Source organism: Dioscorea cayenensis, chromosome 14, assembly GCF_009730915.1.
Source record: "Dioscorea cayenensis subsp. rotundata cultivar TDr96_F1 chromosome 14, TDr96_F1_v2_PseudoChromosome.rev07_lg8_w22 25.fasta, whole genome shotgun sequence".
Lineage (NCBI taxonomy): Eukaryota > Viridiplantae > Streptophyta > Magnoliopsida > Dioscoreales > Dioscoreaceae > Dioscorea > Dioscorea cayenensis.
Window position 1 is genome coordinate 18,345,936 of NC_052484.1, and position 66,207 is coordinate 18,412,142.

Consider the following 66,207-nt stretch of genomic DNA (forward strand, 5'->3'; position numbering starts at 1 on the left):
GATAACTTTAATATATAGTATAGTATATATATATATATCATATCAATCAAACTCTTTGTTGATTGAGATTATGAGATGATATCCTAAATGTAACCTGTCAGCCCATGCTGACATTTTTAATGAAAATCACCAAATAAATAAATTAATTAATATTAGATTATTTTCATTATCTCATCCGAGACACACTGGCTGATAAAAATGTAGGAATGCTTTCTACATTTAATAGGTTTGTACTATCGATTAAGTTACAAGATCAACAAGAGTGATCCAAATCAAAGAGTTTTGGTTCGATTAATTAAAAGATTTTAAACTGTAATTCTTGTGTATAATAAAAAAACACTTCATCGGAGAAGATTTTAACTCAAGAAGCATCCCGTGTTCTTGTATGTGTACGTCAGATGAGGAAATTGGTTATTCAAAGAGCTAAAAAGAAAGATATTTCATTGAAACTCAAGGTCTAATCTTATTCAATAATTCAGCCTTTGGTCACAAAACTCAGGAAAAACATGAGAGGGGAATTTAAGCCTTAAGGTCTATGTACAATGATCAATAAAAAATCCTGTAAAAAATATTTACAACTAGAAACCAAGTTGTGAGACTCACTCCAAAGAATCCAATGAATGTAAAACATTAAATTTAACCCCTCTCTCTCTCTCTCTCTCAAACTAAAAATGGGCTGCTTTTCGAGCTAAAATCCTTTCTGATGATGAAATGTAAATTGTCATGGTCACACAGGATCCCACCCCTCCATCCATCTGGCGGAAGGGAGGAGGATAGAGCTAAACGATGGATGTGAGGGTTTCCCTCCATCTGGTTCTCTACAGGGGCTTCCAAGTTCCAACTAACTGCCGACAAAAAGTGGGATTATCCAAAGCCTTGCCATCTGATGGTGTAAATTTTTTATTTACTTGAGTTGAAGTAATTTTAGCATCAGTGAGCCCTGCTTGAGATAAAAGATATGTTGCAAATTTTATTTAAGAGAGGAAATAACCAGTATGATCTTAAGTAACTTTTAGTCCAAGAAAATAAGTAAGATGATCAAGATCTTTCATTTTAAATTGTTGATCAAAATAATGCTCAAGTTCAGTGATTCTTTGAAGATCATTTCCAATTATAATCATATCATCAACATAAAAGCAACAAGAAAATTGATCCATGCTTAGAGTGGCGAATAAAGAGAGCATGATCATAAGAACTAGAGTTAAAGCCAAATTGAGTTGCAACAGTACTGAACTTGGTAAACCAAACACGTGGTGCTTGTTTAAGACCACACAAGGCTCGCCGAAGACGACATACTTTGTTAGGAGGATGATCATAGCTAAGTGGAGGTAACATGTACACCTTCTCAATAAGATCTCCATTGAGAAAGGCATTTTTGACATCCATCTGAAAAAGTTGCCAATGTCTAACAGCAGCTATTGCAAGTAAGCAGCAAACAGAGGTAATGCGGGCAACAAGAGCAAAAAATTTTTCAAAATCAATGCCATACTCCTGAGTGAAATCCCTGGCAACTAAACGAGCCTTATAGCGTTCAATCAAACTATTAGACTTTATCTTAATTTTGTAAACCCATATACAACCAACAATTGATTTACCAGAGGACAAATCAACCAGATCCCAAGTATGTGCTTTTTTCTAAGGCTTGCAATTCTTCTGCTAGTGCTTGCTGCTAGAGAGGATCATATTTTGTTTCTTGAAAAGTATTAATTTCATGTAAAAAAATAGTAGAATAACAATGACAATTACGGAGATAGTGAAGGCAATTGACTTATTCTGGTTGAGCGTCTTAAGGGTGTAGTGTTAATTGTGAGGACTCAGACTCGGACTCTTGGACATGTGGAACATTATGTGTAAGATCATCAGAAGAGCCAGAATCATTGGGCATGACCGCAATAGGATCGCTAGATGAACTGGCAGATAAGTTATTGCATAGTAAGATATTTGAAGATTCATTATGAAACAAATCAATTGAGGGATTAGTAAAATACAAAATCATCTGAATTTGGAATTAAATATTAGATAAAGATAAAAACATTTTTTGCTCCCAAAAGGTGACATGACGTGAAACCCGAAGTCATTTTGAAATAGGATCCCGATATCGTTAGCCTTTATGATCAATTTCATAACCCAAGAAACAACATAAACTGAGCTTTAGACTCAAGTTTGTTGTGCTCATGAGGTTGAAGTTGAATGAAGCATATGCAACCAAAAAACACATAACATCTTATAATTAGGTGAGAAACCATAGAGTTGTTGATATGGTGAAATATTACCAATAATAGGTGTAGGGATACAATTGATAGTATAGACAGCTATGAGAATAGCTTCTCCCTATAAATATTCAGGGTATTTTGATGAGATAAACAAAACACGAGCAGTATCTAAGATATGCCTATGTTTGCGTTCTACACATCCATTTTGCTCTGAAGTTCCTGGGCAAGATCGCTGAATCACAGTGCCCTGAAGTGAAAGAGAATGCACAAGATTAATTTCTTTGTATTCCATGGCATTATCCAAACGAAAAATTTTTATAGTGTGGGAAAATTGCGTTTTTACCATAGCAACAAAGTTGGAAATGATTTTAAGGATTTTAGATCGAGTTTTATGAGATAGATCCAAGTGTAACAAGAGTAATCATTAACAAAAATAACAAAAAACTTGGAGCCTCCCATAGTTTCATAGGGTGAAAGGCCCCAAACATCAGAATGTGCTAAATCAAAAGAAGCTGAAGAAACAATTTCACTCAAATTAAAAGGAAGAGCATAATGTTTTGCAAGTTTACAAGAAGTGCAATCAAAATTTTCTACCTTAACTGATCCTAATTTCCGACTGGAAACTAATGATTTTATTCTAGAAGAAGAAGCATGACCAAGACAAGAATGCCAAACTTCAAAATATCTAGAAGCACCAAAGTTGGAAAGGTTCTTCTGAGGAATCCTTAAGGAGACTAGTTCAAACAAGTGTCCTAGTTTATAGTCGGTTCCAAGAATCTCTCCCTTCTGAGGATCATGCACACAACAACCATGATCGGAAAATGTAACATTAAGATCCAACTCAGTCAATTGACTAACAGAGATAAGGTTCAAAGACAATTTTGAAACATGAAAAACATCAGACATATTCAACTTAGAATTACATATGTTACCAACATAACTGACTGGCAAAGTGGAGTTACTTGCAGTGCAAACTATGAAAACATAACAGATCTTATTTTTGGTGACAAAGACATCATCAGTAGGAGTCATATGATTGCAACAACCAGAGTTATAATACCAGGGAATAGGATTGCCTGTTGCAGTAGAAAGAACATTTGAACCTGTTTTGTCAACCATTCGTTTGACAAGATTTTTCAAGTCATTCAAAGAAATAGTTAAAGGATGTGAGGAAGGAGAAGCAATTGATCCTTTAGTGGTTGTAGTAGCAATAGCTACTGGCTTAGGCCCTTGAAAAAGGTTTCTTAGAGTTTGACGACCTGACCCTACAGCTTGTTTTGACTACAAACGATAACACTCAGTGATAAGATGACCAGGCTTTTTATAATACTTGCAAACCTTTTTCTTAAAAGAAGTAGGAACAATTGATGATGTTGAAACTCTAATAGCTAGAATATCCGAAGTATGAGTAGAGCGCTGAGATTTTAAAGTAGCAAGTCTAATTTCTTCAGACAAAATTGGTGAGATTACAACATCAAGTGCAGGTGAAGGCTCCCAGTGAAATAATGAACTACGAACTTACTCAAAGTTATTTGTAAGAGCCTTGCATATCTTCCCTGAGTTTAGCATAATTTTCAGCATCTTTATTGCACTTCCAAGATGGATCACTTATCAACATTTGGTCCTAAATAGGCTGTATCTAGGATTAAAAAAATCATGAACAGATTGGCCTGGTTGTTGTTTGAGATGAGCAAGATCACAAAATAATTTATATCCAAGTGCTTGGCTTTTAGTGGAATATCTCCGAGCCAAGAAATCCCAAACCTCTTTTTCTAGTGCTAACCTGTCTCAAGCTGACTTTTGATTTGATAATGAATAGTATTGCGAAGCTATGTTAGAACTTGATGATTTTTACAATCCCAATCCTCAAATCGATTAAAAAAATTCATCATCTTTCTCATCTTCTTTTTTTGATAGGTTTGGTTGTCTCGCCTCCAATAAAAGGCCACAACTTCCTTCCCTTGAGAAAGTTACACATTTCATCATCCCATAATAGATAATTTGATCATAAAAAACAGTCTGAATGGGTTTAGAAAATTCAGATTTTTCCATGAATACAATTTAGAATAACCAGATGCTTAAGTCACCACAATGATGAGAGCTTTTGGCAAGATACAAAATATTCCACCAATCTCTTATACATAAATCAAAAGGAAATAAAAGAGATTTCAAGAAGATGGCCAATCAGAAAGATCTCTATGAAACATTGTTGCAAGACAAACCCTTGGGGTTTATAAAACCTGGGTGTTCTTCCAATGTCAAGAAGCTTGATTGAACTTTGAATGAAAAATTTGAGGAGGCTCCTTGAAGATGGAAGAGCTACCAGCATGAAAAAGCCATAAGAAGATCTTCCCAAAATGAAACTTCGCTCTGGTACCAAGCTAAAAAGAAAGAGATTTTATTAAAACTTAAGGCCTAATCTTATTGAATAATTTCAAGAAAAACATAAGAGGGGAGCTTAAGCCTTAAGGCCTATGCACAATGATCAATAGAGAATCCTGGAAGAAATATTTACAACTAGAAACCAACAAAGTTTGTGGGTTCCACTCAAAAGAATCCAATGAATGTAAAATATTAAATTTAACACAAAGAGATACATGAGTGCGAATATGGGCATGTTTATATGCGTTAAGGGCGTCTGTAGAGTTAAAAAGTGTACGAAAATTTACCAACGCACTGGTCGATCTATCGATAGCTCGATCATTTTTAAAGACTATTCATAAAGTGAGTGAGACTACATTTTTTTCTCGAAAATGTGAAATAAGTAGATTATGCTAGGGTGATTTCAGACCTACATGCGTGTGTGTGTGGGGACACCCACTAAATCCAACTTACTCAGTAAGCTGAGATTTATACATGTTCCTATCTTTGCCTCGAATTTATTACTCCATGAATGGGCTAGAATACGTTCAGGCTAAATGAGGCCCATTTCGTCAGCGCTCATCAAGTAAAAACGTTTCCTCGAATGCGAGCTTCGAATAGATCCCGTCAAATAAGAACGAAACACAGACACAGAGCGAGCGAGAGAGAGAGAGAGGGCAACGATGGAGGACGAGCTGAGAGCACTGCAAGAATCCATTGAGGGTTTGAAGCGATCCTTGCCAGTCTCTGATCACCATGATTCTATTTCAGAAGTAATCTTCTACTTTAATCTCATAGATCAGCGTTTCCCCCTTCTTTTTGGAGTTTTAGTGCGTCCGATCTATCGTTGGTTCTTTGAAATTCATTCTTTAGTAACAGGGATTCATTGGATTGCAGTGATCTTGATTTGGTCTGTGATAATGAATTTGATGCTGTTTAAGATTTTGATTTTGATTTTTTTTTTTGGGCAATTTTTGTTCATTATCGCGGTTGAATTTTTTGTTGTTGTTGTTGTTGTTGTTGTTGTTGTTGTTTTTCAGATGCAACAGCGAGTGGGTAGGATTATGAGCCTTGTGAAATCATCGGGTGGTCGGCGTTCCAAAGTGAAGGTATTTATTGGGTGTAATTTGGTTTTTTTGGGTAGCAAATTGCTGATTTTGATGATGCGTGTGCTTTGGGGCGTAGGAATTGAGTGCTGAAGTAGTTGATAGCAACCCTTATAGCAGGTTGATGGCGCTTCAAAGAATGGGCATTGTTGAGAACTATGAAAGGATTCGAAATTTCTCAGTTGCAATAGTTGTATGTATTTTTTTTTCTTCTTTCGTCTTTTGGTCAATCAGTATTTCATTTTCTGATTTAGATTTGTAGGCAAATGAAAAATTCAATGTGAATTGTACTTTTTAATAAGTGAAAAAGGTTCATTTATGGCTTGATATATCTTTAGCACCATTGTAGACACTATTCTGATCAGATTCTACTTGTGATAATTTTTCGTGACAGGGCATAGGTGGTGTTGGCAGTGTTGCTGCAGAAATGCTTACAAGGTGTGGCATTGGTCGCTTGTTGTTGTATGATTATGACACAGTGGAGTTAGCTAACATGAATAGGTTATTCTTTCGTCCTGATCAGGCATGCTTATTCTTCATCACATCGTAACAATTTTTAATTTATTTTCAATTATTGCTTTTTGATTACAGCAATATTTTGGGTTTCCAGTTTTTTCTGAGAGCTTTATTTATTTATTTATTTATTTATTTATTTTTGAGAAAAACCCCCTATGGTTCCTCATCTTATGCTTTCTCTCTAGGTTGGCATGACGAAGACTGATGCTGCTGTACAGACTCTTTCAGATATTAATCCAGACGTTGTTTTGGAAGTAAGCATTTTAATACAGATTAGTTTTCCTTATACAATTCACGTACAAATCATGTTTTATTATTATTATTATTATTATTTTATTGTCCCTTGATTATGAATACTTGTCACTTGTTTCTTGTTTGTGTAAGCTTGGTAATCAAAATTTTGTAGATAATTTCAGTCTTAGATTTTATGTATAATCTCTGCCAGCTTCCATTGAACCATAGAATATAAACTTCAATTATTGATGATTACATTGGGGTATGTCAGATTGAGTTGGCTCAGGTTGTAAGTTATAATATGCAAGGGCATTCGAGTTTTGCTTCTTCGTTCATTATGTCCAATCAGTTTAGGTCCGGTATCCCTTTGATCTTGATTTGAGTCAAGATGCCTTGCTTACCCAACTTCACTTTTTTCCCCCTGTCCCTATATTAGGCTAGTTGATTAGAGAGATGTTAGAAAGAGTGATTAAGTGAAGTTTCCCTGTTTTTTGTTAGTAACCTTTATATCAACATACATGCATGTCCTTAGCCAGTGTTTGCAGAGATGAATTCAGATATCTGTGAAGTACATCAATATAATTGGATAATATTATAGTAGTATTTACTGCCTCCTTTTTCCTACCTTTGTCCACTTGCACATCTTTCATTCATTTCCATTTCTATCTTCTGCCTCTGTTTTGTTTTCTGTTCCCTTTACTCGACTGAGCTAAAAGTTTATCTTCATTTTTTATCGAATACCATGCACAGTATATGTTTCAATTTTTCTTATGTAACAACTCTTACTTATAATTGATATAGTACACATATGCTGTCTCCAGAGCTACTCATTGAACATCACAACTGTCAAAGGTTTTGATACTTTCATAGAAAGCCTCAAAAGAAGAAAGCCTGAGGAAGATGGGCGAAGTAGTGGTGTTGATCTTGTGCTGAGTTGTGTTGACAATTACGAGGCTCGCATGGTAGTGAATCAGGTGACTGTTTTTCCCATTTTATATTTACATATTGAAGGCACTCCATTTATATGAAAATCTGGTCTCTTAAATATGATTTGAGGAGTATTTTTTTTGTTATTTTATATTAAAAAAAATTGCAGTTGCTTCTTCTTTGAGATTAAACTGGAATTTATGTCTGGGAATGGTCTTTAACTTTTATGACCTTAAATCAATATACATACAGCAAAGATCATCACAACCCCTGAAATATGCATAATTCCTTCTACCATTAAACACTGAAGTTGTCTTAGGTTGGTGAGTTAGAGTGTGTTAGGAGATTTTTTTTTTTTGAAAATTGGGTTGGTTGGAAAATTTGTATATGAGCTGGCCATGCTTTGACTCAATTAAAACTAGTAAAATTAAACATTTTAAACTTAATTTTTTACTATTTAGTTAATTAGAAATATTTATTAATATTAATATTTTAAAAAATTTGACTGATTAAATATATTTAAATAATTGCTTTTTATTAAAAAAATATGGATAGGATAACTGAAAGTTGCAAGCCCTAAGAGTTTTCTCTAGGTTAACATAATCTGACACATCTGTGGTTTTTCAGGCATGCAATGAACTGAACCAGGCATGGATGGAATCTGGTGAGTGGCCTTGTTTTAGTTGTTTTCAAATGAGCTTTTGAGGTTCACACTTAATTGACTAGTATCTTTTATGATTTATTGATTAATATTCTTACCTACTTCCTTTCTATTATCTAAGGAGATATCCTAATCAATTGTCTACATCCTGGTATAATGTATATTTTTTTTTCTGTAATGCATTAATCTGTAAGCTGAATTGAAGCAGCTTGTTATTCACTGCGTGATGTATCATGAGTAAACTTGTCCTCGAATGGGTTATTGACGTTGGCATATAATTGACTAGCAAATTCTTTGGGCAGGTGTATCTGAAGATGCAGTCTCAGGTCATATACAATTGCTGGTTCCTGGAGAAACAGCATGCTTTGCTTGTGCTCCACCCTTGGTATGTTGGCATACATTGATGGTTGGAGAGGCCATAAGTTGTAATTGTTATCTGTGGTGTTATTGTTTTCCATTCATCAGCTTTTAAACTTCTATTCAGAAAATCATGCCTTCAAAGCCTGTTTTTAAACTTTTATTCAGAAAATCATGCCTTCAATGTGTCTTTATGTTTCCCATTGACTTGTTAAAGGTTTGCTTGCTTGTGCTTTTGTCAATTGTGATATTATGTGAGTAGGGATTGGCCATTTTAAGAAGCATGAATGCATGTCTGAAGTCACATCATTTTGGTTGAAAGAGTTGGATATTCATCTGTTGTCAAATTGATGATAGAAGAGATTGTGGGATTTGAAACACATGACTTGTCATCTATTAGGTCTCTGTAAGAATTTTCATTTGGAATAGGGTCTGAGAAATGGCTTTGTATTCTATTTGTATGAGATAGTAATTTATGTATCTTAAGTTTAGTTGCATTAGGTTCTGGCTGAAATTGCTATGGGTAAACGAAAGTCGGTGCTTGTGTGGGGTGGACATTTTCTTATTCCCAAACATATTAAGAAAGGAACAATGTGTTATTTGCTTTAACTATGCAAATCAGAAATAACAATTGCAGTTTCAGAATCATTTTAGCATATTTCTATAAATGTTTGGTCCTTGATCTGATCAATGCACAGTGAAGATAAATATTTATGCTACACTGTTTATTGAGGACTCTTGGGCTTGTTTCCTTTCTTGAACTGTTTTCCTGTTTCCTGCATTGTTTCGTTTTTTTGTTTTTTCCTATTCTTGTTTCTCATGGAAGTATTTATCTAAGAGTTGATAATAACTTTCAATTTAGACAAGAGTTGTTGGCCTTTGTTGTTGAACAAGATGTTTTGAATGAGGAATCTTTTGGAATTTTGTTAATTAGTGGTTTGGTTTCTGTGAGATCTACCTTTGGTCCCCTTTTTTTTTTATGGCTGAACTGGAATATGACCTGTTATTGTCAGATCCCCACTTTTCATAGTCCACTATCATTTTACATAACTTGCTAGTTTGAAATTAGAGATAATGTTCTGATTTATCACAGGTGGTTGCATCTGGAGTGGATGAGCGCACACTCAAGCGTGAAGGTGTATGTGCTGCATCTTTGCCAACTACCATGGTGAGGATAAATTTGGATTAGCTTCTAGTGATATGATTATTTGTGCTTTCCGGAAAAGATTTGCTTTTCTCAAGAATGCTTTTCCGATGGAAACAGATAGAAAGTAGACCATCTTTTTGCACTCTCCCCTTCTGTATTTTGCTTGTTACGACAGGCAGCTTTGCCCTATCCAGTATTTTTGAGTAATTGATGTTGAATTATCATTTCAGGGTGTTGTTGCTGGTCTCCTGGTTCAGAATGCACTCAAATACCTACTAAAATTTGGACAAGTTTCTCCCTATTTGGTAAAATCATCTCTATTCCTAACTTATTTTTCTAATTCCAATCAACAAGCAATTATATTTCTGGTAGCTCGTCCTCACAAGTTCCAAGGTCTATGACACTTTTGGGATGAGGTATAAAATTGTTATGATGCTATCAAACATGACCTAAATCTACGGTTCTACGCTACCTTTGTTTCGTAAATTTCTCATGGAACCTCAAAATTTTACATGTTTTTGTAACCACCAATGTTCAAGTATGTCTTAGTCTGATCGATCACTGAATTTCAATGAACAATATGCTTTCTATTGCTGCAGGGATATAATTCACTTAAAGACTACTTTCCAACTATGGAAATGAAACCAAATCCCCAATGCTCAAACTCAGCATGTCTTGAGCGTCAAGTAAGTAACTCATGTGCCGATGTCCTCAAATGTATTATTAGCTTCTTGCGAAATTGATCATGGAGGAAGCACCATCATACTTGCAGAAAGAATACATTCAGGCAAAACCAGCTAGAGATGCATTAGCCAAAGCAAAGTTAGAAGCTGAATCATCATCACAAACAGAATGCCCGCTTCATATGGATAATGAATGGAACATAAGGTAACCATACTCTTAGCAAATTTATGCATTGTTTGTTTTCCTCAATCACATGTAAATCCTTTATTTTTTTGCTCACTTCTCTTATATTTCCTTCTGTGTCAGTGTTGTGGATGACAGTGAGGCTGAAACCTCAGATCACAGCAGGAAGCCTTGTGAGACTTTTACTGCTGTTCTTGTTCCTTTCCATTCTATCTTGATGCCTCTTAACTCATTCCCCTTCTCTTATATAATAAACATCCAGATGCTCTTCCAGAAGGTCTTGTCCGCGAGCTTCCTAATGCCGATAAATATCAAGAGCCACCGGTGTCAGGAGGGATAACTGCAATCAATGATGACCTCGAGGAACTCCAGCGGCAACTCGATGCCCTTAATTCATCGTAACACTTTCGAGTAATTGATTAAAAGCATAGAGTTAAGGGCAAACAAGTGGGGTTGGGGGATGTTCTATAATCTGATTGATATTTTAACTTATCGGCTTTTTTAACTGCCAATTTCAAGCTGCTTGAGCAACCCTGTTTTTACAAACAAAACAAGGGGAGAATTAGTCGAATATTGGACGGTATTTAAATATTGAACTTGATTGATGTAATCTGGACCTTGGACACTCCCTTATCATTTGGTGGTTTTGTTGTGCAGAAAATCAACTTTCACTTGATGAGTCCTGTAAACAATAAGGCAATTTTAATTTATGCTAATTGCTTGATTTGGATTTTGATTGTAGTACATTTGCTAACAAGCAAGGAAAACTATTAGCATGCTTTCTACCTCTCAACCCGGATAACATTATTATTATTATTATTATTATTATTATTATTATTATTATTATTATTATTATTATTATTATTATTATTTTCATGATTTTAAGTTAACCGAATAAAGTTTTGATGGAGAATATGTGCAAATTTAAAACAAAGTTATTTTTATCTTTGTGTTTGATTCGTAACCCATGAACAAATTTATCATTGGGAGAAGTGACATTAATTTGCTTTGCTTTATTTTTTAGATATTTCATTGATAAAATAGAATATCATGTTCTGAAATAACCCAACCATAAGTTCATGACCTTGACATCATATAAATTTGCCAAATTCCATATGGTAAATATTTTTATTTTCACAAATTAAATAGGTCATAACTGCGCTTATTTAAGAGAAAGTAAGAGAAATTAGGGCATGATACTTTAGCACATATGTGCTTTTACCTTAATTTTAAAAAAAAGCTAAGATAGTATGGACTTAAGACCTCAACCCATATGTATGTGCACAATGGAGAGTTAATACCTTAACATACTCAAAAGACTACAATAAAATTTTAGTGTCTAGATATATATGCAACAAAATCTAAGAATACGTAAAAAAACCAACCCCCTAAAACTAAACAACGTTTAATATACCTAAGCTTGTTTGATCCGACGGGTTTTTAAATTTTTTACAATTATTATTTTAAATAATATTTTATTATTAAATTAAAATATTTTTTTACGAGTTAAGCTTTTTAAAAAAATTGTGTTATGGATAGGATTCAAACGAGTAAAAATTTTTGAGTGATCACTGTACTATGCCCAATTTTCACTTTGCTCATTGAATTTCAATTCATTTTTTTTCAATCACTCAACATCAATTTTTTTCACGGAGGTCATCCATAGGATTCGGTTATTTTTTGATTGAGCTGACGACCGAAGTTTACACGTTAGCTATTAAACATGATTTAATTAATCCATGCTGATGGTGACACATCACTCGAGTGGAAATTAGGCATGAGTACAATGGATCACTCAAAATTTTTACTCATTCAAAAGAAGGATAGGATTCAAACGAAGGAACTATTTAGGCATCAATCACTTTTACCGGTCTACCATTTTTTTAAAAGAATTTTTAAAATCTTAATCCCAAAAAAATTAAAAATAATTTATAATATCTTAAAATAGTTTGAGACAAGTCAAAATAATTTAAAATTAAAAATTGCATTTTAATTTATTTACATATCTAATTAAGTTGCATTTTAATTTGATAAGTCATATCGTGCGTAGGTGAAAAGTTAATACTTCAATCCATCTTTCCATTTTGATTAAACTGAAATTCAAATCAGTTTTCTTAGTAAAAATTACAAATATTCCTTACAAAAATATAGTGTCAATAGATCAAGTGTTTTTTTGGCAAACAAGGGGCTAGCTAGGGGTGGCTGAAGAAAGGACGTGACTCCCTCTTAATTTTTTAAATAATATATATATATATATCAAATTAATGCATATAATATAAAAATAATATTTTTAGAAAAATTTTTGTGAAATTTTATTATTTGGCTCTTTAATATTTTACAAATTGATTTATATAGTTTTTTTTTTTGGTAAAAGTCTATTGTTTGATGAGTTGGTTTTTTTATAATCAATTAGTATATATAGTCCACAAATATCATAGTTTAAGACAAACATATTTATAAAATTTTTTATTGTTTAGCCTTTTTGATAATTTTTATTTTAAATTAGTTATATAGAAACATTTATTTATTTATTGTTTGGACAACATGATTTTCTAAATATTAGTATATATATGCTATTAAAAAAAAGTATAATTTTACAAAAATATTTATAAAAATCTAATATTTGTCTTATTGTCAAAGCCACTTAGTTCAAATAATTAGCAGCATCAAAATAAATTTCATGTGTGTAGAATAGTGAGGGTTAGAGCTTTGTTGGATAAATTAACTCATAGGTTATGTCACAACCAACTCACACACCATATCATAAAGATATGCACTTGTTGCCCTTTTTAAAAAAAAAAAAAAATTTGTCTCAATTCACTTTTACTTGCCCTTCTAAAAAGTTTTTTTTTATCTCCCTATAAAATTTTTTTTTGGATTCCCTTAAAATAAATTACTGGCTTCGCCCTTGCTGGCAAACATGTCTTTTTTATTTCTTAACAATAATTACTTGTTTTTCCATGTGACTCCCAACACAAAATCGATGATGTAGGCCTTCATGTACAAATTTTAAAATTAGAGTTCTTGACATTCCACTACTTTATATATATATATATATATATATATTACTATATTGTTTTTAAAACGCTGTTTTTTTTATAATCATTGAATTTAAAATTTTATACGATACAAGGAACAGGGAAAGTTACAAATATTCATTAAAAGATGTATAAGACATTGGAGAAAACCCAATGAAAGGTAAGAATTCGTCATGAATTTGTTTCAACTACAAATGTTATCAAATTGAGTTTTTTTAAAGTAAAAAAATGGCTTTTTAATTGAATAAGTATATTAACAAGAAAAAAAATTATAATTGTAAGTTTGAGTTGATTGATTATAGATTTTTCTTTCATTAAAAAATATTTATATATGTATACATTCTCTCTTTGCATGAAGCCATATTTATAGGCTTTAAGATTGGGGATTAATTTTGCAGCAAATTGACAGACAGTTATTGGAATGGCTCTCAGAGAGAGTGCAAAGCATTTATTTGGCTCTACAATAACAATGCAGGAAATACAACCGAAGAATTCAACATAAAATTAGGCATGTATATCAAGTAAAGTCTCAAATGAATTGCATGATAGTGAAAATTATTACAAGGAAATGAAACTCCGGGATTAATGAACTGTATGATTTTTCTTACGAATTTTCTATTTGTCTAACATGTATCATGATCATCACCGGTTGTTTCACTATTTCACAAATATATAGAATCACCCAAGTGATTAATAAAGTCATGTAGGTTTTATTTTTAGTTAAGGTCATATTTGTTTTTCTGTTTTTTATGAGTTACTCTAGTTTGTTATAGTTTCTCTTATTATAATCGATAAGCTACTAAGTAGCTCTTTGAAGTAAAAGAAATGTATAGAGACAATCTCCCTCGAGAGGTTTTTATTTTAAAAGAAAGTAAATTAATATGTTAGGACTCAAAACTGTTTGTATGTACTGCATATAAGTGCAATAATAATATAAAAAGATGAATCATCTGCATACATTCGTAGATTTATTCAACACTGTTCAGTAAATAATATTACTGTACTTATAAATAGTAGCATAGTAAAAAAATCAGATGTATAGTATTTTGATCTAAACAGTTCAATCAATTTATGCACAGTACTTAAAGAAATTTGAACCATTCAACCCTACAGCAATCAATTTCAAAATTAAGACTTAAACTAATGAATCAAACTAACTTTTAATTATGTCTCACTGTAGCATCTTAATTAATACTATGCTCAACTGCGAATGTTCATTTTCTCGTAATATAATATTTTAGGATTCAAAACTGTTTGTATGTACTCTGTATAAGTACAATAATAATACAATTTGTTAAAAGAAATAGTTTCAAATTCTTAAAAACAAGCAAACACCCTCTTTAAACAATAGTTGTTATTATTATTATTATTATTATTGAATACGCAAAGTCAACATGCACATGAGTGAAATTAATACCTTAACATATCTGAACTATCATCTTGAGTTGAGGGTCAAATGCTCCTCCACAGTAAAAACACCAATACTATATACAAATAATCCGAGACCAATAAACCAAGAAATTGAAGAATCTGGTATCAATAAACCAAAAAATTATTGATATTATTATTATTATTGTCGTCGACCAAAAAAGCAAATTCCATATTGTTTTACTAATTGCAATCAATAAAGTGATTTTTTTTTTCACTCATATATATATATATATATATATATTTCAAATTGATTAATGACACTGCAAAATAAACTACTACAGGAAATAGTATGACATTTTTCCTTATATTATTACATAAAAATATTTTTAATTATCCATTTAATTTTCAAAAGATTTCCATCATCCATATACATACAAAAAACTGAAAAAAAAAGAAATTTATTATATAAGTTAGTATTTAAATTGCAACCAACAAACTTTATTAAAAGTATTACAAAAAAAACACAATCTAACATTATCAACTCCAGTATAATTTACAATGATTTATTTCTTTCAAACTTAGTTATAGCTCCAAGACTTCACAATTTTGATTTTATATTCTTCTCAATCATATTCTATCTTTACAGAGAGAAACCACCGATAGTTCAGTGATAATTTACCACAAAATAAGTAAAAAGACAAGGGTTTAAAACTTTATTCCTATAGTATCTTGTGAGGTCATATATTATCTTGTGAGGTTATGACCTCTTATATACAGACTTTTAATAAAAATAAAATAGAAGAATTCTGAGTGCGGGCAATGTGTATAACATACAACAATATTTGAAAGCGAAAATATAAGAACTTAGCACATAACAAATGATAGACCTCAATACCATCAAAAGCAATGATAAGCATTAAATAAAACTCCGAAAACAAAAACATGAATTACAAATTAGAAGAAAAAAAAACAAAAGAAAATTATTTCATTTATTTGTCAAAGTTGAAGATTCAAATCCCTCCAAATTTAAGGATTGAAGATTTGCTCTTTATTCACATTTATAATATACACAACATGTCTTATATCCATACATTTAGATATAAAACATTTACTATTATTATTTGAAAGTTTATATTACCTTATTTTAAATATTACATATTTCAAACTTAATATTATTATTACAAAGATTCCAACTTTAGATTATCATCTCCTCTGATGAAGGTTTGCTGTCATAAATATTTTTGCATTTTTTTTAATTTCTCTTTTTATTTACAATTGTATTCAAATGAATTTATTATTATTATTATTATTATTATTATTATTATTATTATTTCTTTCGAATTCCTAATGTAAGATGTTCATTTCCGGAAAACCCGATATCGAACCTCAAAGCTTATGCGAGGTGAAAACACAGATGCTTGTTAAATTTGTGCTTGTGTTCAAAGGTAGTGCAAGTCCTTAACTTCCCTTAAATAGATGACGCTTGTCACTTATTTGTCCAAAGATAAAAAGTTCCTAATTTATACTAGTTGATAATATTATATTGTTTTCGGATGCCACCATGAAGTGATGATGATTTGTGAAGTTTTAAAAATTCATGTCAATAATTTTAACTATATAAGTACTCCTCATCTCTTTTTAATCTGTCACAAATCCATGTTCTTTTCATCATCAAGAAAGCATTTATTATTTTTTTCTCAAAATTATTTTGAATAAATACACTTATTCAATTCTTTTTTTGAAATTAAATATGAAAGAAATATGAAAATATAAATTAAGGATAATTTTGGAAAGATAATTGATTTTTTTATAAGTTTTACAAATTCAGTTAACCACAATAGATAAAAATGAATGAAGGAAGTAAATCAGATGATGTATTTTTATAAGTTTTACAAATTCATGTAGATAATGGCATGGTTGCCATGTTGACATCCATGTAATTTGAGAAACTTAATATGTCATTCGAGAAATCTATTCGAGTAAATCTAACATGTAAATATAACACCACACTTATTAGAGTTATGATTATTTTTATTTCAAATAACTTGGGTATTTATTTTGTGAAAACATATAAATATTTTGCTCTAATTTCAATATTAAATGACATGAGTAATAACTTAGTAATAATAAGTTTAGGAATTTTAGTATAAATTATAACCGATTTGGGTTATTAAAACAAAATAAAATTATAACGTAACGCAAGCCTTCAATGCTACCAATGATTTTCTTTAAAAACAATATATATCTAATAATAAATAAAAAGCAAGTGCTCACGGTAAAAGTACATTTTAAATTAGCACTCTCAACCCTAACATAATGAACACAAGGGTTAGTGATCAAAGAGAACATCTCTTTACAAATCATCAGACGACCAAGGGTTTGTAATTAGCTTGATGATGGCACATTTAATTTATAATAATATATCTGACACCTTAAAGCATTGACAACAGGTTATAATATAAGATGGCAGAGAAATGAAATGTACCTAGAATCTGAAGAGTGTGCTATTAGGGAACACTCTGATGTAGAACTCAGCAAGCTTTTCTTTGTTCAATGGAATGTGTGATGGCCTATAAAAAATATTTCATCCGATCATCCCTCCTCATGGCATTATAAACAGCTTGAACCTGGTTGCAGCATGGAAAGGGTCGAGGGTCAAACTAAAGAAAAAAGAACGTCAGGTTAAAAAGACCATAACTTAATGAGTTTTCCGATGACTATTGCAATTACATAAATTTTTTATATATTCAGTCTTGATATGTCAGTTTTATGCATAAGTTTAGTATACCTGTTCACTGGAAACGACTTGAATAGGTCCAATATTTACAGACACGTATTTGCCTCCAGAAGATAGTTTTTGAGTAACGCGACCCTGTTCCAAACCATATAAATTTGTTCAGCAGCTATGACATTAGACATGAAGATCATTTATATTAGGGATGGACCAACTTAATACATAAAGCCATGCAGAATACTTATAAATGAACCAGCCTATCATGATTAAGCTGAAAAAAATTCAGAAATGTAACATCATTAATGCAAGAAGAGGAAAATATATCAACATCTGCAATTGATAAGTCTATTCTATGCATATTAAATATTATGTAAGGCAAATTTATGTTGCACATACAAAAAGGATTAACATTGATCTCCACTTCTTTTTTGATTTGGAAGACATCGCTTTGGTACTCACTTAAAAGCTCACTCATTTATAGTCAATAATGACTAAATAACTTAGCCTGTATGGGTTAGTCATGCAAAGCCTTAGATGGATTGATAAATTGGAAGAGGACGAAATGAACTAAAAACCCGTATTTGTAGAGGGCATAGCTCTTGATAGTCAATATTCTGTAGTGATCCTGAGATACTACAAACCTCTGGAATTGGTTGCTGAAGTACAGATTCAACAGCAACAACCATAGCTTGGACAAAATCATCACCTCCTGTGCCTATCGCTGTAAACCCTCTTGTCATTGGATATGAATTAACCTGCAGAATAGGAGGAAAAAAGAAAAATCATAGCAAAGGGTTCATAGAATTAATGCAGAAAAATTAGTGACTAATGCAAAGGGATGATTAGTTTGCGTCGTATGGCCAGTTTAATGGAAAGCAACTTGTTACAACCTTAACGGTTAGTAATGAGAATGGGGGATATGCTGCTTGGTAGTTGGATCAAAGTCAGATATTCTGCTCAGTGGCCATCTCAAACTAAAAGGTAAGTACTAAAATTTTCCATAAGCAGAGAAATAACAAAATCCTTTACTTATATTGGAAGATTCACAATGCATTAAAATTTTTATCTGGAATGTAATTAATATGTTTCCTTCATAACTAGAAGAATTGCACATATATAAGCAACCATATCTTTCATAGTCAGAACTGCAACAGGGTAACTTCCTCAAGAAGCTCAACTAACATAAGTAAAAAATAAATGGATGACCCGGAAGAACACCAAGGTGAGTGGCTAGAACCAAATAAACATGAAACTCGGTCATTATGAGAAAAAAAATCAGTGAAAACTCAGAAAGCAGGTTGGTACTAGATAAAATACTCGATTCAAATCTCTTTCCGGCTTCCATACATAAAGCACATTAGGCACGATTGCTCCTGATTATAAATTGGACAAAGGGACTCTCTCTGGACAACCAAGTCTCATACACATGCAGGAGGCACATAGACAAACAAAGGCATTGACACAAGTAAATAGTAACCATGCCATAGTTTGGGAATAGACATTCTGCAATACCTTTCTGATCTAAAACAAGCCATTCATCAGTGGCATCATCAGTCACAGTACCACCAATAACGACGTTTGTGGTTTGTGCAACCCGCCCTTCAGACTTTGATACTTCTGGAGACATCCCAACATAGGACATAATTGAAGAAAATGTATTATAGATATGATAAGAAACACAATAATTTAAACTAATAACTTCAAAGAAATGTCTTCAAGTATATAACACCGCATGATAGCTAGCAAGCAAGAAGGAATGATCATGATGGAATTTATTTCCTCATCAACTACAAAATATGAAGCCTTCATTCCCTCTCTATACCCCAAATAGAAATCTTAATTCCGTCCAATAAAACATAGGGACATAATTGAAGGCAAATTGTTGCAAAGATGCACCCAGTTGAAGAACAACCCTTGATGATTTTTCTGACTCCTTCAAGTAATCTATTAAAAATTTCATCAACAAAAGTAGAAAAAGGCGCCAACTTTCGACCATTTCCAGTACCACCATATAGTTTTCTTCTTGTTAAATGAAATTCATATTTTGTTTATATTCCCCGTAACAGTAATTTCAAAATTTTACTCAAGTTTTGCACCAAGACACAATCACAAACCCCTTAGCTATAACAAGCGCATGATCGAATAGCATACAAAACTAAATCACACATATGAATTGGATCTTCAGTAACCCTGCATTGTTACACCTTTTCTTGCATATTATCCTACTATTCAAAGTGCTGTATCGAATCAACAGCTGAAACCACCAATTCATAAAAATCTCAACCCATTTGATGCCTCCTAAGTTCCAAAAAAAAAAACAGTACGCCCTAAATGGCCCGTCCTGAAGTTACAACTAAACACCACCAAAAGAAAAACAACAGTAATTCACAGACAAACAAAAGAATCAAACTAAGATTAAAAAACCAGAAAACCAACAAAAACAAAGAAGAAAGGAGCTCACCAGAGATGGCCTTGAGGACGGCCTCTTGGGGAGGGCCCTGGTCATCAGGCGCGGTGGAGGAGGCGTCGCCACTGGAGCAACGAAGCGAGGAGCCAATGGGCCGAAACCTAGACCTAGAAGCAGGAGGAAAAGGGAAAAAGGCGAAGGGGAAGGGGAAGGGGCGGTGGAGGGGGCGGCGCCATGGCTCGAAGAGGAGCATGGAACCAAGAACGGTCCTGCACGACATCCCACACCGCGCGATATTTTGAGGCTCTCTCTGATTGGAAGATGTTTGTCTACAGAACCCGGGCCTCGCTCTTTAAATAGTTCTCTCTTGACTCTTACTGGGCTGGGCCGGGCCGGGCCCATGTTTGCTATAATATTTTCAATAGGTTAACTAGAGTAATATTTCTTTTTTCCTCCCTAACTCTGCTTACGGGTAAATATTACCATCAATATTATCACTGTTACAGTGACAAAGTCCCACATTACCTAATTGAGGGAGAGTCTATGCATATTATGTGAAGGGCAATCCCACACCATCAAACCGGTCTTTTAAGATTGTGGTCTCTTACTGTGTGCAACATTGGGCGTGTTTTCACGTTACCACGAACCCAAACAATCCTCTAAAATCAAAATAAATATTTTTTTTTATTTAGAGAGTGAAAAAAAGTCACATACAAGTGGTTTATTCCCTAAGATTGCTTTGTCAAACCAATCAAATGGTTTATTCTTATGATAATTAAAACCACTGAATGAAAAGGATTCTATCATGTGGTTTAAGCTTGATATGGTCTAGAATTTGAAAGTAAATCAGAGCAAGAGAACATACTTGATAGCATTGTGTTTTGCCATTGCCATGCTGTGAAGAATGCAAGGTTAGTTTGTTTTTTAGTCTTTGCTTGATCACAAGAAGATGATCACCAATAATCTCCACAAGAACACACACCAGAATTGAAATGGTGAAACCTTTTATTATCTCTAAGTACAATTTCTCTGCCACATATCAAACTAGCAACCTTCATCAACGAATGGCAATCTCCACAGACTTTGAGGTTTTTCACAATCCTGATTTCCTCTCCATCTGCAGTACTGATGAGCCCAAATGCCAGGGCCAGCTTTTCGCTGTGGCATTCTAATGAGTCTTCTTTATCCTCATCCTCGATGTCATGGAGAACACACTCTCTGTCTGGTTCATATCCTTGCTCCTTAGCGCGGAGTACTAACCCCTCTAGCTTGTTGTGTATTTCGTTTGACTGGGGGTGAGACCGATCACCCGCATAAAAACAATGTGTTTGTCCCCTGATTTCAATGTAACTCCATCCCGGGGATTTCCCCACACTTTGATCCTTCATAGTGATTCTAACTTTCTCCGCGTCATCCCATCTTCTTGCACTGGAGTACATGTTTGAAAGGAAAACATAGCCACCAGAGTGACTTGGTTTGAGCCGGAGAAGGTTCTCAGCTGCCAATTCTGCCATCTCAATGTTCTTGTGAGCCCTGCAAGCACTAAAAAGTGCACCCCAGAGGACAAAGTCTGGTTCGACAGGCATGGCTTTCATGAATTCAAGAGCCTCTTGCAATCGACCAGCTCTTCCAAATAAGTCCACAATACATGTGTAATGCTTCATCGTTGGCTCAATTTGATAATCGAATCTCATGCTGTCAAACAACTCAAGCCCCTTCTCCACCTTCCCCGAATGCACACACGCCATCAAGACAGCTAAAAACACCCCATCGTCTGGCTTAACACGCGCACACTTCATGTCCTCAAAACACTGAAATGCTTTTCTCCAATGCCCGTGAATTGCCCACCCCATTATCATCGCCGTCCACGTGAGCACATCCCTCCGCTCCATCCTATCAAACACCTCACTTGCACACTCAATCTTCCCGCATTTCGAATACATATCAACAAGCGCAGTGCCCACTGCTCCATTTTCCCTGAACCCGTTTGCCAAAGCATACTCATGAACGCGCAAACCACTCTCCAAAGCCCCCATCCTCGCACACGCAGACAATGCCGCCGCCACCGTGAACTCATTCCCTCTAACCTCATTCTCCAACATCCGATCAAACATCCACACAGCCCGCTGATTATCCCCGTTCCGTGATAACCCCGCCACCATCGTCGTCCAAGATACCACATTCCTCTCAGGCATTCCCTCAAACAACTCCACAGCACCATCAAGATCACCCCTTTTCAACAACCCATGAACCAAACTATTCCAAGAAGCAACACTCCGTTCCGGCATCACATCAAATAACTCCCTCGCTCTCTCCACATCACCATCCCTGCAAAGCCCATTGAGAACAACATTCCAAAGAAGAACATTTCCAGCACGGTGCGAGTCAGGCGTTTCATCAAACACCTTGAGTGCACAATCCAAAAACCCAAGCTTTACGTACATATCAGCAAGAGAAGTGCGAACAAAGGAGTCGAGGTCGAGAGAGACCTTGGAAGCGGCGGCGTGGAGGGAGAAGGCGAGGGAGGGGTGGGAGAGAGCGGCGGCGGACTTGAGGGCGAAGGGGAAGGCAAGGCGGCCGGGGCGAAGGGAGGAGTTGAACATGATGGCGAAATGGGAGAGAGCAAGGAAAGGGAGGGAGTGGTCGGAGAGGGCGCGGATGAGGGCGTTAAAGAGGGAAGGAGAAGGGGAGGGGAAGAGACGGAAGATGGGAGAGGGAGAAGGGGATGGAGTGGAGACGGGAGGAGGAGGAGAGGAGTTGGGTGGAGATGGGGATGCTGGAGAAGAAGAGGTGGAGACGGAGGACAAGGGCGTGGATTTGCTTCAGATGGTGGAGTGATTGAGAGGATTGGATCAGAGAGATGAAACCGGCTTCGGAGTTTGGCGGGAAATCACGAGCAATTCGATTCATGGTTGTGCCTAACGGTTTGAATGTGTGCATGTAATTGTATATAAATTATGAAATATTTTTAAAAAAAAAAAAATTAAAATTTTGAATTATTACTGGAATTTTTGTTATGGGATTGCTTTGGTCTTACATTGATTATTGGTGATATTTGTTTTAGGGAGAATCTAAAATTTGATTCATTATGTATAATGTTTGTTTTAGAGAGAATCTAAAATCAAATCACGGTACTTTATGTTTGATGTTTGTTTTATGGAGAATTCAAAATAGAATCATGTAAAGTTAAAACACATAATACATGGTTACATTATAATATTGCACAAATAATTTTTTTCTTTATTTAATGGCAGTGATGATCTGTTTATTCACATTATTACAGTTCGTCATTAAATTGATAGAATTCAATTAAATCTCCTAAATATAATATACACACATGGCTCAGAAATAAACTTCATGAAAATCTGAGAACAAAGAAAAACATTAACACAACATACATGAATATGCATGGCTACTTAAATTAAACAGAAATCTACACATTCAATATATAAAATCTTTTTTTAAGCAAAAATAAACTCTAGTTGAGGCCAAGTCTCAAGAGTTTTTTTGGCTTGATAAGTCCATCTCCTGCTTGATTTTCTGCTGATAAGCAATTACTTTACACTGAGTTTCTTCACCATTCTCTTTCAGTAATTTCCCAATATCATCTTCATTTCCACCAAACAAATTCTTTAAACAACTCATAGATATCGCCGAAAAATTATCCTCAACACGAATCTCCGACCTTCCAATTTCATCCTTTGCATGCAGCAATTTCAGAAACTCCGGCATTTCATCATCAACAATTGTTTTATACCTCCTCATCTCCACATCCAAATCATGCATATTCTCCAACATTTCCCCATATCCATTTTTATCAACCTTGTTCTTTTCTTGATGTACAATTCTTCTTCTCTTGCTCATTCGCTTTGATACAGGCTTGAAATCCTCAAACTTGCCAACCAAATCAGCAAATGGAGACAAAAGCTTTTCAATCTCCAAAATACTCTCATTGCCGGAATTCGGGTCAGATAACAAATGAACAAAACTCTTGTACTCATTCTCAGAAACTCTTTCTTTGACCAACTAGATAAAGTTAAGGTCATCTTCAAGAACTTTGATCTTTGAATTATCTTGGCTAAGAGGTTCAAGTCTGCAACAAGGAGGCAAGAAGACATTGAATTCTTGGATGAGATATTGGTGAGGAGAGAGCATATGTCTTATGTCATCCAGAATAGGATCAGAAGGGTCATTTGGACGTTTGTTTTCAAGTCCAACATACGTTCCATAAATTTCCTATATGTTTTCTTGTATCTATATATGACCTTCATGTTTTTGCATGTGTTTTTGAACAGCTTCAAGGAAATTGACATCTTTGTTTTTGCTTTTTTTCTTTTTTTCTGTGAGTTCAAAAGAGAAAAAAAATTTCAGAGTTATATATATATATATATCTCATATTGTAATTTGATCTGAAATAGGATTTGGTTTGAGAACAAATTAAACTTCAAGAGCTTGGATCTGAATATCTTATGGTGAGAAACATAATGAAAAGGGATAATTTCTAGTTTATTTGTTATTCAAATTTTCATAGATAATTTGATAATTACTGATATGCACTTGTTTTTTTTTTTACTTTATGTAGTTAAATTGAATCAAAGACTGAAACAATTTCATGATTTAATTCTGGTCAAACATGTATAAAATATTTTTTTCTTCACATTATAATAATAATAATAATAATAATAAGACCGTGAGAAATCATCAATATAAATCCGTGAAAGGTGACGTTGATTAATATACTTTGAGATCACACTGTCCAATTCTTTTGTCTATTTAATTAATTATTAATTTTTTAAACACTATTGACTAATTTTTATCAATAATAAATCTATGTAAATTGGGGAGCGTTAAAAGGGCAGAATGGACTAGATCCTATCCACTATATTATTATTATTATTATTATTATTATTATTATTATGTGAAAATAAAAAAAATATATATAATTTTTCCTCTTGTTGATGAATCCTTACATTTCATTTGATTTACTTCAATGTGACCTTTTTAGTAGATATATCTTAAAAGTCTCACTAAATTTCATTTATATACAGATCGTTCATCTAAATTTAAGTATTTTTAAAAAAAGTCTTTTTTTTCTGACAACTTATTAGTTGATGACCCTCAGTTTTTTTAATAAAAATATATAATATTAAACGAAAAAGTTAGATATTAAATATCAAAAATAAATATTAAACAAAAAGGTAATATATTAAATGAAAACTTATATGGTTACATATAAACGCGCAAAGTTAAATGAAAAAATATACTTATTAAGCGGGAAGTACATGTTGTAAAATACAATAAACTGACTGAGTGAGCTGCGTTGTTGCAATGACCGAAAAGAAGTAAACTAAAAAAGGAGGGACTTTCTAGAAAATTTAAATGACGGACAGTTTGTCTGGAAAGTTTTGAAACTTTTCAAGGACTTCTAATTAATTTTTCCATCTTTTAATGAATATTTGTAACCGTTTTTTGTTGCAGCACAATAGGGAAGAAGAGAAGAACAGGGGAGGAGAGGAGAGGATAAGAGGGGAAGGAGAAAGATAAAAGAAGAGATTAGCAAATATTCCTTGCATTTTCTCATTCATTGTACCCTCTTATATAGGGAATTTCTAGAATCATTGTAACCACTTTGCCAGCTAGGCATTTCAACAAACATGATATGTGCCTGGACAATTCCTCATGGGCTATACCTTTTTCTTACAACCACGACTGCCTGAATTACAAGTCATTCCATTATATTAACTAATCATAGTACTAATTATCCCACTAATTAGCTAATTACGATTTCATTACTCCTCCTCATTTTGGCACGAAATCTTTGAACTGTCCACCTCGGACTCCTTTGCTGCTGCGCTTGCTCCTCCTAATAGTCGTGGCATCATCTTTAGACCCTGCGCCTGTAACAATTGCCCCGGCCTCTTTTAAGACCCTTGTCCTCAAGGGTAAAATAGGGAAATTCTGCATGAAAATCCCTGATATCTTCCCAAGTGGCATCAATTGCGGACTGATCACCCCATTTGACCAAAACCTGGGAAAAAACTTTGCCCTCTTAATAATATCTCTATACTTCAATATGGCGCTAGGCGTTAACAGTGGTTGCTGATTGATGAACTCCTCCGGCAGTGGATGAATGTCACCGATGGGGTCGCCAATAAACCTCTTCAACTTAGAAACATGAAAGACATTATGTAACTTGGCGGTGATTGGGAGATTTAAACGATAGACCACCTCGCCTATCCTCTCAATAACCTGAAACGGTCCAAAGAATCTCCTTGATAGTTTCTGAGATGACCGACGGGCAATGGAAACCTAACGGTAAGGTTGTAACTTTAACCAAACCCAATCTCCAGATTGGAATTTGACGTCAGTTCTTCTAGAATTCACTTGATTGCGCATCCAGTGTTGGGCACGGCTCAAGTTTTCACGTAATGCCATGATAAGGTCAGTGCATTCCCTTAATAATTCATCAATGGTAGCCACCGAGGAGGTGCCAGTAAGGTAATCTGTCAACGAAGGCAGTGCTCGACCAAACACTACCTCAAACGGTGTCATCCTAATTGCTGAATGCCAGGACGTATTGTAATATCATTCGGCCCACGGCAAAAATCTAGACCATGATTGAGGATTGTCGGCGGCAAAACACCTAAAATAATCTTCAAGGCAACGATTAAGCACCTCCGTCTGGCCATCAGTTTGTGGATGGTAGGCACTACTGTGAGCAAACATGGTGCCCTGTAAGTTGAAGAGTTCAGGCCAAAAGCTACACATAAACACAGGATCGTGATCTGAAATAATTTGAGCAGGAATGCCATGTATCTTGATGACCTCTCGTACCAAAAGCTCTGCAACTTGAGGGGCGGTGAATTGTGGTCCCAAAGCAGCAAAATGAGCATGCTTGGATAATCTATCAACTATGACTAGAATAGTTGTTTTCCCATTGGAAGGAGGCAGGCCCACGATGAAATCCATTGACACTAAATGCCAAATTTTCCCTGGGATGGGCAGAGGTTGCAACAAACCTTGTGGGGCTTTATTGAAGGGCTTACTTGTTTGACAAACTGTGCACCAAGATACAAACTCACGAACAAAATGCCGGAGGTCTGGCCAATAGAAAACTACTACAATGCGCGCGAAGATGCGTTGTATCCCCGCATGTCCTCCGGTAGGAGTAGTATGAAATTCAGCTAATAACAGAGGTTGAAGAACTGAATTTGCTGGAATCCATACTCTTTCCATTGAACAGTAGCACACCGTTACGGGACTATGAAATTGGGGTGAGCCCCGGGGTCATCAGTCACCAAGGCGAAGAGCTTCTCTGTTTCTGGATGCGTGGCATATTCTTTACGGATCGCATCCCTATAAAATGGGTTGAGGACTTGAATTGGTAAACAGGGCATGGTATGAAACACCATCCATACGCGACAGGGCATCTGCCGGCCCATTGAGAATTCCTGGTTTATACTCAATATCAAAGTCATAACCCAACAGTTTGCAAAGCCACCTCTGCTGCTCAGGCGTTTGGATGGTTTAATGCAATAAAGAACAAAGACTCTGATGGTCCGACTGTATGGTGAAGCGTCGTCCGAGCAAATACTGGCGCCACTTTTTTACTGCTTCCGTTATGGCAAACATCTCCCGTGCATAAGTAAAGCCAGCCTGCATTCGTGCAGACAACTGCTTGCTAAAATAAGCTAGGGGATGACCCCTCTGCATCAGAATCGCACCTACGCCTGTACCGGATGCGTCGGTCTGAATGATAAATGGTGCATTGAAATCTGGTAATTGGAGGACAGGCGTGTGCATCAATGCCTCCTTTAATGTTTGGAAGGCACGGGTAGTGGTCGGAGTCTATATAAAGGCGTTCTTGTGCAAAAGCTCTATTAATGGCGATGCCAGTGAAGCATAATTAAGAACAAAACACCTATAATACCCACAAAGCCCGAGAAATCCACGCAAGGCTTTCAGTGTTGTAGGAACGAGCCAGTCTTTGATTACCTGAATTTTTACCGGATCGACAGAAACTCCCTTGCCCGACATAATATGCCCCAAGTATCCGATAGAAGTGCAACCAAACTCGCATTTAGAGAGCTTGGCGAACAACTGATGAGCTCGTGGGCGAGTAAAGACATCACGGAGGTGAGCCAAATGTGAATCCCAATCCTAACTACAGACAAGAATATCATCATAAATGATCAATACAAACTTGCGAAGTAATTGCCTGAATGTCGAATTCATAAGGGATTAGAAGGTTAACGGCGCATTAGTCAAGCCGAAAGGCATGACGAGGAACTCATAATGGCCTTCATGATTTCGGAATGCCGTCTTCTCCACATCATTTGGGTGAATTCGGACTTGATGATACCCGGCTCGCAGATCAAGCTTGGTGAAAATTTGGGAAGCGGCTATCTCGTCAAGCAGTTCCTTGACCGTAGGGATCCGTAAGCAATCCTTCACCGTCACAGCATTCAATGCACGGTAATCTACACAGAACCGCCAAGTGCCATACTTCTTCTGCACTAATAGCACTGGTGAAGAGAAGGGGCTGGTACTCGGTTGTATGATTCCATCGGCTAACATCTCACCAACCAACCGTTCAATTTCAGACTTCTGAAAATAGGGATAGCGGTATGGTTTAACATTTACCGGAGCTGCTCCCGAGGTTAATGGGATACGGTGGTCTTGTTCCCTGATAGGAGGAAGGCCCGTTAGAATGTTAAATATATCTCCAAACTGTTGCAGAAGAGAACAAAACTCATTGAGGAAGACGATGGGGCCATCTGATCCAATGGACGGACTTAGCTTTGGATCCTTGGATTCGATCGTCAATTGATAGAATTGGGCTCCTGTTGGTTCAACTTTGCGAAGGGACGCAGATCGCACCATTTTAGATTGAGGGTGAGTAAGGGCTTGTAACTTGATCCGATTGCCTTGGAATGTGAATTCCATCCAAAGCCTCTCGTAATCAAAGAGAACGGGTCCCAACTGTAACAACCACTACACGCTTAAGACCACATCTGCACTGTAGATCGGTAATAGAATGAGATCAACGGTGAAAAGTGCTTCTCCTATCTTCAGCGGTACACCAGAACATTCTCCTCCACAAGTAAGTGCATCACCATTGCCGACGGTAACACGCAGGTGAGAAGATGGTTGCACCACCAATTGCAGTTGATCGGCGAGACGACTCTGGATAAAGTTGTTTGTAGACCCTCCGTAGATCAACACCATGACGGCTTGGCCATTGATGGAACCAGCGAGTTTAAGGGTTGAGGGTATGATCTGGCCCATCAACGCGTGAAAGGAAATACAAGGCGTCTCCTGAGACCAATTCTCATCTTGATGACCATTAATAAGAGCAAGCTACATATCCAGTGGTGGCGCATCCTCTGGTGAAGACGAATCTTCAGATTCCTCCATTAAGCATAGAAACATAGCCGGATTACACTTATGGCCTGGAATAAATTTTGAATCGCAGTTAAAGCAGAGGCTCTTCTCTCTCCGAGCTGCCATTTTCGCCGGTGAGAGACACTTAATCGGCAGCTGGACCGAGCGCTGAATTGCTTGTGTTGGAGCCGGTGCCGACAGCTGAGGAACAAATGGGTGACTCACGGCTGATCGTGCTACAATGTATTTATCCTCTACCAGCTTCGCCATTCCAACCGCATTGTGGAGATCGGTTGGTTTCAAAATATATAGCTCGCGCTGGATCTCCTCCTTCAAACCGGAGAGAAAACAATTCAGTAGACTCCTTTGACTCAATCCGGTCACCTGAGTGGGCAGATACTCAAATTCATGGAGGAACGCTGTGACTGTGGTTATTTGCTTGAGCTTGTAAAGTGATGCTTCATGATTCACAAATGAAGATGGCCCAAATCATAATTCGAGTTTCTGGACAAAATCATCCCAGTGAGTGAGTTGATCGGTGGAATGAAGCCACTGAAACCACTGTCGTGCAGCACCCGCCATGTAGAATGCAGTGATAGCCAGTCGTTGGTTGGCAGGAATCTGGTGAAATAGAAAATAATGGTTGATCTGGAACAACCAACCTAGAACATCGTCACCAGAGAAGAAGGGGACCTCAATCTTGGGCAACTGGGGAGTTGAAATAGACAAATTAGAATGGAGTGATGGTGGAATTAATGGAGAAGAAGGATGTAGTGAGAGGATCGGATTCGATGGAGGCAAGGGAAGTAAAGATGGTTGTGTAGATGTGGATAACAAAGGAGATGAAGAAGAGGGTGAGGCCTTTTCCAATTGCTGCAATTTCACTATCATCTCGGCCATGACTGTTTGTTGGGTCGCCATGGAGCTCCGGATGACGTCAAAGGATTCTGAATGCTGTTGAATTGTAGAGCAAAGGGAATCGAGCTTTGTAAGGACGAAGTTGTGGCGGGTTAGCTGCTCGGCCATCGAAGACAGTTGCTCATCAACTGCGCGTGCTCTCGTCATCATGCCGTCCGTCACGAACTCATTGAAAGCACCAAGTTGTTGCAATACAATAGGGAAGAAGTGAAGAACAAGGGAGGGGAGGATAAGAGAGGAAGGAGAAAGATAAAAGAAGAGATTAGCAAATATTCCTTGCTTTTTCTCATTCGTTATTCCCTCTTATATAGGGAATTTCTAGAATCATTGTAACCACTTTGCCAGCTAGGCATTTCAACAAACATGATATGTGCCTGGACAATTCGTCATGGGCTATACCCTTCTCTAACAACCACGACTGCCTGAATTACAAATCATTCCATTATATTAACTAATCATAGTACTAATTATCCCACTAATTAGCTAATTACGATTCTGTTTCTCCTCCTCATTTTGGCACGAAATCTTTGAACTGTCCACCTCGAACCCCCTTGCTATTGCGCTTGCTCCTCCTAATAATCGTGCCATCATCTTTAGACCCTGTGCCTTTAACATTTTTTCTTGCATTATATGAAATTTTAAAACAACAAAATATCAATGGTTATAAAACCAACAGGTCAATTTACTATGTGGGTATATATATAAACTAATGGGATCTCAGGAAGCCTAATATAAAAATTTGTAAATGAAGGAGAGGTTAGGGGTGTAATTGATCGAGCTCGAGCCGTGTAGTAGTGAGTTCGAGCTCGAGCTCTACTGAATATTCGGTACTCAATACTTGGCTCGGGCTCGATCGAGTATTCATTTTATAGCTTGAACTCGACTTGGTACACAAATCAAGCTACTCGAGCTCACTTGACTAAGCTCAAAAATGCTAAACATGACCAATAACATTATGCTCGAGCTCGAAAGTTTTTTCCCGCTTGATTTTCATCAAATAAATCTAATATTATATATATACATATATGCTCGATTAGACTCACGAGCACTCATGTCAAGTATCACAATACTCGAACTCGGCTCGCTCAACTACTCGAGCTTGAGCTCGGCTCGACCGCGACCGAGCTGAGTTCAAATTTTCACTGAGTCGAGCCCGAGTAGCTTGCGAGTAGATGTGTAAGCTTGCGAGTAAAGGTGTATCATTTACACCCCTATGAGAGATCATCTATTTTGATGTGGGCAGTCACATGAAAAAACAAGTAATTATCGTTACAAAAAAAGATATATTCATCAAAAAAACTATTAATTTATTGGCATGATTTTTGTGTTGTGTTTGTATTTTTACAACAAATTTTAATTTCAATACCTATGCACTCCCTATATGGTTTATTGATTATATATATATATATATGTTTTTTATATTCCTAATTAAAAAAAAAATCTCCCATATTGATAATATTTACAATTTCTTCTAATGTTGGTCAATAAATTAAAAAATTCTAAAGAGAAAAGTTTTTGTACGTTGTTACATATTTAAAATAAATAAGATTTAGAAGGTTATATACACAAATATAAGAAAAGTGAAAAAAAAAAGTCAACTAATACAAAAACTATTTTACTCATATATGAAAAAAATGTTATGATAAAAAATCAAATAATTTATTTTTTTTATCAAGTAATTATGTAGGTGTCAAACCGTCTTTTAATCTATTGACATTAGATCACCTATATAAAGTGCTTGTATTTTTATCGAAGAGATGGATTTAAACTTTAACCTATATGGAGTAAAAATATAGATAAATTAAAAACTCTACATTTAAACACACTCCTATATATTTCCTATGGTTTTAAAAAAATAATCATTGACTTATTTAACGATAAGAGTGAAGACATTCATGTGGTTAAGTGATCAAATTAATTAATTAATTAATTAATTAATTAATTAATTAAACATATAATTCAAGGATAAAAATAATATTCTGTAACTCAAGGGATCAATATGTACATTCAACATTGTTTAGGGCCTAATCACAAATTTCGTTACCCATCGCCTCGTGATTCGCAAACATAGTGGTTATATCCGACGGTCATAAAATACTCGAAATTCTATATACTGAGCCCAACCAGAAACACGAGCTTAATAAGCCTCACAAAGAGTTCCAAAAAAGGATTGCGAGCAATCGATCGCAAAACCCTCGTCGCGATCTCGAGCGCCAAATCGAGGCCTTTTCTTATCCTTCATTGCGGTCATGCTCCAAATTTCCTTCTTGATTTTTCTAGGGTTTTGAGATTGGATATGGCTGCTGTCATCGGGAAGCTCACCATCATCATCGGAGCAGGTAATTTTTCTTTTTATTGTTTGTGTTTTTTCATTATTTTTTGGGAATTAGGGCTGTGATTCTACTTAAATATCTATTTTTTTTTAATTCTTGTATATAACTTCATTAGATTTTGTTGGTTTGATTGAATATGTTTGTTTTGTTTTGTTCTATTTGGTTTTAGTTTTGATGTGATTTTATTAATTTGATTTGTGATTCCAGATGTTTGATTAAAAGCTTTTGTCATAGTGTATTGTTTGAAATTTGGAGATTGAATTAGTGTAGTATTTTGGGAAATCCCTTTACTTAAGTTTACTTCAATAGCTTATCGATTTTGTCTAGATTTTTCAGAAGCTTTGATTTTGGCTTCTATGATCGTAAGCTGCAAACTATTCATGGGGAGATATTGAGAGATTTTTTTTTTTTTTAATTTTTTATAAAGAAAATCGAGTTGGGCTCTAAGAAGGGCAATGTTTTACGGTTGTGTATAAAGCCCTAGAACCATCTTTATTGTATGACGATTAAGAAGTCATGAAGAGAAAGAAGACATAAACCTTGGTAATTTTTTTTAAAAGCGTATTATTTACTCTGAGAAACGGGAGATTTCTTATTTTTCATATTTTTTTTTCTAACTATATTCTACTTTAAAGAGATAATTGGAGTGAATAAATTTGGATATTTCTAAAACTAAGCTTATCCTAGTTTTTTATATTTTTTTGTTATTTTTTAAATATTTAAAATAAATAAATTTTAAGCATACCAGTCTAGACTGTCATTATCCGCGAAGCACTGAGGGTTCTTAGAATGGTTGGGATTTCAAAACTTTTGGGTTCTTAAATCTGTCATGCGCTCTTGATCCTTCATCCAAGTTATGCTTCAAGGAGTCTTTTTGATCTCATATTGGTTATGGCGGTTGCTGCCATAGGGAAGCTCACCATCATCATAGGAGCAGGTTCTTTGCATTATTTTGCCTTTTTTTTTAATTGATTTGCTTCTTTGATTGAATGTTTCTCTGATTTGTATGATTGGGTTTAGTGATATGATTGGTCCTTCTACATCTTTAATTGAAGACTATTTGAAGATGTAATTTTAGCAGAGATACTTTAGGATGTAGCGATTTGATTCCATCTATGCCTTAATTAGCAGAGAGATCATGAATAGCGCAAATTGTGAGATTCTATCATTTATAGATCATGATGAGGTGACCGCTGTCAATATTTTGGATAAATATGAAAGAAACAAATAATTGCAGTTAAAATCTTGTCTAGGCTATGAAGCAAAATATATGTTTTAGAAGGGGTAGCCAGACTGTTTCCATTTTATCCAGTCGAACACCCTTCTCCTCTGGTATATTGGCATTTGTGATGTGATTCGTAGTCCTTCTGCTAATTTAATATGTCCCTATTGATATATTCAAATAGAAAATCTTGAGCTTCTTTTGCTTTCTTAATGGCGTGGATCAGATATTAAAAGGGATTGCTCAACACCTATGCATCAACTCCTTTAAATTTTTTTTTGTCCCTAGAACTGCTTGTTTCAGTCATCTGTGTGACACCCACCACGAAGGATCAACTTAGAAACTTGTTAGGGAGGGGCTCCTCCTTTGAATAGCCCAAAAAAACTCTTAAATAACTTTCCTCCAGTTCACTTGCACAGCTGTTTGATTAAAAGGCATCACTAAATTTATTCCTGGATTCATTTGTTTATTAATAATTGCCTTGCAGGAATAGCTGGGACTGCCCTTGCAAAGGAAGGGCGTTTACCTGATCTTACTGGCTTTTTTTCTGGTGCTTTGAAGGTCTGGACTAAACTTTGCATGTAGTTTTATTGTTCCTTAATTCACTAATTGATTAATTTTCAAAGTGCCTGCGTTCACTTTTTGATTAATTTTCTTGCATGCAGCTTGTAACAAAGCACCTTCATCTGGATAAAGATAAGCCTTCTTCAACTGTCAAACAACAAAATCACACGATCTTAGCTCAGGTTTGCAGATTGCTGCTAATTAATTTTCAAACACACAGCCATATACCTTTTTATCTATGGTTGAGCCTTCCAAGTTTCTTATTTCCAGTTCACAGCCACATGCTTATAAATGAAATAGTTGATGTGATTAATTTTTTTCCGCAGGTTAATATTCTGAGAAAGGAGCTTGAACGCTTGTCATCATCAAGATCTGTTACTATAGTTACTGGTACCGCATCTGGTAAGAGTTAATACTCGTGCTAAATTGTGTCCCATGTTCTGTTTTATTTGCAATGTTTGGTATAGATGTTTGTATGCATAGTACATCTTGCATGCTGGTATTAATCTATTTTAAGAAGTATCATTGTGGTCAGTTGGACTTTTTATTGGTTATTATTATTTTGAATTTGGTCTATTGTGCTCTGTGATCCAAACTTCTCAAGAAGATTTTTTTTCTTATCTGGAAAGCTTATAATAATTCTTTAGCAACAGAATGTTTGATCTTAATGAGCTCATCTTTTATTGTTGAACTTAGTTGCATACCTTTTGTTTATTTTCAAATTTCCTGCAGTTATTGTAGAACATGAATTGAACTGAACCTCAATTGTTTTTCAATTTTTGCAGGTTCTGGTGCTTTCAAGGTGAAAACTATAATTGCTATTGGAGTTGTGGGATATGGTTATATTTGGTGGAAGGTGATTTTTTTCATCCTTTGCTTCCTACAACTGCTGGGTGTTTTGGAAAGATAGAACTATATGATTCGAGCTGTTTAACTTGTTGCTCTTCCTCTACTGTCATGACATGTCAGACACAGGAGTGTATGGACTTAGGAAAACCTGCTGTGACGCTGTCATAGCTGCAATTTTTAGAAGCTGTCAAATAGTAGCCTGTTGAAAAGTTGATAACTTGACACAATAATGTTGCACCACTTGTGTTCCATGCATACTTTTCAATTGATATGTTTGCATAGTTTTTTTTTTTTGGCATATGCCAATTCTTTCCAGTTATATGTCTTTATCTACTTCTACCTTTGAAGTGAGAAATCTTTTTGAAGACTTAGTTTTCCTATCGTTGCTGAGTAGTTGTCACAAACAATACTTTGATCATAACTATGAGAAAAATATGATTATGGCTAATTTGAGCATTTATCAGGGCTGGAAGCTATCTGACATGATGTTTGTGACACGTCGTGGTCTCACCGATGCTTGCTCAGCAGTGGGCAAACAACTTGATCATATTTCATCATCAATATCTGTAAGTTTTCATGAAAAGCTACAATTTTTTTCTTTCTTTGTGAAGCATCCTTGTTCACAGGAAGCCAAATGGCATTATCTTTTTATTGTTCTTTATTTTTACCTAAATTTTAGTTGATTAATTGTGCTATTCACTAATTGAATTGTGATTTTCATTTTGTAATCCCGTGTTATGATTGTAAATGAATATAAAAGGTTTGTATCATGGAGTAAAATGAGTGAGCAAAATGATTCCTTGTTCATGGTAAAACATGCTACAAATCACCCTAGTTATTTGTGCATTTTGTTGGTTAACATGGTATTGACCCAGTTAGTTGTTGAAAGGTGACTTGATTATGTCCAATACTTGTCTGTTGTAAGCCCAAACCTTCAAACTCTGCACTGAGTATCTGTCAAGCCAACTGGTCACTTGTCATCTGTAGGTACTTCTTGGCTTTCTTGTCACTAGCTATGCATGTTGATGCAGGTTTCCTTGTTTGAAACATAATTCACCTTTCAAATTCACTATATTATCTTCTAAATGAAATTCAAAGAAGCCTCTGATTACCAGACTTTTGCTTCATATAGATGTATTATAATCAGCATCTGTATCTATGTTAGTGATTATTTCTGATTTATTTTCACATTGCATATAGTCCATTGTTGATTGTTCCTTAAACCTCAAAGTTTATGTACCGTATAGTTTTCTTTCACATGGATGAGATTTACCATATGAGAATCGTGGACTAGCTTTTGAAAAGGGGAAGACTCATGTTACTTTAGTGAAAGTTCAATGTCTACGTGAACCACTAGTCCTTTGCTAATTAGTGCTGGATATATTTAGCTGAAAGGAGTTTTAAAGCGATTTCAGGCATGTGCTGCTATGGGAGTTTCTCAATTAAAGCGATTTCAGGCATGTGTTGCTGTGGGAGTTTCTCAAATTTTGAATTGGTCGGTTGATGTTCAAGTAGCTTAAGGCACACATAACTTTAACTCCTTGGATTTTTTGGGTTAGATTTGTTTGAATGCTATTAGGTTGAGTTTCTTCTTTTTAAGGAGAATCTGGAGAGGGCATAAAAATTTTTTGGGACTTGTATAGTGAGCACCTCTATCCATTAACCGCATGGCGAAAAGGCCTTCATTTGTAATGTGTCTCTCCAAATGTTGTTGTCAATGAAATTGGCAAGGTACGGACTAAGAAATTCTTGATAGATTTATTTCCCTCCAGCCTCTTTCTTGTTAGTATAAAATTCTCCTCTGACAAGCTTTTATAGTAAGCTTACCTTTCAGGTTTGAATCTAGTCAAGCTGTTTTTGGCTTTTCTTTAGGAACTTTTGGATCCAGCAGTCACAAGAAAGTTGATTGATTTATCCAAAGCAATGTTCTTGTTTATTGACCATTTTGGCTTATTTGCAGACTGCAAAGCGTCATTTATCATCAAGAATTGATCGTGTGGACTGTAACTTGAATGAGTCTCTGGAACTCACTGCAGCCACCAAAGATGAGGTTATAGAGTTCTCTGAACTATTTTTATTTCATAAAACATCTATGTATATTTTGCAGTACAATGTTCACGTGCATTGATGACAAGCAGGTTTCCAAACTACATGGAAGGCTTACTGGGTTCCATGATGAATTTGAATCAGTACATCAAGCTGTTCAGACACTGGTAAAATTATTGCAGTAAACAGCTTTGACAGTTTGATTATATGTGCAAATAATATTCTGACTCTCAGTTTCAAATTCGATGTCATTCAGGAGACAAAACTTTGTCGAATTGAGGGGAATCAGGTGCCCTGTTAAGTAGAATTGTATAATTGTGATTTGGAGCAAGTCATCATCATCAACATCATCATCATCATTACTATTTTGTTTTTAATTTTGTGTTCTTTTTTGTTTGTTCTTTTGCCAACTAACTGAATTTTACTATTTTTTACCAAAATAAAATCTCAGGATTTTACTGCTCGGGGAGTGTATCACCTTTGCCAGTTTGTCCAGGGTTTGGAGAAGAGCCGAAATTCAGATTCTATTCAGGTGAAGTGCACTACCACATTTTGGTAGTCTTCTCTTACAGGCTGCACATACTTATATGCTATTAAAAAAAGCCATATTCTTCATGGTGACTTTTAGAAATTAAAATTTCAATGAATCTACAATTGATGAAACTTTAGAGCGGCTTCTTTTCAATACATGTTTTTGATTGGCTTGCTATTTTAGCAAAGCAATTATTGTTTGACAATTGGTAAAACAATAATTGAAGGGTGAATTTTAAAACTATGAACCAGCTTGTGTAGTTTGTAAATTATTAACTATGAACAGCTACTTCTGACTTGTCCTCTTGCTATCTCTTCCAATCACTTCAAACTTCCATGCATCTACTTAATAATGTTAGGAGGGCTTAAGGACAGTTTGGTCAACATTTTTAGAGACAATAGAAGGGCCTTTCAAACTGATGTGGTCTCAGGGGTACTATATGAAATTTGAACATTTGCTAGAGTGGTAGCATAGTAACCAAGGCAAGAAAGAAATATATCTATAAGTGGTGTGTGGGCATAGCACATGGCTAGTTTAATTTTAATAGCTTTGTATCTATGGGTGTGAGAATTGACTTTAGGGATCTTTGGCTTGGGGTGTGCTTGGCATTGCTCTTATGATAGGATTTTTCAAGTAAAGCTTTCAACAAGCAAAGCTTTTTTAATAAGTAGAAATTCTTGGTGGATAATTTTGTTGTTTGGCTTTGTCATGTAAAAAGAGCTTTATATTTTATTATTGTTGTTTAGTTCTGCAAGTCAAAACAAGAGTTGGGTGTAAATTAGTAAACAGTGCATAAAGAATTTTTTTTTTAATAATAAATAAATTTCAAAGATAAGCCAGAAAAATCCAAATATTTTTTTTTAAAGCATAAAATTGTCATCCAAACTAATATGATTAATTGAAAAAATAATATATAATGATATAGGATGCTTTAAAATTTCGTTCTTATCTCTAAGAGTGACAGGATAAATGTTTTCCTTTATTTGATATTTTTTTCATCTTTGGTAATGCCCAAAGTTTTATAAATTTTGGGGTCTGGACAACTACTTTATAAGGGGTTGTGACAGTGTTTAGGTAAATAACCTGAAAAGGTTAAGCTAGTTTAGGAATTAAAATTTGAGTTTTACTTTTGGAAATTGCATCTATGAAAAGTATTAATTTTAAGCTTTGAAGTTAAAAATGGTTTTCCGCATTAAAAAAAAGGTGGAGTCTTTTTAAATTCACAACCAAACATTCATTTTAAGATAATGGAGAACTTTCGATGATCCGAGGCTGCCTTTAAGCTTCTCAAATGTAACACCAAACACACTTCCTGATTTTGGTAGGCTGTTGTTTTAGTGGAATTTCGAATTCAGAATGTTGAATATCTGGAACTTGGTTTGATGTACAAGATGAATGGAAGATAGGAATTACAATCCTGGATTTTGTCTCTGTTACAATTGGACTAAACAGAACATAAGAATTTGGAAATGTTGAATTTTTTAATCTCTTCTGTGATTAGGAAAACGCAATAGAACTCTATACATGATCAACTTAGATTTTTTTCTCTTTTCTCAAAAATATTTGTATGTATGATTAAATGCAACACAAAATAGTTTTCTTTTATGGCACAAGTTGGGCTTTATGTTTGAATCTATGAACACTCAGTGAGGTGTTTTTCCATACACGAATGATCTATTCACATACATTTGAATATTTATGGTTTTGAGTGTTGTCTTACAGATATTACCATCTAATCCTGTTCCTGCTCTTGAACTTCCAGAAGCTATGCATGTCGCAAGGGTAAGTGTGGACCTCATTAGCTTTCTCTCGCTCTATTATATTTGTGTTTTGATGCTTGGGTTGTGGGCTGACTATCTTGGTCTGTCTGGCAGACTGGGTCATTGCCATCTCCGACACCAGAACCATCATCCCCCTCGATTTCTAAAGAGTCTCCAAGGTGGGATTAACTTGCACATCCATAAATTATGAAAAAAAGGGGAAAGAAAAAGAAAAACTTTACTCTGTCATACTTAAAGATATATATATATATATATATTGTGTAGTATCTCTTGGTTCAATTTTGCCATCTTATCCATCAGCTTTTAACCTGGTGACATATCTGATATTCTGTCACATCAATGCTGCTAAGGTTAGGTCTGATGACAGGAAATAGGTGTTGCGTGACTTTTGCTGATGTACTGTTGAATTCACATAAAAATAAATACTGCCAGATACTTCAATCGATTTAAAAATTTTCAAATATCAGCTTATTTGTGTTTGGCATTATCTTCATGTCATTTAAGTCATGCTAGTTTCTTTGCACATCCTCTTTGGCATGCCTTGGAATGTGATAATTGATCTAATAATAGACTGTAAGAACTTGGGTGCAAGTCAAAGGCCAAAAATGATCTTGCTGAGGTTGGAACTTAGGAAATTGAATTTTTAGTTATCTCAAATTATGAATCTGTGAAGTGATATTTCCCTTTTATAAATTCATCATGACATCCTCTGCCTCTTTTGCACCAGGTTCTTCAACCGTCAAGAACTGTGTCAGTATCAGGCATAAAGGTTAGGTCACTACACTGTTAATCATATGTGATAAAAGATGATGACTTTACGTTAGAATTAGAGCTTTTCATGATCTACCATTTACAATTATCCCACATTAAAAAAACATGATTGAGTTATAGTTTTATTAAGTGTTTCTGATTCTTTCGGTGTTTTAGGGCATACAAGATATCTCCAAAACAATGAAAACAGGCAATGCTAGGCCGGCCCCTGAACAAGGAAGTACTTCCGAAGCTCCAAACAGCGGCAGTTCTTCAAACTCCGGACGGAGGGGATCAATCCTTACTCCCGAAGCTCCAAACAGAGGCAGTTCTTCAAGCTCCGGACGGAGGGGATCACTCCTGTCTGGCATTATTTATCTCGCGAGAACCCGCAGCGCTGCTAGCTAGAACTGCCGTACTTTTGTTAAGTCCAAATTTTTGGTTTCGATACGTCGAAGTATTCGTAGCTGCAAAACAGTGAGCATATTTACCAAGACCAATTATAAATACCTAAGCTTTTGTTTTTAGCTGAAAGTAGGTTGAATGAAACACAAGTTATTAGCTCTATCAAAATGTAAAATTTCTAGGATACATTGGTGTTGAGCATGAGACATCAGCATTTTTGTATAGAATTGACATGGTGGTTTTATTTTTCCTTAAAATTTTTTTAATGCTGAAATAAGTCATGCTTATTAACAGAACCAGTTAAACATGGCATCACATGGGTGATGGAAGAATGGAAAAGTTATTTAAATTATTAAGATTCCTTTTCATTCTCCCAGGTCCTTGTTCAGTTCTCATTCAAGCATGATCTTCTCAGTTGTGTTTGATTGATATATTGAGTAGGAACAGTTGTGATCAGTATTATATCATTCAATGGGAATCAATGCAATGATTTTGGTGCATATAGAAAAAATAAGGACGGATAGCCTGTTCATGTTTAGTAAAAGATATCATAATAATGCAATCAGTTCTATTCCAGGAATTTGATTTTATGTTATTTTAATCTAATGGACAGTTCATTGAACAAGAATTCTGTGTCCATTTCTTGATTATAGACAAAGTTGGTACCTAAAAGTAGGCTTTGGGAAGGGAATATAGGTGTTAATATTTATTGAACATGTACATGATTTTTGAGGATTTGGGTTAGGTAGATAAAGATTTGTATTAAAAGTGAATGCCTTTGTATATTGGTAGGTTATTAATGAGCTAAAATTAATTAAATATTTATCATATTTAAATGACCAATAAATAATAAATACACTTCTACATTTATTACAATTTTTTTATTTTACAAAGTAGGTAAGCCACTAAAAGTCAGCAGTCGTGGCACTGGTACAAAATTAGTCAAGAAGATAAACCACTAAAAGTCAGGAGTCTTAGCACCGATACAGAGTTAGTCATCTAAACGTTTATTCGGCCAATTGCACTAGCCGGCCAATTTAATCAAAGGAGTGTACAAGCATAATCGTGGAGTTAATCCCGTAATATGTACTGCACAAGTCTTGTTGTGCAGTACGTGTTCTCACCTAGTATGAACATGAAGTTAATTCATCATACATATTTTTGAGGTATCGATTTTAGATCTATTCCCATATACTAAGAATTTTTTACTGTTCTGTAATATATGTATTCTCACTCAGTATAAACATGAAGTCAATTTCTCATGCGTTCTTTTGAATTATCGATTTTGGATTTATTCCAACACACTAAGGGCCTTTTTACTGCTCGACCTAGAGATCTTTCGCTTTCTTACATAGACATAGACAAGAAAAAACATTGTAATATATTAATCAATAAATATGTTATATACATTTTAAAGACCCGGCCATTTCATTTATTAAAATTGTCGGTAAAACAAAATTAGGTCAAGTCAACTCATGACTTTGATCCAACAATCCATATTACACCCTCTCGTAAAAGAAATAAAACAAAATAAAATATAATAAAGTAAACCGGAAAATTTTGACAGAGGTTATTGTACTGGTAGGTACAAATATAATTGAGATATTTTAATACATGTGAGTCTGCTATGCTGAAGACATTGTCCCCTCTAAACAACACCCAAAGATCCAAACCAGGATGGCACATAGAGACTTCACAGAGTAAGAGAATCCTGATTCCTCACACACCTAACTCATAAGTAGAGCTGTCAATTCGGGCTTGGCCCGCCGGGCCAGCCCGCCCCGCCAATAAAAATGGGCGGGTTGGGTTAGTATTTTATAGGCCCGCCTGGAGGCGGGCCTAAACGGGCCAACCCGCGCGGGCCGCGGGTTGGGCGGGGCGGGCCGCGGGTTGGGGCGGGTCAGCCCGCGGCCCGCCTCTAATATATATATAATATAGTTTATATAATATATATATATATATATATATAATGACATATTGTTAAGGATTTAAATTAAAAATTAAATAAATAATTTTAATGAAGTTTAATATGCATTTAATTATATTTTAAAAGAAATATGGAATAACAAAAACGTTTTAATAAACTCATTGATTTTTGATGAATATTATGATTAGTAATGGATGTTTTTATTTTTGTCTTTTGTTAATTTTGTTAAATTTTTTTGTTGATTAGTAATGGATGAATGTTATAATTAGTAATAGATGTTTTTATCTTGTGGTTTGTTGTTGTTTTTTTAAAAAAATTTTGTTGATTTTAAATTTATAATAGTGTTTTTATTTAGAGATTTTGTAATTATTGTTGATTTTGTTAGGTTTTGAATATTATAATGGATGTTTTTTATTTTGTTAATTATTGCATGTTTTAATTTTTAATTTAGTTTTTTTATGAATTTATAATGAATGTTTCAATGTTTCATATATTATAACATTTATAAAAATAAAATAAATTAATTATTTTGATTTTTTGGCGGGCCGGCCCGCCCAACCCACAACCCAAAACGGGTCGGGTCGGGTTGGCATTTTTCCAGCCCGCCATTTGGCGGGCCGGCCCGCCCCGCCCCGCCAAATGGCGGGTTTTTGTGGGCCGCGGGCCGGCCCGCCCCGCCAGCCCGTTTTGACAGCTCTACTCATAAGTCACAAAGCCTTTTTATTTTTTATTTTAATTTATTGTAATGTTTTTTTTTTTTTTCACTTCTCGAATACAGAGCATGTAATGTGTAACTCATTGAATATTTATCTCTTCTTTTTCATGAGAGTGATGGCATTTGTTCCTCAAATATTGAGGAAAAACAAAAGTAACAGTACCCACCATGTATTGCCTGTCAGATAACATTGACTTTATTCTTGTATCTTTACTTGCCTCTCATCATTCCACAAGCATCTCACAATTTACATTTATGTGGTTATCTTTTGCTTTCAATTCTATATTATCTTCATTCTGTTTTCTTATTTAAATTTATGAAAATAAAAAAATTCTTGTATTTTTTTAAAAAATATAGAAATACCATATTGCAAGGGTAAAAGTCCTATATTTATTTTATTAATATATATATATATATAAGCATTTTTTTTTATGAATAAGGGGTTCCAATCTATCAATGCTGGTTATATATTTTACCATTGGTAAAATAGCTGGCTAGTTTGTATTTATGCATAAAAAAACATAATGGATAAAATTGAAAAATTCAACTTATATATAAACTTATATATACACAAAATTCTTGAGTTTTTATTCACATTACTTGACACATATATACACAATTTTTTTTTAAAAAAAAAAAACATGAAATCAATCAAGATCAGAGCAAACTCACAAATTCATCAAACAAAGATGAAGTAATTACAAACAAGACAATCAAAAAAATAAAAATAAAAAAAAACAAATATTCACATCAATGCAACTTCTTAGAGAAAAAAGCCTTCAACTTAACTAAACCAGCATTACTTCCACCACTCTGATACCCAACACAAGTCTTCACATTAAAATTAAGCACCTTCTTATTTCCATCACTACCCTTCTCTTCTTCACCACCACCACCTCCACCACCACCACTTCTACTACTCCTTCTCAGCTTCCACATCAATCCAGGCCTATTTAAATGGATCCCTCCAACCACACTACCCTTACTATTACTATTATTATTATTGCTAATAATTTGTGATGATCCCCGGGCTTTGGGCCTTGCATGCAATCTATTACTAACACTACTACTAATCTTATTATTATTATTAGTAGTAGTAGTAGTAGTAATAATAGTATTTGTTTCATTTTCACATTCACCATCACCTCTAGAGTTACTTCTTGAGCATGGTGCACTGCTGACTCTACGTGTAAAGCTCACCGGTGAGTTCTTTTCAAGCTTGAGCCCGGCCCGGCCCGCTGATCTGCTTCGCATGAATGGCCAAATGTGAATCCTTAGTTCAGCTTCTCTTATTCTTCTCTTCTTCTCATCTCCTCCAACTTTGAGCATCATCTCCTTCCATTTCTTTGTCATGTTTGTTGTTGTTTGTGGTGTAGCTTCTTGTTCTTGTTCTTGTTGTTGATGGTGGTGATGGATGGTGGAGGAGGGTGGTGGGAGAAGAGAGAGTTGGTGAAGAGGGAGGAGGACGCCGTCGGAGAAGAGCTCGTCGGCGGTGAGAATCCGGGGTTGAGAGGAGTGGATGGTTGGGGTGTTTCCGACCATCCAGAACTCAAACTCTGGTGAGGATGATGGTGAGGTGTTTGCTAGTTCCATTTGATGTGTTTGTGTTTGTGTTTGAGTGATGGAGAAGAAGAGGAAGAAGAAGGGGAAGGGGAAGAGGAGAAGATTGAGTGGTTTTTGTGTTGGTTTTCTTTTTTTTTCTTTTTATTTTTTACTTTTTTTCAGTAGTTGTGTAAGGGTTGGTGATTAAGGGTAGCAGTTGTGTTGCATATGGGTGTGAGGTCCACTGAGGAAGGTACACACACACCATACTTTTTTTTTTATTAAAAAAAAATTATATATTATATGAAATGGGTTGCTAATTATTGATTGTACCTTGATCTGGATAAATGGAAATTTTATTAGTAGAAACTCTTCAATTATAGCCAATATATATATATATACACACATGAGGGTAAGTATGGGGATATCTGTACATATATAGTTTGAAAATCACGGATGTCTCTCGGGCATTAGATAAGTATCTAATGTGTAACGGTCATCCTACCCTTCCCCCCATTTTACACTCAACCCCTATTCATTCTGTGTCTTACTTTATCAAATATGTGGACATTTATGGGTATATATATATACATGATATGGATAACCCAAAATATAGATATAGATATATATAATAAAGTATATAAAAAAATCAAAACAAAAAACAAAAAATATAAAACATAACTCCATTAGTAATGGAAGATATTAGGACAAGGGCATAGTGAGAGAGCATGGATAGAGAGAGTGAAGAAGAACAACAGGCTACCACAACCTCGTCACTAAAGATGAGACATTGTCTTCCAGTAAAATGATGCTAAGGTGATGGGATCATATTGTTAATTCCTACTAGTTCATAAAAAAACTTATATATATATATATATATATATATAGTGGACAAGCCACTTACCTCAATTAACGCTGTGGAAGAGAGTTGATCCTTTAACCTTTCATTTGGTTTGAGAAAAGTTACATTTTTCTAATGTAAAGATGATAAAGAAATAAATCTCAATTTTAATTTAAACATATTGTGTGATTTATTTCTTTATATTTCTTGTTTTTTAACCCTCAATTTTATGAATGAAGAGGGTCATTTTTGTATAGTGCATTAGTAAGGCACTTGGTAGTACATGGACTTGTGCGGGGTTGGAACTCACGCTCGCATACTACAACAGAACTTTCTAAGCACTATTCATTGGGGGTCTAGTATTGTAGAGCGTTGTTTATTCATTGGGTTCTAGTGAACAGTCTTAGTGGGAGAAATCGTATTCTTCATCCCTCTAGAATTACATGACAGGGAGAATTTATCATTCTAGGGTTATGATCTTTGTTATATTATCTTAGGCTGCATGTGGCAGATTTTTACTATCTCTCATATTAACTTATCTCACATGATAAAATTGATTTCCATATCTATTTGTCTTTTTTGTGATGCTTATCGCTCATGGTATCCCACTATAAAATTGGTTTATTCTATAACAAAGGCCTCCATGCTCTTAGCATAAGGTTTGAGACCCAAGGTGAACTTTATCTAATTTAAGTTGTTTATTTGTATACTAATATTTGTTTGTAATTTTAATAAATTATTTCATAATATTTTGTAGATTTTATTTAATGTTTAATTAAAAAGTAATGATGTGAAAACTAATGTCAACAAAAGATACTATATCAATACTATTCTTTAGTAGATATTTGTCTTCAAATCTAAAGAAATTTGATGGCAGTTGTTAGATTGTAATCTAACAGTTATTAGTTATAGGATGATATTTGTTGTTAGTTATTGTGCTACAGTTAGATATTATTAAATACTATGCATATATACATAGATAGTGAATATTAGATGTAAAATTTATATCAATGTGAGACAACCTAGATTTTTTAGGATGTAAAGCTATTTCAAAACTACTTTATCACGGAACAAAAGACCTAATTTGACCAAATGATCTCTTGATCTATTGGTATCGGGTTCTTTATATAAGATTTTCATTTGAGAGAGACCCGGGATCAAAATCTATGCAAGGTAAGAGTATGATGTTGTTAAACTTGAGGATGTGCTCTACATCAGTGCACATTCCTAACTATAAATCTTAAATGGGTGTGTTTGTGGAGTAAAAAAAATGATTTGATGAAAATAATTTTTTTAAAAACATATCAAAATGGATATATATATATATATATATATATATATATATATATATGATTTAAGGACCAGAACATATAAAAAAAATTAAGCCAAATTTTAGGAAACACTGGTTACAACATTTAAAAATACACTATTTAGTACTTATTACTTCATTAATTCAAACGTTAGTAGTGCCTTCAGAATCATTTACATCACTCCCAATAGTCAAAAATACTGACAAATGTAGCTGAATGAATTAATTAATTAATCATAATGTACTTCAAAACTAAGAGAAAAGAGTTTATTGTGTACTATAAATTATAATATGTGAAGCAGTATATCGGTTGGTGAGTGGTTTGGGGGAGAATTTGATTCTATACCAGATAATATTATATAAAATAATAAATAATATTTGATCCAAGCATATAAAAAAAACATATTTCAATTGACTTCTAAATATTGGAGTACTGTAATAATTTCAATCTCAATTTAAGTTTTTTTAAATGATAATATAATACATATGCTGAGAAATAAACTAATTTTAACAATTAATAGTGATTAAGATTTTAGAAAACATAAAAAAAAAACACTAAAACAGTGTAGTCACAGACTTCAAACACTAATTATTTGATTTAAAATGATATCTATATACTCTATTTATTCCGAAAGTTAGTGAAAAAGTTAGTGTTATTTTTTTTAATAATATGTATAAATAATTCCAAACGCATATAATATTAATTATTTAATCTGAAAATAATATTTATGTGTTCTATTTATTCAAAAATAAGCGAAAGAAGTGTTTTTTTTAATAATATAAATAAATCATATTAAATACATATATTTTATATTATTATATCCCAATCATGAATTGAGAGGGTGGCTTATCCAATTATAGTGCCTGGGATTTTTATTGTTAATTTATTTATAAGTTAGCTTATTAATTTTTTTAATAAAAAAAAGGGCACATAACTGCTCACATGAAAATGGAGCTTTCAAACAACAGTGTTTTCACTGTAACAACAAGATGATGTATATATGAGCTTCTTTTATTTTATTTTTCTTTATTTATATTTATTTTTGTGGTTTGTCATCAAATCAGGGTCCATGTGTTGTATTTAAATTGGCATCAAGATCTATTTTTAAGAATAAAAAATGGGCCCATTTTCCAATCTATAAATAACTTTGGATACAAACTATAAATATATAGAGAGAGTAATGACAAGACCATGGACATTTCTCTATCATGTTGTTGGTTTTGGGTTTATATGATGCCTTGATTTGGGCCCAACCCAACATAAGGGATCTTTTGAAAGTTTAAATCCAGAATAAGTCTATCCCACTCCACTTTAGGATCAGTTTTAATCCGTATTAAAAGTTGGCATGCTAGTTGCAATTATTCCCTCAAGCGAAGCCTTTCTATAATGAACATTATAAAAATAATGTCTGTTTCAATGCAACAATGGTTCCGCAGCGTACTATGATATTATAACAATCAATATTATTGTAATAATTGGCAGTATTTTACTGTAGCACTAGTTATACTGCAGCAGTCGCAACCGGTTTATTGAAGTAGCCACTATCATTGTTACTATTACACTTACTAATGTATTTTGAATCATTTGATCGGATTAATCATAATCGTCCAGTCATCTCTTGAATGCCTATATTTACCTTTTTTTTATGTTATAAATGGTATACTAAAGAGAGAGAGAAGAAGAAGAGGTAAAGTATAATCCTAGACAGTCAGTTTATATTATTCCTCTTTATTTTTATATTATATATTTTTTTTATAATTACAGCATATTTATAGAAATATATGTATATATCGAGGATGAATTATAAGTTGCATATACAATATTTTTTCTTATTATTTATTATTATATATTATTGAGTTTGAATAAATAAATAAAATTTTTAAAATAATAATTTAAACCAATCAAATAAAATATTGCGTTGTAATGTTAAAGTTACAAAATAGGTTTCCAAATACTTCTCTTACTCCACATCCACCAGTACAACCATCCCATTAAACATGAATGCCCTTATCAGCTTGGATCCAGGGTTAACCATAGTCTTTATTTCAAGCAATTGTAACACCTACACCAATCCCTATTTTAAGGTTTGCTTGGTTAAAGGTAGATGAAGACAATGTGAGGTACGTTAAAATAAGGGTTTTTAAAAACCCATATTTGGGAGGAGAGTTTTTGAGGGATATAAGGGTTTAGGGGGTTAGATGGAGATTTTAAAACCTCTATTTAACTCCCATTTCTCAATCCTTCAAAGTGGTCGGTTGGGGAGATTATGGGAGAACTTATATTTTTTATGGACCAAAATACCTCTTATACTTTAAAAAAATTCCAAGGGAGATTTTAAAAAATATCAAACATTTATAAGTTGGTAGTTAATATTGTCAAACTATATAATAATATTAATTAATCTAGTAATGATATTAATTAATTAATTTCATTTTACAAAATAAAATCTTATAATAATCAAGGGAGAGATTTATATAAACAATGAAGAGAATTATGTAAGCTTCATGTAATTTAATAAATGAAGCTATAACTTTGTTTTTTATCCTAAGGGTAATTTAGTAATATTACTATATAACCTTCTCTCCAATTACCCATCAAACCAAACACAACAAGGTTTCAAAAACTCCATTTACCTTACCTTGCCCCAAGCAAAGAAGGATTTAAAACTTTTTTTTACCTCCTATTACCATACTTTACCTTATTTTATAAAACCTTCTTATACCTCCATCCAAGCAAAACCTTAATTTCTTCTATCAAATTCTCATTGTTGTCTAAAAACACAACTCTCCCGCCACCTTTAAATTGGTATGTCATTCGCAATATTGGTAGCACTGAAAAATCCAACAAAAAGATATTCTATGCTGCTACGTTTTTACACCGCTGCTCATTGGCCCCACAATCACCATCCTAAATTTTAACTCTTAATCTTAAAACCTTGGTTAAGTTCGACTACTTAAAAAATCTTCTTGGAATTCTCTATTGTCCATTTGATGAACCCAATCCTCGTATTATCTTGAAGAAAGGAAAATCAAGTTCAATGAGAATCAAACATATATGGAGATTGTCATCGAGCACACAAGAAAACAATGACTTCAAAACAGGAACAAACTAACAAACTAATCCGTGGAGGTATACACTATAAAAGTTGGTGTGCTATCCATTAGAAGAGAAAATAGTGATATGGATGTTATGCAAGTCTCAATGTTGCGGCTATTTGTATGTGAATTGTGTGTATTTATACAGTAATTCTAATATCAGTATTATTAATAATGAGTTATAATTACAATAATATCATGATATCAATAATATTAACTTTGTTATGAATACTATAAAAATAATAGATACCTAATGTAGCAATTGATGGTGTTGTTGTCATACCCCGACCTGTGGACCCTAAGACACAACAATCGCCGCGACAACCAAAGGAGGGATACGCCATCACTCAACTATTAAGTCATCGCAAAGCTGACAAAATACATGGAGTCAACAACCCTAAATAAAGTATGAAAAATAGAAAGTTCAAAGTTACGCAAGGGAAGCATTGACAACATGACCTGATAGTAGAGTTCAATAAAGGTATTAATCACAAGTACAATGAAGTTTTCAAGAGATTAGACAAATATACAAACCATGCCTTTAGAGTTTCAAACACACTAATGAATCCTTGCTCTAATACAACATATACATACTCAAGGATAGCATACATGAACTTGATACTGAATGAAAACAGACAGTGGATGCCCAGCACACCGCTTCACTACCAAACTAATACCTGCAAAAGCCTGGGAAGAGGAAAGAGGGTTGAGTAATCTAGGTCACTTAGTGAGTGGGTTAGCACAACACTAAAAGAATACACCAAAAAACACGATATAACTCACCAAAATAATACTTTACTAAAAATACAAACAGTTTAGAACATACATACACATAACAGTAATCATCGATACAATATAATAAAAGATAGTGTTAAGATGTTGTTATAAACTAGGGTTTTACAACAATAAACCCACAAAATACCAAATACAGGGTTTATACTATAAAACAAGTTAAACATCAAGATAAGCTTTTACAATAATACAAATAGATCAGAACAACTCAATATAAATATAATGTAACATACTATCTAATACGAGTTTTAAAATGCATAAAACACAATACTCAGCACCAAATCAAATTTGTGGGAGACTTTCCTCCTAAGAGAGACAGTTGGGCTTCACCTCTCACCACAAATTTAAAATGACACTACAAAAGAATGCCACATGGTTTAGAAACCTCTCTAAACTTTCGTTGTAGCCGCGGCTAGGTTCAAAGCGATCAAAGTACTCATGCCCTTAACAATGACCCATCTGTCTATCGTGTGGTGACCTCGGCTTTTCGATGAATATCCAGTCAGGGCTCTACACTCCCACTTGAACTGGACCAATAAGTCTACCAGTCTTCCACGCCATCTCAACATGCTGGCCTTGAAAACCGCCTACTGTAGTAAGATGTCACCAACCAAGTAATATAAACATGCATCTCACAACGAGGAGTCCATAACCAGGACAATAATCAATAATCAATAATCAAATTTTATGACATTTCCCCATGGAAAGGATGAATGCGAAGCATAACCAAAGTTTTGCAAAACCAAACAATTCACAACTTACAAAACAAATATCATACTAAAATTCCTTTCCTTGAACAACAACTTTTTCAAGTATGAAACATCAATAAATAAACTCATTTTAAGTCAATCAAAACCTTGATTTAAGTATAGAAACCAATAAAACTTAGCTCAAACAATAAAATATAACTATAGGTATTCTCCTAATAGAACTATGTATAAACAATCCCACTCATAACTTTGATGATTTCACTTCCCCAAACGCTAATCCTCTACTAGTTCCTTGCCTCAAGCCAAATCTTCACCTACTTGCCAAAGCACAACAAAACATCAACAAGAATCAGCACAAAAATAAATCAAACCCTAACTTTCTCTAACATACAACCCTAAATCGATCCTATGGTTGGCTCAAAACCAGGTCTAAAGATTACCAATGAATTTCTAAGGGTCTGAGCTTCACTCTAATCCAAAGAAACTAGAGAAACAACTATAGGTTATCAGTTCGCCGAAATCAAGCCGCCAGAAAAACTCCAGTGGATAACAAGGGTTTGGCCCAGAGAAGAAAGAAATGAAGAAGAAGAAAGAAAGAAGACAGTAATATAAAGTCGAGTTGTTACAGTGTCAGATTACTACAATACTGGCTGGAAAAACTATAGTACCATGCTGACCATAGCAACAGTACTAGTTATAACAGCTGCACTATCCGTTGGTGTTGTAGCAAGCAATATTACTGTAATAGTCATCTATACTTTAATGTGAATGATAGATAAAAGACAGAAGAGGAAAGAAGAATAAGAAGTGAAGAATAATCAAGAATGTTTGGTACATATTTTCTTTCTCTTTATTCTTTTATGTTTTTCTTTCTTGTTATTTATATACTCATGGAAATCAATATATATATTTATATTGATGATGGATTATTAATAGTATATATAATATTAATCTTTGTTTTATGTGTATTACATTTAAATCTAATAATAATATCAAATATATATATATATATATATATCTTTCTCGAACAAATATCTCTAGTTCCTCATTTATTTTCACTCATTATCTAAGCTGGCTTTATACTATATCCAAACACTGTTTTTGGGTTTGCTTGGTGAATAATGAAGGACAGGTCATCCATCTTATTCCAACTCTTTCAATCATGCACCTCCCGGAAAAAAAAATGACAAAAAAGATTTACGCCACGTTTGAACTGTTTTTTGATTTTTGGACAGAATTTTTAATTAAAAAATTACTTACGAAAATAAAATTCGGAACCGTTTGTTGGAATTTATTATTTTTTTTATAAAAAAAATGTTAAAAAAACATGTAGGAAGAGATTTAGGACCACTTGGTTGACAACGTTCAATTCCGGTAAAAAATAACATTTCACCTTGATCAAGTTTTTTTTTCTTCTCATCTTTGAATATGTAGAAAAATCAACAAAAATTTGTTTTACTAGCTGAATTTATGTTTTTAAAGTTAATTTTATTTTTCTAATCACAAAAAAAAAATCATGATAAATAACAACACATTGTTAACTATCTATTGGCTTATTAAGATTGGGTCTTTTATATATGTGTTTATTTTGTACATGATCTGAGATTGAATCTCAAAACTCATACAAAGTGAGAACACAAGTGTGTTGAAATATTAAATCCACATTTATATAAATTTCTGACTTTTCTAATATGGTAGGTTCATGTAACATATTTATCAAAAAAGCATATTAAAAAATTAAAATAATAATAGTAATAATAATAAACAAAAATAAATAAAAGTTCTTTGGATTTTTCACCAACCAATTTCTCCATGTTTGTAGAGCCAGTTAAACAGTTATAACAATGTTGAAGAACAGGAACACAATCAGAAGAAGGATAAGCAGCAAGTAAAAGCAAGCACAGCAAAAACAGAGATGGGATGAAAGGGGACAAAAAACATGTCAGCAAATGTGAAACATACTTAAAATTTTCCAAACTCCAAAAGCACCAAAACACCTCACTTGGCCCTTTTTCTTTCCACTTAAACTCCCCATTAATTAAGCAATCACAAACAAAACCAAACTCTCAATGGTTTAATTAATCAACATATATAATCATATCACTTACCACTGTTTACTAATTTTTATAAGTATATTAATAATATTTATATTTGCTTGTCTGCAATGGAATCCTTGTCAGGGATTGAATGGTTGGAAAGCCACAAACCAAATCAGTGACCTGCAGCTGCAGCTGCAGCTGTCTCTAAGGACTGACTGGTCTTCAGTTCCCAGTTCCCAGCTTTTTGATTTGCCCATCTCTTCACTGTTTCCCTTTTTCCTTCCCTTACTTTTGAACCAGGAGAGATTGCTTCATGCTATCAAGATGAGTTTTTAGTTTTCCAAATTTTATATTTATGTTCTTTTGATTGCATTGTTTATGTTTGTTATGTTGTGCTGGTTTTTATTCTGTGTCTAGTGGTTTACTTTGATGTCTATGTTGTTGTTGTTGTTGTTGTTGTTATTGTTGTTGTTGTTTTGAGATTCCTGCATTTTGTCTTTGCTCCCACTTTAGTTTTTGCCTTAATGAGTTTAGTTTGAGGAGATGACTTTGGTGAAAGAGTTGTGAGTTGTTGGAAGGAGAGAGGAGCAAAGGAAAAGGGGGGAAGATAATATAAAGAAAGGGAGATATAGGGAATAAGAAAGCTTTAGGGGGAATTAAAGGGTGTTGCTTTCATGGAGTGGGACTTGAAGATGCCACCTTGGGACATGGCAGAGTTGGGAAGGGATTCTGAACCAGAGATTGGTTCTGTGGCCACTACCAAGCCGGATTGTTCTGTTGATTTGAAGCTTGGAGGTTTGGGGGATTTTGAAGCATCTGATAAGTGGAAAGAACTACAACAGCACCACCATCAACAACAACAAGAACAAGAACAACAACATCAACAACAACAACTGAGGATTTCGATGTCTACACCGACGAAAAGAGCTCGGGCAATGAGCAATGGGAGTCAGAATGTGAGTTGTTTGGTTGATGGGTGTAAGTCTGATCTTAGTAATTGCAGGGAGTATCATCGCCGGCATAAGGTCTGCGAGGTTCATTCCAAGACTCCAATGGTGATGGTCGGCGGCCAGGAGCAACGGTTCTGTCAGCAGTGCAGCAGGTATAATTCGACTAAAGATTTATTACCAAATGAATGCAATATTGTTATGTTTTTTAGTCATTGTTGCTTCCGATTGAATTGTTACTTTTGTGCTGTTCTTGATGAGAGAACTTGGTTAATTATAGTTTTTTTTTGGATTGATTTCTCTTCGGAAATGAATTGTTATGAGTTATTGATTGAAATTGAATTGAAAGTAGAGAACGTATCATTGGATTTTTTTTTTCCTAGATTGAGTGGTCCCCTTGGAAGATAACAAGTTTGTGCTGGTTTTTCTTTTTTCTTTTGTCTTTCATAATGCTGCCTTCACTTGCTTTCTTGCTAGATGTCTGTACTGCTGTTAACTTTGCTCTAAACAGTATCTCTGCCAAATCTCCTTTTTTTTCCTCATCATTTGTTTCTTTTGTTTGCCACTCTTTTCTTTCTTCGTTTGTTGGCTTCTTGGGAGCATTAATTCTTGCTTTTCTCTTTTTCCTCTCATTGTTACTGATGAGCTCAACTTTCTTGGTACTTTAATTTGCTCCTGAACGAATGAGATATTCAAAAACAAGATAATGTCACATAATTCTAAATTTCTTAAGAACTTGCAGGACTGCACAACTTTCTTCGAATGAATTCACTTGATTTTTTTTTTCTGCTAACTGGTTATTGCACAACTTTTTGTGCTGTAAAAGTTGTGCTGTAGGCGACAATGTAATCAACAAGATTTGGAAACTTTTCGGCTTTTTCCATTGTTAAGTTTGTAATGGTGCTAAGAATATTGTGATATTTGTATTTGAAAATTGAATTTACATAATATATGGATTGTTTCTGACATGCATTGACAATCTCCCTGTATTTGATTTGTCGTTTGCATAAAGTCGATCATTTTTGGTGAGATTTTGATACATTTGAATCCTCTGATTTTTTACATCTGTTGCCTCAAATAAACTCTCGTTTATGTGCATTTATCACCTTACACCCATTTGTTTGTTCTCCAAAGTTTTTCATAATTATCTTCCATTCTTTTCCACACAGGTTTCATTTACTAATAGAATTTGATGAGGTAAAGCGAAGCTGCAGAAAACGTCTTGATGGTCACAACCGACGTCGTAGGAAGCCTCAACCTGACTCTACTATCAATCCGGGGAGCATGTTTGCAAATAACCGAGGTTTATATTCACATGAATTCCTCAACTTTTCATTGTAGAGCATAATTCTTACTTGAAATATTAAATTGCTTCAACTCAGGTACTACTAGTAGTAGGTTCTTGCCATATGCGCAAATGTTTCCTACCACTTCACTGGAACCAAACTGGGCGAACACTATAAAAACCGAACAAAATGTGGTTTATGTTCACCCTTCGTCTATGCATCCGATAGACAGGCAACAGGGTTTCCCTGTCTCGTCATCCAGCAGTTACGAAGCCAGTAAACATTTCCCTTTCCTGCCGGACACTGGTCCTATTCTCGGCAGTAGAACTGCTATTGAAACATCTGTGTGCCAACCACTTCTCGAAACCATGTTAGTGACTTCAGAAAATAGCAGCATCAAGATGTTCTCCTCAGATGGTTTAACTCAAGTCCTCGACTCTGATTGTGCTCTCTCTCTTCTGTCATCACCAACTCCGGGTAGAATTCCGATGCCATATGACACTCTCGGTCGATACTCTAGCCAGCAGGATTCGAGCAACATTTCACCTACTGTTTTGGTATCAAGTGCTGCCGACACATATCTTCCCTGCCAGAATATGTTTCAGGTTGACGGCACAGGGTCTTCAGTCGATACCTCCAATGCTCTACCCTTCTCTTGGCACTGAATTAGTCCTTGAGCAATGTTGCCGTAATCAAAACTGCTTCTCTTTATCTTTTCTGTTGAACCCGTCATGTGAGCTCTTTATTTGTGTGTGTGTGTGTCCTTTCAATGTTTCTGCTCTCCCAATCCTTAATGAGTTCAAATTTATGTTATCAAATATCAATTTTTTTCCTGATTTCAATACATTACTGCATTTGTTTCGAGCTTCAGAAATGCAACAACTTAATTGTAGCAGTAACGTAGTCGAATGTGTACATTATGCATAATGAAATACCAACATGATTAATAGTCATAGCAGAGAGGACATTTATTTCTAGCAGCTCTTACGACTACAAACATTTGTCCTACAATACAATTACTGCATTTCTTCGAGTTTCAGACGCTGCCGGACAGCTGAAATGTAACTGGCAGCTTGCTGATCGATACATTCGCCCGTAAAAGACGTAATGCCACTGGCTTCGGTATGGTTGCTAGTGATCACTATCTCTTTAGTAACATATGAAGTCTTTTGCTTCTGTGCAGGTGTGGTCATGCCATTGTCGACAATGAAGCCTACCGACTTGGTGGAAGACGGCGGACGAGACTTGATCTTCGTATTGGATTGGAATGTCGCCGGCTTTGTCGACTGATGGAAGTGCATGACCAACTTGGCTTTCAATCCTCTTTGTTTTCGGTTCAATTCCATTGATAAGGAGTGATGTTTGAGCTAAGTGCAGATAGTTCTTGTTAGTCGGTACCAGAGTAGTAGTAAGTTTTATATTGAGAAATAAATATCTTGTTGTCTTTAAGAAGACTTGCAGTCTTGGGAGGAATTCATGATAAGTTTATTCCCCTCCACTTGCCTTCTTTACAGGATTTGGTGCATATTGTGAGATAATTCTGAAGATATTTTCTTGGAGATATTTTTGCCGCCTGTATCATTACCAGCTTACATCAACATGTGAGGGGTATTATTATTATTATTATTATTATTATTATTATTATCTCTATGTACTATGTATATATATACTATTAAAATAGATGTATAAGTTGCTCTTAAAGTATTTCAATAAATAATTTTAAATATTTTTATTATATTTAAAAGTTTATTTATATAAAATTTGGTACTATTAATTGAAAATTTTTAATTGCTTAATAAATGTTCATGGGACTTTTCAAAACTCAAGTGGTTAAGTATAGCATTAGAGTTTTTATTGTTATATAATGTTGTCTCCAAACTCAAAATTTGTAAAAATTTCAATGCAGTGCGAGTGAATGTGCTTGGTTATTATTATTGTTGTTATAAAATAATTTGTTTTATACTTTGAAAACAAACACACTTTTTATATTTTGAATTTTGGATTTTTTCTATTGGTTGTATTTGTAGTTCTCTGCTCCTAAAACATTTATTTGAGTCAGTGTTATCTTTATGTTATATTTGTACTTTTTAGTGTTGTTGTACTTTTTCTATATTTTCAATGATCGTGTTTATCTATTTTTTTTAATTTTTGTTGTACTTTTTCTATATTTTCAATGATCGTGTTTTATCTATTTTTTTAATTTTTTTATAGGCTTTTTAGATATTAGTGAGCCTAGTTTTAATAATTTAGTAAAAAAAAGTATAATTACATTACAGGAGAGTTGGTATTTTATTTTATTATATTATATTTTTAGGGTTTGGGTTAGGATACATGGCTTATTTTGAAAATAATAGAAAAAATAAAAATAATAATCATATTATATATGAGTTTTATATTACAGTGGAAATGTTTTTAAAAAAATTGTATATATTAGTAGGTGATTTCATGGTACATATCAATGATTTTTTAGTATATTTATATTGGATCTTCTCTGTAAGATATTTGTGTCATATCCCTTGACATATAGTTTGTCTATATTTTATTAAAAAAATTAATAATGTATGTATAGGTCCATTGATGAATAAAGTAACTTAGAAGAATATTAGTCAAATATTATGTTTTTTTTTTCAAAGTATATATATATATATATTTTTTTTAATTTCAAAGGATTAAAGTGATTCTTATATTAACAGGACGACAAGGAAATGAGAGAAATAGAATCTTTGTAAGATGGTAAAGTTCTACTGTCACAAAAATAGCTCAAATATCTTTGAATAAGGACTTGGCAATAAAAATGTCCTTATTCTGTTGAATGTTGTTTGAACGTTTTTGGATTCGAGGACAATAACTTTAAAAATAATAATTAAAAAAAAGGACTATTAACACTCAACTCTAGTCAACATCTTACTAAAGTTTTATTTTTTTTTTATTTTAATAAAATAATAAATAAATAAATAAATAACATCATGCTAAAGTGTTGTTCCTCTTTCTTTTTTCTTGGGAAAAGTAAAAAGTTTCTCCACTTTGGATCCCAAATCTGTCCTTCTGTCATGAATGTTCTCTTTCCATCTTTTTCTTCTTGTCTTAGTTTAAATTATTTATTTATTTATTTATTTTGATAAATATAAACAATTAAACAAACTACATATAAGGAATAACGTGCGTGATAAACTAAAGGGGTGTTTGGTATCCGGATTGGGAGGGGATTGGGAATGGAATGATGTATTAATAGTGCTATGCCCATGTTTGGGTGCACCACTAAGCAATGGGAATGGGTTTGGAGAGGGCATGGGGAGGCATCCTCATGCCCCAAAAATGGGGGTAATGAGAGGGGAATGGGAAGGAATGGAGGGTAATTACTTATTTACCCTTTTTTATAAGTTTTATTAATTTAAATAATTATTTGTAATAATTAACATGATTTAATTAATTAAAATATTTAATTATTGTAATTAAATATAATAATAATTAAAGTAAATAATAATTAATGTGAATTGTTTTAAACTAAATACATGAGGGATTACTTATTCTTTTGTGGGTTAAAAAGACAAAAAATTACCCAATAGTAATAAATAATAGTTGTGAATGTTTGGATGTTTAATATAATAAATAATAATTAAATTATTATTATTAATTAAAATAATAATTAAAATGAAATGATAATAAATAATAGTTAAAACAATAATCCAATTCAAATAACAATTAAATAAATAGTTTTATTTATTATTAAAATAAAAATTTTAATTTAAATATTTAATTATAATATAAATAATACAACTCAAAATACTTTATAATTTAAAATTAATTATTATATAACCTAATATATAATATTTTTTAATTCATCAAGGGTATAAAAGTCATTTTATTATATTTTTTTTCTTTTACTTTTTTCATTCCCAATGCATTATCCTCTCAATCTTTTACAACCAAACATAGTTTTCATTCTATGCCTTTACCATTCCCCCTCATTTTCATTCCTTCTCCAATCCTCTCCTTTCCATTCCTTGCAACCAAACGCCCCCTAAGCTCTTCAACACAAACTGAGATTAATTGAAATTGAAATTTATTTTTCAGTAAAATTTTTTATAAAATAAAAAAGCAAACGATCAGTTACTGTAATTTGATTGGTCTCCAAAAAAATACTTTATATAATAACCAAATCAACGCTGTATTTTATTATTATTTTTTTAATGTTAAAATTTAAGAGTATAATGAAGGAATTATTTTTTGAAAAAAATAATGTTGAAGCCCTTCCAACTCAAAGCCACTTATCTACATTTATTTATATAATGTTTTCAAGTAGTGAGTCTAACTAGAATGAAATCTTTTGTTTAATATTATATTTGATTTATTTTAGGGTAAGCTATATTTATTGTTGGGATTGTTAAAAGATAATTAATTAAAAAAAGATTAAAGGCAAATAAAAAGTTGGTTCTAATCGTTTGAAAAGAACTATTATCTTAAAGCTCTAATTATGAACTTTTAGTTAAAATTGTTTTTAACCTTAAAAAGTTGAAGGTTTTTTAATTAGTTGGATTAAATTCGTTTATTTTTAAAGTTATACAAATAATTGAGAAAAAAACTCATTTAAATTCACACATGTATATTAGCTTACGTGTCATCAATAATGAAATAAAATTGCATAATTTTTATTTAATTTACAATCAAAAGATAGTTTTTAAAAAATTAATATTATTTTATTTATAGTTTTTTTTCATAAACATAGGTTTGAATCCACTATTTAGTTATAGTGCAATTTAATCTCTAATGTAAATTTTTACCTCTTAAATTTTAGAATATATATATATATAATGAATAAGTCAACTGCCGACGTTCATAAAATGTCTACAATCTGAAAAAAGTTAGTGAGAGAAAAAGAGACAAATGGGTAGATCAACAGTAACATCAATATGGTCAAAATCATGAACTTGGAACGGGTAGTTAGGTGCTTGTTTAGTACTTTTTTATAAATTCTTTGTGAGAGTGCCAGTAAAAATTGGGTTTATTTTTTCACTGTATTACTTTTTATAGCACTAACCCATCTTATTTTTATACTATTCATAACATTGTTAAAACTACTACCATTCACTAGGATAGATGGTTGATGTATGTGTTTATATAGATTTTTTTTAAATCCGAATTCTAATCCAAATATGATTTTTATTTCAATTATGATGTGAATAAAAGAGGGAGATAATTATGAAAAGAAGGGATAATTTTTTAGAATCTCCTAATATCTTTTCTTAATTTAAATATATAAAAAAAAGATAATGATAACCATCCTTATCCAGAGGATGGTTGGATACAAAGTAATTGTTCTTATAAAAAAATAATAAAAAAAAGAAATAATAATAAAAAAAAAGAAATGAAAAAAAGAAGGAAGGATAAAATCATCTTCCAATATTTTTTTAACAAACCATACTTATCCCAAAAAAAATAGTTATGGTTTAAAAAAAAAATCTAAGTTTTAAATTAATAAGAAAAGGATAAATCCGGATAATCTCCCAATTTTAAATTTGGATAAATTAAAATGTCCTTATCAAAGTTGGTGAAGAGAAGGATTGTTTTTAAATCCATGAGTAAAAAATCGGATTTATTAAAAAAATAAGTAAATAAATCCGAAAAAAAATGAGGATAAAAAAATAATAATAATAAAAAATAATAAAATAATGATTCGGATAAAAAATATCCGGATGTTGAAAAAAATATCTATTCAAGAAAAAGATAAAAAGGGGATTAATATATATATGTATATATATATATATAATCGGCGAAAAATTTCATGAAAAAGGATAATGATGATTCAAAAATCCATAAAAAAAGAGGAATATAATAAAATAAAATAAAAATCCCGGATTTCATGAACAAAAAAAACAACAACCGGATAAAAGCCGAAAGAAAAAATCAAGAGAAAAGGGGAGAAAAAGAAAGAGAACGAAGAGAGAAAAAGAGAAAAAAGACGAGAAAGGGATAGAGAGAAGAGACAAGTAGCGAGGAGAGATCCTAGAGGAAGAGAAGAAAGAGGAGAGATAATACGAGGAACGGATTAAAAAACACTCTTTGATGGAGAAAGAACGAGGTAATATATTAAAAAAAAAAATCATCTGGGATTAATATGCATGGACGCATGGATGCATGGCAGATACAAACAATCAAATTATATATATATTCATGCTCAAATTTTTGCATTGAATGTCTCTGACTCGCTGCATGTATGCCTATTATATGATCATGACATGCATGTCCCTTTTATATGATCATTGCATATAATCATGGTTCTTTATATGCATGCATGTTTCTTTTATATGATTATTGTTCTTCATATATTTAAAAAAAATATATAAGGCATACATGGTATCATGCGTTCATGTGAGCATATTTTTTTTATTTCTCTCTCTATCCACTTTTCACTCCCAAACACATGAATCCATGTTTATTTTCTAGTGGATAGTCATGTTCATATATACGTATGCATTAATGTGACATGGTCCACATCTTGCATGTAATAGCCAGGCCATTTTTATATAGTGTTTATTAACCATGATCAGAGGATGCCAATGTTATGCTTCACCGAGGAGATTTGGAGGATGTGAAAAAAGAAATATTGGAGGATTTATGTGAAAAATTGCAGAAAAATATGAAGCGTTGAAATTTTTGGACTTGTTTGCAAAATTGGCAAAAAAAAAAACTACTGTGAAGTCTTGGTTTTACTTGCAAAAAAATAAAAAAAAATGAGAAAAAGATGAGTTTTAGGGTTTATTTACAAATTTGATCAAATAAAAAAAGTGAAAAGTTATAGGGCCTAGTTGCATAAATCCTTAGATGCGTAGGAATTCAAAGGGGTAATATGCAGAAATGCCACGAGAGGGATTAAAATGCAAAAGATGGCAAAAAATCCCGTGTTGAGGCGATGTAATGGTGAGAGAGCTCTCTTGAGAGTTTCACACCTCGAGACTTCTGAGTACTATGAAGACTGCTCGTGAGTACGAATGTAGTGAGTAGAGGAGCTCTCTTCGAGAGTTTCCCTCACTCACCCTCTTGAGACTCTCCTGAGTGAAAGAAAAAATATGGAGACTATGAATCTCATGTTGAGGCTAATGTAGTGGTAGAGAGCTCTCTCGAGAGTTTCCTCACTCACCTCTTGAGACTCTCTGAGTGAAAGAAAAAATATGAAGACTATGAATCTCATGTCGAGGCATGTAGTGGTAGAGAGCCTCTCTCGAGGGTTTCCTCACTATCTCTGAGACTCTCTTGAGTGAAAGAAAAAAATATGAAGACTATGAATCCTCATGTTGAGGCCAGATGTAGTGGTAGAGAGCTCTCTCGAGAGTTTCCTCACTACCTCTTGAGTGAAAGAAAAATATGGAGACTATGAATCTCATGTTGAGGCCAATGTAGTGGTAGAGAGCTCTCTTCAAGGGTTTCCTCACTACCTCTTGAGACTCTCTTGAGTGAAAAAAAATATGGAGATTATGAATCTCATGTTGAGGCCAATGTAGTGGTAGAGAGCTCTCTTCGAGAGTTTCCTCACTACCTCTTGAGACTCTCTTGAGTGAAAGAAAAAATATGAAAACTATGAATCTCATGTTGAGGCCAATGTAGTGGTAGAGAGCTCTCTTCGAGATTTTCCTCACTACCTTTTGAGACTCTCTTGAGTGAATGAAGAATATGTTGAAGACCATCAACTCTCCCGTCCCTTCTTCATGAAGTGGAAAATATTTGAATAAAAAAAATTCTTAAGTAAGAAAAATCTTTAAAGATCCACATGAACAAATGGGAGTCTTTCTCGAGCAAGGAAAAATTATTGAACCATGCTCACACCTCATATGTCAAAAAAAAAGAGAGGAAAGGAACTCTCTCAAATTGACTAAAAAAAACTCAATTAGTGAAGGAAAAGTTCCTAGGTAATAATGATGAAGAAAAAAAAAGGTTTCATAAAGCGTAAGACACCGAGTCTTCAAACTCCAAAATTTAAAAAAAAAAGTTTATGATTCACAGACAAATGGGGATCACCGTTCAAAGTTCACAAAATATTCTTAGAAAAAAACAAGTTAAAGCAATCAAGTTAGTGACCGAATCATATGAATGGTCATGACTCAGAGATGCATAAGTTAAGACTCAGAAGCATAGGAGAGTCAAGGCTTAAAAAAATAAACTCAAATAATGGGACAAGTGAGCTCAGGAATCTTGAGACATCAAAAGTCAAAGATTAAAGAATTTCATGAGTCCAAGACTGAAAGCTTCACAAGTGCGAAATGCCGGAGTTTTCAAAAGCCCAAATCAAATGAAGTCAAGTTTGTAATCCAGTTGATATTCAAGACACAAGCAAGAAAAGTAAGATCAAGGTCAACAAAGTCAAAGGAGACATCCTCAGCATGATCTTCGGCGAAAAGTTAGGATAGAACAAAGTCAAAATAAATTAAAATTATGTAAAGCTAGAGAGAGATTAGGGAAAGGGAATTATGATAGTTAGAGTTTCTAATCTTTGTATTCTCAATCAAATTCATGTAATTGATCAAGTTTGTTTTTTTTTTCTCTCATGTTTGTCATTCACACTTTGTTCTTAATCGGAGGTTCTCATGCATCAGTATGGGGTAATTAACATTAGAGGCTTGCCTCTTATGGAAGTCATAAACTCACAACCCCTTGAAGTTTAAAAAAAATTAAAAAAATTGATTTGTGATCCATATTTTAACCGGTCAATCCTAATTAAAGGCCGGGTAAAAAAAGGAGCCCACAGTATGTCTATAAAATTTAATTCTACGGACGTTCGTGAAAGACGATGACTCATGTATATATTAATCTCTTATTTGATTGTGAACGAAAATATTTTTCTTAAATTTAGAAACTAAACAAATATTTGGAAAGGACGAATGTGTAAATTAGTTTAACAAATCAAGAACCTACAAGTTAATACATAAAAGAACAGGGTCTAATATGTAAAAACAAATTCCAGAATCCATATTTCCCGATTTGGACTAAATCTGAATGAAAATTTCCAAAAAACTCCCTGAAAGTATTAAAATGCGATCCCCGGTTCACCGCCAAGAGCTCCCTCTCTCTCTCTCTCTCTCTCTCTCTCCGTGTAATTTTAGGGTTAGGGTTTCGACGATGCGGGGCGAGGATCAGGAATCCCGGCTTCTCTACGACCTCTGCGTCCTCCTCCTCACTGTCCTCCGCTTCCCGCCTCCGTCTCCTCCCCCGGCACGGAGCCATCCGGTCGTGCGGCGGCGGCAGGTCTCGCCTGCGGGGATTGTGTTCCTTTTGCTTGGAGCCTCGATGGCGCTCATGCTCTGTGGGTCGGTGACGTTTGTCATCGGTTTTATCTTGATGCCTTGGATTCTAGGGTTCGTCATGCTGCTTTATTTTGTTGGAATTGTTTCGAATCTCTCGGGGCTCTGGAAGGCGATCCTTTGCAATAGAACCCCCGACGTCGATGGGATCTCCGGGAAGGAGATGCAAGGTTAGTTCGTCTTTGATCTGATTTCATGATTCTTCTTCCAATTTGGAATTTTTTTTTTCTCATTGACATGGATTTATATTGAAACTTGTTAAGAATTCGATTGAATATGAATTGTTTATAATACCTTCCTGAAATGGTAACGATATGAATTGAATAGTAATTAAATTTATTTACTACTTTACTGTCTTTATTTATGATGGATGGTTGAATTTATGTTATTACTATTTTAGGTGCAATTAAAATTCTGCTATTTGTCTTAGGTTGTCCTTGGAGGATTCATTTGATTGTTTTATTTGTTGGAGAACTGGTAATTGTTTAATTTTTGTTGAGGATGGTGAAATTTTTCACTGATTTTTTCATGCTGGAACTTTTTTAAAAGTTAGATTGAATGTGAAGTAGGTAGTTTATAATAATTAGTTAATGAAATATGAAGTAAGACACAGACACACACACAGAGGTTTCACAATTTCTGTCTTTATTTGCTACTGATGTTGTAATTCATGTTATCGAACACTTTTGAGCTTTAAAATTCTTGCTATTTGTCTTTAGTATGTAGTGTGTAGGATGGTCGGAAAAATATGTAATTGTTGAAATTTTGTTAATTAAGGATAAAGTGTCTTGAAGGTGATTTTTTTTTCACTGATATTGTTTTATACTGAATATGAAATACATGTTTTTGAGATGTATAAAGCGATGTTCTACCATACTATATTTGTATGTATATATGTATATGTGTTTATAATCAAATCAAATATGTCCAGCACTTACGGACATGTTTTCGACCTATGATGTAATTCATGTTATTCATTGTTTTGGA

The 66,207-nt window shown here is 33.8% G+C and overlaps 6 protein-coding genes across 7 annotated transcripts; 4 read left to right on the forward strand and 2 right to left on the reverse strand.

Moving 5' to 3' along the window:
* The first annotated feature begins 5,150 nt into the window (after positions 1-5,150).
* LOC120276446 (ubiquitin-like modifier-activating enzyme 5) lies at positions 5,151-11,123 on the forward strand. The gene is made up of 14 exons (XM_039283191.1): positions 5,151-5,347; positions 5,615-5,683; positions 5,760-5,873; positions 6,075-6,203; positions 6,382-6,450; positions 7,252-7,404; positions 7,985-8,021; positions 8,321-8,403; positions 9,469-9,543; positions 9,753-9,827; positions 10,122-10,208; positions 10,295-10,410; positions 10,513-10,562; positions 10,652-11,123. Exons 1-14 carry the CDS (start codon positions 5,258-5,260, stop codon positions 10,789-10,791), a joined length of 1,287 nt encoding a protein of 428 aa, XP_039139125.1. The 5' UTR covers positions 5,151-5,257; the 3' UTR covers positions 10,792-11,123.
* Positions 11,124-17,017: 5,894 nt separating this feature from the next.
* Positions 17,018-20,320, reverse strand: LOC120275963. Its single transcript, XM_039282702.1, has 5 exons — positions 19,994-20,320; positions 19,048-19,149; positions 18,174-18,289; positions 17,587-17,670; positions 17,018-17,425 (listed from the first exon to the last, which is right to left on the reverse strand). The coding sequence occupies exons 1-5, from the start codon at positions 20,217-20,219 to the stop codon at positions 17,369-17,371; spliced, it is 585 nt and encodes a 194-aa protein (XP_039138636.1). The 5' UTR covers positions 20,220-20,320; the 3' UTR covers positions 17,018-17,368.
* Positions 20,317-22,852, reverse strand: LOC120275962 (pentatricopeptide repeat-containing protein At1g04840). Of its 2 annotated transcripts, none has more exons than XM_039282700.1 (2): positions 20,465-22,852; positions 20,317-20,346 (listed from the first exon to the last, which is right to left on the reverse strand). In XM_039282700.1, exon 1 carries the CDS (start codon positions 22,540-22,542, stop codon positions 20,893-20,895), a length of 1,650 nt encoding a protein of 549 aa, XP_039138634.1. In that variant the 5' UTR covers positions 22,543-22,852; the 3' UTR covers positions 20,317-20,346; positions 20,465-20,892. The 2 variants fall into 2 exon arrangements, with proteins under 2 accessions (XP_039138634.1, XP_039138633.1); XM_039282699.1 differs by lacking the exon at positions 20,317-20,346 and having other exon boundaries at positions 20,447-20,598; positions 20,805-22,852.
* Positions 22,853-32,386: 9,534 nt separating this feature from the next.
* LOC120275946 lies at positions 32,387-41,016 on the forward strand. Its single transcript, XM_039282680.1, has 14 exons — positions 32,387-32,580; positions 34,284-34,357; positions 34,462-34,542; positions 34,687-34,762; positions 35,146-35,216; positions 35,674-35,775; positions 37,170-37,259; positions 37,348-37,422; positions 37,512-37,544; positions 37,707-37,787; positions 39,510-39,569; positions 39,662-39,726; positions 40,296-40,337; positions 40,496-41,016. Exons 1-13 carry the CDS (start codon positions 32,538-32,540, stop codon positions 40,333-40,335), a joined length of 891 nt encoding a protein of 296 aa, XP_039138614.1. The 5' UTR covers positions 32,387-32,537; the 3' UTR covers positions 40,336-40,337; positions 40,496-41,016.
* A 12,794-nt stretch (positions 41,017-53,810) lies between these two features.
* Positions 53,811-56,797, forward strand: LOC120276303 (squamosa promoter-binding-like protein 18). The gene is made up of 3 exons (XM_039283024.1): positions 53,811-54,796; positions 55,811-55,944; positions 56,024-56,797. The coding sequence occupies exons 1-3, from the start codon at positions 54,369-54,371 to the stop codon at positions 56,590-56,592; spliced, it is 1,131 nt and encodes a 376-aa protein (XP_039138958.1). The 5' UTR covers positions 53,811-54,368; the 3' UTR covers positions 56,593-56,797.
* An 8,241-nt stretch (positions 56,798-65,038) lies between these two features.
* Positions 65,039-65,395, forward strand: LOC120276216. The gene has a single exon (XM_039282938.1). It carries the CDS (start codon positions 65,039-65,041, stop codon positions 65,393-65,395), a length of 357 nt encoding a protein of 118 aa, XP_039138872.1.
* The last annotated feature ends 812 nt before the right edge of the window (positions 65,396-66,207 follow it).

Coding starts and splice junctions, on each gene's coding strand:
- LOC120276446 (XM_039283191.1), top strand. CDS start 5,258: ATGGAGGACGAGCTGAGAGCACTGCAAGAATCCATTGAGGGTTTGAAG. Junction 5,874..6,074: donor ATTTCTCAGTTGCAATAGTT/GTATGTATTTTT, acceptor TTTTCGTGACAG/GGCATAGGTGGTGTTGGCAG. Junction 6,451..7,251: donor ATCCAGACGTTGTTTTGGAA/GTAAGCATTTTA, acceptor TGCTGTCTCCAG/AGCTACTCATTGAACATCAC.
- LOC120275963 (XM_039282702.1), bottom strand. CDS start 20,219: ATGTCGTGCAGGACCGTTCTTGGTTCCATGCTCCTCTTCGAGCCATGG. Junction 19,150..19,993: donor CGTCCTCAAGGCCATCTCTG/GTGAGCTCCTTT, acceptor GGATGTCTCCAG/AAGTATCAAAGTCTGAAGGG. Junction 18,290..19,047: donor ATGGCTTGTTTTAGATCAGA/AAGGTATTGCAG, acceptor CTCCTATTCTGC/AGGTTAATTCATATCCAATG.
- LOC120275962 (XM_039282700.1), bottom strand. CDS start 22,542: ATGTTCAACTCCTCCCTTCGCCCCGGCCGCCTTGCCTTCCCCTTCGCC.
- LOC120275946 (XM_039282680.1), top strand. CDS start 32,538: ATGGCTGCTGTCATCGGGAAGCTCACCATCATCATCGGAGCAG. Junction 34,763..35,145: donor AGTTACTGGTACCGCATCTG/GTAAGAGTTAAT, acceptor CAATTTTTGCAG/GTTCTGGTGCTTTCAAGGTG. Junction 35,776..37,169: donor ATATTTCATCATCAATATCT/GTAAGTTTTCAT, acceptor GCTTATTTGCAG/ACTGCAAAGCGTCATTTATC.
- LOC120276303 (XM_039283024.1), top strand. CDS start 54,369: ATGGAGTGGGACTTGAAGATGCCACCTTGGGACATGGCAGAGTTGGGA. Junction 54,797..55,810: donor TTCTGTCAGCAGTGCAGCAG/GTATAATTCGAC, acceptor TTTTCCACACAG/GTTTCATTTACTAATAGAAT. Junction 55,945..56,023: donor CATGTTTGCAAATAACCGAG/GTTTATATTCAC, acceptor GCTTCAACTCAG/GTACTACTAGTAGTAGGTTC.
- LOC120276216 (XM_039282938.1), top strand. CDS start 65,039: ATGCGGGGCGAGGATCAGGAATCCCGGCTTCTCTACGACCTCTGCGTC.